The sequence below is a fragment of the Nicotiana tabacum genome, chromosome 1 (genome assembly GCF_000715075.1).
Source record: "Nicotiana tabacum cultivar K326 chromosome 1, ASM71507v2, whole genome shotgun sequence".
NCBI classification, from domain to species: Eukaryota; Viridiplantae; Streptophyta; class Magnoliopsida; order Solanales; family Solanaceae; genus Nicotiana; species Nicotiana tabacum.
The window spans coordinates 221,818,214-221,883,142 of NC_134080.1; the positions used below are offsets into that span (position 1 = coordinate 221,818,214).

The 64,929-nt window shown below is 37.1% G+C and overlaps 3 protein-coding genes across 4 annotated transcripts in view; 2 read left to right on the top strand and 1 right to left on the bottom strand.

The window, feature by feature from the left end:
* LOC107806799 (uncharacterized) overlaps positions 1 to 3 on the bottom strand; it is a 4,900-nt gene extending 4,897 nt beyond the window's left edge. Inside the window, exon 1 of the mRNA XM_016631035.2 lies at positions 1 to 3. This exon is cut by the window's left edge and continues 89 nt beyond it. The gene's annotated coding sequence lies outside the window, so the exon portion shown is untranslated.
* A 13,591-nt stretch (positions 4 to 13,594) lies between these two features.
* Positions 13,595 to 37,131, top strand: LOC107794051 (serine/threonine-protein kinase EDR1). 2 transcript variants are annotated; one of them, XM_075217691.1, is made up of 17 exons: positions 13,595 to 13,796; positions 19,350 to 19,738; positions 22,118 to 22,321; positions 25,519 to 25,710; positions 25,872 to 26,128; positions 26,444 to 26,563; positions 26,688 to 26,777; positions 27,984 to 28,079; positions 30,411 to 30,497; positions 31,315 to 31,432; positions 33,851 to 34,067; positions 35,592 to 35,715; positions 35,802 to 35,821; positions 35,933 to 36,089; positions 36,168 to 36,456; positions 36,580 to 36,652; positions 36,870 to 37,131. In XM_075217691.1, the coding sequence occupies exons 2-17, from the start codon at positions 19,493 to 19,495 to the stop codon at positions 36,950 to 36,952; spliced, it is 2,373 nt and encodes a 790-aa protein (XP_075073792.1). In that variant the 5' UTR covers positions 13,595 to 13,796; positions 19,350 to 19,492; the 3' UTR covers positions 36,953 to 37,131. The 2 variants fall into 2 exon arrangements, with proteins under 2 accessions (XP_075073792.1, XP_075073796.1); XM_075217695.1 differs by lacking the exon at positions 27,984 to 28,079.
* Positions 37,132 to 43,243: 6,112 nt separating this feature from the next.
* On the top strand, positions 43,244 to 46,191 carry LOC107794067 (uncharacterized). Its single transcript, XM_016616523.2, has 8 exons — positions 43,244 to 43,594; positions 43,693 to 43,780; positions 43,868 to 43,953; positions 44,899 to 44,977; positions 45,073 to 45,132; positions 45,442 to 45,563; positions 45,688 to 45,759; positions 45,839 to 46,191. The coding sequence occupies exons 1-8, from the start codon at positions 43,383 to 43,385 to the stop codon at positions 45,939 to 45,941; spliced, it is 822 nt and encodes a 273-aa protein (XP_016472009.2). The 5' UTR covers positions 43,244 to 43,382; the 3' UTR covers positions 45,942 to 46,191.
* The last annotated feature ends 18,738 nt before the right edge of the window (positions 46,192 to 64,929 follow it).

Below are 64,929 nucleotides of genomic sequence, written 5' to 3' on the forward strand. Positions count from 1 at the left end.
TTTTGTTAAACTCTTGACATGCATTTACTTCAGTTATATACATTTGACTTTGTCTTCTGATCACATGTTATATATCATGTGATAGCATTCATTTAGAGGTCGTTTGGTTCATGAAATAAAGAACGGTAAAGGGCCATATATGCCATTGAACTATGCGAACTAGGATAGATATGACGGTGGTAAACAGTTTGGCACAAATATATCCAATTCGTCCAATACTTGCTCATTCATGCCCTTAGTTTAATGAAACCATTATTTTGTTTTTTTTAAATAATTAATAATCGGACCCAACTTTAATCTGCTGACCCGATCCGTTAGGACCCGACCCAACCTTATTTAAAAGATATTTTTTGATATATTATTTATGTTTGATTGAGAAATTGTGTGATAATCATATTTATTTATTTGAGTAATTTGATAATTGTTATGAAATAAAAGCAATTTAGTAAAACATGAACAAGAAATAAAGACAATTTAGTAAAACATGAACAAGAAAGAGATAGAGAGAAAGGAAGAAATTTTCTTCTTCAATTGTGTGTATTTTCCTATCTATTACAAGGCCTTTATATAGGCATGAAAAGTGAAGAAAATATGTCATGGAATATGTCATTGAACATAGAAAATATGGCATTGAATATGTCATTAACCATTTGAGAGAAAGATTATGGAGGAAGAGTAGACATCCACCATATTTTGATTTTTATCATAACACTCCCCCTTGGATGTCCATAAATAATGTGCCTCGTTAAAACCTTAATAGGAAAAAACCCTATGGGAAAAAAATCCTAGTGAAGGAAAAAGAGTACACATATTTAGAAATACGCCTTTTGGTTGCCTCGTTAAAAACCTTGCAAGGAAAACTCAATGGGACAAAACCTTGTAAGGGAAAAAGAGTACAACGCGTATTAACTCCCCCTGATGAGATCATCAGTTCACATCGTTGAGCCTTCGTATCCCAATCTTGTACACTAGTTTCTTTAAGGTTGACGCCGGTAGATATTTGGTGAACAAATCAGCCATATTATTACTTGAACGGATCCGTTGCACATTAATATCACAATTCTTTTGAAGATCATGTGTGAACAATAATTTAGGTGAAATGTGCTTTGTCCTAACTCCTTTATGAATCCTCCCTTTAATTGGGCTATGCATGTTGTATTTTCTTCATACAAAACTGTGGGTAGTTTATCACACTTCAAACCACATTTGTCTCGAATAAGATGTATAGTAGACCTCAACCATACACATTCTCGACTTGCTTCATGAATAGCAATTATCTCAGCATGATTAGAAGAAGTAGCCACGATTGATTGCTTAGTCGATCGCCAAGATATGACAGTGCCACGCATGTAAACACATAACATGTTTGAGATCAAGCCTTGTGTGTGTCAGATAAATACTCCACATCGACATAACCAACAAGATCGGTATTGCAATCATTGCCATAAAATAAGCCCACATCGGTAATCCCCCTTAGATAACGCAATATGTGCTTGATTTTTTTTTCCAATTTCTCCTTGAGCGGAGCTATATCTTGTTAAGATATTAACTGAAAAAGTTATGTCATGCCTTGTAGTGTTAGCAAGATATATTAGCGCACCAATTGCGTTACGATATGGTACTTTAGGACCAAGAAGTTCTTCATTATTTTCATGAGGTCGGAGTGGATCTTTATTTATATCGAGTAATCTCACAACCATCGGGGTACTTAATGGATGTGCTTTATCCACATAGAAGCTCTTTAAAATCTTTTTAGTGTATGCTGATTGAAGGACAAAAATTCTATCTTTCATATATTCAATTTGTAGATCAAGACAAAATTTTGTCTTTCCAAGATCTTTCATTTCAAATTCTTTCTTTAAACAGTCTACTGCTTTAGGAAGCTATCCGGGAGTTCTAATGATATTTGAATCATCAACATACATGGCGATTATAACAAATTCAAATCCATATCCTTTTATAAGGACACAAGGACAAATTAAATTATTCTTATACCCTTCTTTCAACAAGTATTCTCCCGGGCGATTATACCACATGGGCCCTGATTGTTTCAATCTGTATAAGGATTTTTGAAGCATTATTTAATAAATTTCTTGGAAACCTTAATATGATCCAAGACAATTTAAATCTTTCAATGATATCCACTATACGCATATCAAGTTTTTCATATATTGCCAGATTAAAACCTGAAGTGACTATATCCACTATAAGAGAACATGTCTCCATATAATCAATGTGAGGATATTTACTAATTTTCTTGTGCCACAAGTCGTCTTTATGTCTATCGACTTGAACCTTTCGCACAAGAACACATTTATACCTCAATTGACTTTATACTTTTAGGTGTTGGACTATCCGTCCAACTTCACATTTTTCAAGTGAAGTAAATTTCATTGCGTATTTTTTATTTGGCCAATCTTTTATCCGTCCAAATTTCATGACAGATTTGATCTCAAGATCCTCGTCAATATTAATCATATTGAGCGCTACATTATATTAACAATATCGTCGACAATCATTTTATGTCGGTTCCATTATTACCCAATAAAGACATAACTTATTGAGATCTCTTTATTTCATTATTTTCAGGTACCTGAGCCTCTCCCATGAGGTCTTATGAAGTGTTATGTCGTGGTGCTCTTCTAGGGCACTTGCCTCCTTATTATGACCATTTTGAATATTTGCCCCTCTCCTTCTTCAAGGAGTTTTATCTTTGGAACCGATTGGTCTGTTACACTTCATGCGTGCCATAGACTCTGTCCCTCATGGACTTTATTCTATTTGGAGCATTAGCAGCTGAACTATGACATTTAGCTTTGGGTCAGCAAATGCGTCTGGCAATAATTTGTAAATGAATTATCACTTGAACTTCAAGTTTATATTTTCTTGTACGAGGATCTATATGTATTCATAATAATTCATTTCACGTATCACTTTCTCAGCTGCCCATTTTCTCCCCCTAATGTTGGAATCACCAACACATTTCCCAACCATCTTTGGGAACTCATCTTTGTGCATTTTGGTGGCATAATTAAATCATATAACACATCCATATTTCTATATAGAAATTATTTGGTTCCTGACCCTGAACCGATTGTGATAGGGAAATTTTTTTATAACTTGGCTAGATGCGTACAAGTGCTGCTGTATATTAAATAATAAATCTCATACCAAATTTCGTTTTTGGGAGTTTTGTTCTCATAACCAATGATTTAGCTATAATTGGAGGCATACAATTTCTGCTAAACCAACTTGGATTTAAACCAGTATTATTAAGATAAATCATCATAATTTATATTATGGAATTGTGCTCTAATAATTTGAGCAAGCAATGTTGCAAAAACCAAACTGCAAGTTGATAACAAATGCACATGTGACCATAAAATAGATGAATCTATTAAAATCATATTATAGTAAACAATCCACATGGCAGGTGATTGCGCCCAAATCATATTATAGTAAACAGTCCACATGGCAGGTGACTGGGCCCATATATATATATCACCTTTTATTCCTTCCAGAAATCAAAGGATTCAATCCCAACCTTTAACTGGTATATCATGAGAATAAGCAGCACAAGAGAATTCTTGAAGAATCTTCTATTCTTCAATATGTGTCAATGTAATTCTTAATTAATTTTTCGCATCATAATTGAACCGATATGGTCAACCGGTCATGCCAATTAATATTTATTTTAGTAAATCTCTAGTTTACTTGTGGCATATGATTCCAGCATCATGCTTATATTTGTGTAGTACAAATAGAAAGAAGATCGGGTAACCTTTCATATTTACCCGGTATGATTATAGAAATATGAAGATATTCAATCTTCCTTTCATTTATAGTCCCAATATGCCAATCACTTTGACTTATATATTTGAAACTCAAAAAGTTTCTTTTGAGACTTTACAATATCAATGTCATGAATAAGTTTATTCATCGGGATAGTGACAAATTAGTTTTTCCGGAGTTCTTAACAACTTTTGTACTGCAAAATCTTTTATCATACCATTCATATGGTAAATGATTCCTTCACAGAGAAAATTATATCATAATAAATTATCATGGTCAAAATCATCATAAGCAAAATCATTTCTTGCTTTAATTTTGTCTTTAATAACTTTTATAAGGCATGACAAAATAATATTTGGCATATCACATGTACGCGACCAATGACATATTCATGTAACCACACAATAATATTTATTCTCTTTATTTTACTCAAACCTCCCTTAGAGGTGAGTTGTGTGGTATTCATATAATCATGAATTGCATGTCTTTATTCATTGCTTTTATCACATATTGCCACATTCAACTTTAGGAATGGGTTTGCATTCTCAATGCTTATCATAAGTCACATTCTCTTCAAGGAATGGATCATAATCAGCGACGTGCTTTATTATTTTCATACCAATTTGATGGTAAGCATTGCTTTCACATTTTGAAGAACTATTTTGAGAACCCTTATTGTTCTCCTTTTATAATCATAGTGATGATTATTATTATTTTGATATTTGGAACGCCCACGTTCATTGTTTAACCACTTGTCTTCATTGAAACTTATTATGCATTGTTATCACATTCACTTCAAGAATGGAGCAAATCAAGTGGGACAATTTTCATGCATTTTCATGAAAAATATATTATTTTTCTTTAGTCATCATTATATCATCAATATGGTACATTGGGACTCAAACCCAATGTCTTACCAATATAAAGGCATGGTAGGCCATAATAAATTGGGACTCAAACCCAACTCTTATCATTATGGAGCATCAGGACTTGATCCCGATGTCTATTCCTCAATTAATGGCATAATAGGCTAAACAATATTAAGATTCATTCTCAAGCCTTAATTTCAATCACATGCCAAAAAAAGTTATACACAACTAATTTGCAACTTAGCAAATCAAATTTGCTTTCTTAAATAAGTGTTCAAATCTCAAATCAGCGTAAAGCTTTATTAATTATTTGTAGCATCTATATGAAATACAACCGTTTGTAGTCAGAATATTTCTTCTAAATTCTATTAGAGTTTAAAAGGATCATAAAATCATTGTCATAATATTTATTGAGTCTCTCTCAAAAATATTATTGTTTTCGGGGTATATCCTACCTATTGGATTTGATTTAACGCCATGACTTTCCTTCACTCAATTCAACCAAGCAATTAGTGAATAAATTTATCAAAAGTACACCATATAGGTAACAACACACATATAATACTAATACATAAATTTAGTATTTATATTACCTGAAAAGTGACATTATAAGGTAACAACTTACCAGTTGTAGCTTGTGCATCATTCATATAAAATACTTAAAAATGGTAAGTCAGTAGCAAACATCAAGTAGGTCATGGATACTCAAAAATACCTCTTCTAGTAGTCATACTAATCATTGTTTGCTTTCAAATGATACGACCATAAATTATGAAGTATACTTTCTCAATAGCTGGTTTGTTTTCCAAATTTCAAAGAAGTAATTAATCAACCTAAATAAAGATGTGAAGTATTTTTTGTTTTCTTCAAGGTGATTTATGCTTTTAATCAGTATGACCATTTTTTTATTCTTTTTTTTTTGTACTATATGCAAGTGTAAAAATCCAAAAGGAAAAAAAAATATTCATCCAAGTAAAAGAAAATGTTAAAAGCGGCAGGACAGATTGAAGATAGTTAACACACAAATATGCATAAGACAATTTATATAAAATATCCTTGGTTACCATGACATGCATCATATCAACAATTAACTGCTACTATGATTTTCACATATAGAACTTCGAAAATTTTATTTCATTCATGCGATATAAAAGATGTAATATTAATATGTGCTTATGTAATATAGGTGTAGTACGAAGTTGTGTGCATATGAGATTTTAGAGGAATGACAAGTATAAGATAATCATACCTTCTAACATTTCATTACTTGCCATATGTAGTTTCTCTTTACATTTAACCATATGATGATATGTATAGCTTCTAATTGTAATCTTTCCGGATGTAGGAAAATTTTTGTAGATATATATACAATTGGTTAGAGACTCGTGCTGATAACATGTTATGAAATAAAAGCAATTTAGTAAAACATGAACAAGAAATAAAGACAATTTAGTAAAACATGAACAAGAAAGAGATAGAGAGAAAGGAAGAAATTTTCTTCTTCAATTGTGTGTATTTTCCTATCTATTACAAGGCCTTTATATAGGCATGAAAAGTGAAGAAAATATGTCATGGAATATGTCATTGAACATAGAAAATATGTCATTGAATATGTCATTAACCATTTGAGAGAAAGATTATGGAGGAAGAGTAGACATCCACCATATTTTGATTTTTATCATAACAATAATCGATTTTTTTTTGTTATACATCATTTTGAGAAGTAATCCTACTAAAAATAGTAATTGATATTTATTTATTATTTTAATAATATTCGAATTAGTTTGTGCTTTCTTCAATCATTTTACCATCTATTTTTATGTTTCTCATAATCTATTTGTACTTTTCACCAACACAAATACAAATAACTCCCTATTCATTATAACTTAACCTAATGGGTCCGTTTTTTTTGGTTTAGCTAAGTGATCATTATATTATTGATTATTAGTTTATTGAATTATTTTCTGCATTACAAATTTAATATGAAACAATTAATAAATTGTTAAAAACAGTGGTGCTTCTTTTTCATTTTTATTAATTAACTACTTCATAACAAGCACCACTAAGAAAAATAAAAATAGAAGGTAAAATAATTGAAGAAAGCACAAACTAATTCGAATATTATATTATTTAAATAATAAATAAATATTAGTTAGTACTACTTTTAGTAGGATTACTTCCCAAAATGATATATAAAAAAAATCAATTATCACATTACTCAAATAAATAAATATGATTATCACAAATTTCTCAATCAAATAAAAATAATATATCAAAAAATATCTTTAAAATAAGGGTGGGTCGGGTCCTAACGGATCGGGTCAGCAGATTTTAGTTAGGTCCGGTTATTAATTATTTAAGAAAGACAAAATAGTGGTTCCGTTAAACTAAGGGCATAAATGAATAAGTATTGGACGGATTGGGCATATCTGTGCCAAACTATTAACGACGGGCATATCTATCCTAATCCGCATGGCATATATAACCCTTTTCTGAATAAAGAAAAATATTCCGGGTTAGAATGGGGAGAAATTCAAAAATAGCCAGATTTACAAGTGGTAATTGAAAAATAGCCACAGTTTCAAAAGTAATCGAATTTTAGTCACTTTTCATGTAAAGATAAATCTGAACGAAAACACTGTTCAAAATTCGAAAAATATTCCAGCATAATATATTGGAGTTCCAGTATAATATACTTGGCTTTCAGCATAATATATTGGAGTTCCAGTATAATATATTGGTCTAGTATAATATGTTGGAAGTTCATACACAGGTGTTATAATCTCCAGTTTATTATGCTGGAACTTTTTGTGTTGCAGCAAAATAATGGCTATTTTTAAATGACTTTGCAAATGCTGGCTATTTTTCAATTACCCCAAAATAATCAAATGACATAAATATTGTTCTCCGTAACTCTTTTTGCATAGTCCTTTTAAGAAAGTCAACATTAAAATTTATAATATTAATAGTTATTCTAGTTTATCTATTGTGAAATTGAACCCATATTTTATATTGTATCATGTATATCTCATTTTAATCTATAACCAAATTTCTATTTAAAAATATATATCTACTAACTAATCATATTTTATTTAACTCGCCTATTATAATTCTAGTTTAACTTGCTTCTTAACCAAATGATCCCTTAAGTGAAAAGATTTAAATTTACTTCACATATTATATGGAATTACTCAACTATCCTTCACTAGCAAGTAAGTTTCGTATTTATTCTTATTATTAACTAAGTTTCAACGTAAAATGGGTAAATTAAAAGGGTCTAATTTCAACCCTTAACTTTGTTTGAAAAAACCCTCAAGCTGGAGCTCCATTCGGGGTTAAGAGTGAAAAAAAAATAATATTACGCAACGATGAAGTAATACTATTTAATTAAGAATAAAATTGATCAATTTGTCAAACCTTACGTGTAGAATTGCACTGAATTTATTATTGTATTGAATTTATCAATTTCAAATAGTATAAGAGCAAATTTTATTATTTTTCTTTGACGAAATACATAATGACCCCTTTAAGTTGTCCACAACGATCAAATGGACACCTAACAGATATATTTATTAAGTAGACAACTCAAGTTATCTCTTAAACCCTTCAAAGTGAGTGACATGGCAAATGTGTGTACTACTCGTTGCAGCGAGTGAAGCCTTTCAAAATTGTGTTTATTTCATTTTGTTTTAATTTAACTGGTGAGGAGGGAATCCGATTTGGTTTTTATTAACTGTAGATAAATTTTTTTTAAAGAAATTATAGGTGTCATCTTTTGATTTGTTAATTTGCCACATTATCCGCGAGTGTAATCACCTATAAGATCTGTCGAGCATGAGAGTTTAAGAAATACACTGAAAAATAACTTGAGGTGTTTACTTGATAAATAAGTCCGTTGAAATGTACGTTTAATCGTTGTGGACAACTTAAATGGACATTTATGCATTTCGCTTTTTCCTTTTTAAAAGAGGGTGGGGTGGGGGAGAAGGGCCCTCCCAAGTGTCATCAACGTCATTAGTAGTCAACAAGTAATAGATATGCATCATTTTTGTTCATTTAAAATTTACATTTGAGTGAAGATATTTTATTTTTTAATTCATCAATTTGCCCATTGAATCATTGACGTCTAATTATAAATGTGTTATTCTTGGTTTTTGGACACTACCCTTTTTGGCAAAAAGTCCATCTTTTGGACTCTATAAAAAAAGCAGCTCGATGCATTAAGCTCTCGTTATACGTGAGATTTGAGTAAGGATCGGATTACAAGAATCTATCGTACGTAGCTTTATCCTGTATTTTTGCAACAGTCTATTTCCACGGCTCGAACTCGTAACCTTACGATGACATGGAAGCAACTTTAATCTTTTGGCCTTAAAAGGGTAAAAGAATTGAATGATTAGCTTATCCCACTTTAATTTCAACATCTCTTTGATTTTTTTTTTCTGAATTGGAATGATTGAAGCAATTTATCAGAGATTTAGCACAATGATACCTTCACACGTTTTATGTGATTATGGTGGGGGTTGTCGTGATTAAAGCATATGATTAGGCATAATAATTAACTATCCATTCTTTGAATAATTTTATTATTTAACTTAAATTCATTAACACAACGGATAGCGAAAGTTTCTTGAATTATGTGGTCATCTCAAAAATTTCATAAACTCTTGAGATTCACAAAGAAATCAAAATAATAATGTCTTTCTCAAAGCCGAAATGATCAAGAGACGTTATACCTCATCATTAACTTAAAATGCGACCAGACGCTTCTTGATAATCAAATATTTTTAAGAAGAAAATTTACACAATGTTCGACTTTCATTGAGATCAAATACATCTCAGAGAAGTCCGTATCATCCTAACATTCAAGAAATACGTTCATCCAGACCTCAAAACATGAAAAATAATCCGGAGGAAGAATCAAGGAAACGAACATAATTGTGCTCATAAAGATTCATAAATAAAAATATTTATCCTAAAAAAATGTGATCATCTCATCTAAAAGTTTAAATCGTTAAAAATAACAAACTTTTATTTACTCAATTATATGTTAACACTGACTTCTTATCAGTGAGTTTCATTCTTAATTTTTATATAGGTTGAGCATGTCATTTGCCTAAAAAAGGAAAGGAAAACCCCAAAATAACTTATGCTTTGAATTATTTTGCAAATCATTGTTAGCTTTCTGAATAAATACTCACTTAAAATATATTATTTGCAAGAATTTCATGTTCTGAATGTCAATTTCATGGAAAGGAATAATAATTTCCTCGTAACCAAAAAGTTGACAGATAAAGAAAACTGAAAAAATAAAAACATTTGTGGGCTCCAAAAAAAGGGAAGTTTTTAGTTTGGTACCTCGATTTTAAATGGAAAATATCTTCCACTTGCCAGAGACAACGACAACGGCCCAGTATTTGGGAAAAATAATGTGCATATAGCAAAGATGTTATTTTTGAAAGACCCTCGACCTTCTACCTGCCAAAAAAATCAAAATCATGACTAGGGACAAACTTTTAAAATGTAACTTAAAAAGAAATGAGTAGGTTTAAATAAAAATTAATTATTTTCATCGTAAGTGAAATTTATTCGGGTAAAAAAATATGAAAAAAATGAGTACATCTTTTATACTGAATATATAGACAGTGAAGTCAAAATAAACTGCTTATTTGCTGTTTAAGTTTATCAAATAGGAGGGGAAGAAGATTTAATGATAAATACTAATAATCTTAAGGAACTAATTAAGTTCTTCGTATTGATGGAATAAAATATTTCGATCCCAATGGGATGGCTGGGAAAGATCTATGTAATATTACTTAGTTTTTAATAAAATATTCCTATTTACAACCAAAAAAAAGGAATAAAATATTTATGAGTAATTTCAATGATAAATACAAATAATCTAATAAATTAATAATTAATATGCTGTTACATATTAATTTGAACGGTAAGTGTAAACAATCTTTATACTATTAATATTGCATATAACTTAAACCTATCGGAGGATGAAAGGCTAAGTTTCATTGAATGCCAAATCCTATCTTATATGATTGTGATATTGTCCAAATTTTATGTGACTTCTAACTAATAATCTTTTATGTGTATAACATAACACCAAACAAGCATTAAATGTAGTATAAGACTATTTTTAATCGTAATAATAATGTATTAATAATTATTTGGTCAACAATTTCACGAGTGAGTTTGGAGAGGATTGTGTGTATGCAAGTCTTACCTCTACCTTGAAATTATAATTAGAAAACTAACTTAAAATGATTAAACTAGGAAAGTGAAAATAAATTACTTATAGGCATGTTTAATCTCAAAATAACCACTTATTTATTTAAAGCGCATTTTTATTTTATTTAAATCAATTTTAAATTTCTTGATTATCAAGTGTATGTTTCCAGACAAATGATGCTTTAAAATATTTTCAGATATTTAACTTCTTTTTTTTACAAACCAACTCTTCTAGTACAAAATTCTAAAACAAACTAATTTTAAAACAAAACATGTATAAATTTCTAATGACACCTAACTTTTTAGATTGTGGATTGGTCTCTAAAGAAAAAATTGGGTTGAGCCTTATTTGGTTAAGATTGAGTTAACAAACTTTTTAGGAAAAATAGTACTCTAATAATTTCTATTCATCGACTCTACATGCATGTTCTTTAAATTAGATTCAATACAAAAAACGATTAAAAGCTGATTAAGCAATCTCAAGTTAATATACAATAATAATCAGGTTAACACAAAATTTTCAAACTAAATATTCTTATATAGTTAACGTAAATGAAGGATCTAGATAAAAATTACTGAATTCACGTATACTCCTAACTATTGCACAAAATTCGCCCCTGCGCACCACCTAATAAACTTATAATTTAGAGATATTTTTTTTAGCTCCTATATAATAAGTTACGTTCAAATTTCATTGTCTTTTTCCCGATTTCCCTATGTGATGTGAAAAATTAAAGAAAAAGAAAACCTTTTGCTAGTTGTTTGTTGGAGATAGAGTCACATGATTTGCACTCCTCTTCCTTCTCAATTGATAACATAACTTAGTCCTAACCTCACTTATTTCATTTTTAGTTGAAAATTAATTTTAAAAGAGAACATATTAAACATTTTTGACTAGTTAAATAGAATTTGAATAATATATACTTGGGGACATTGTAAAATTAATACAATTAAAAGAATGATGTCAATTTTTTTTTGAGACGTCCCATAATAGAAAGTATTGGCGAACTTGGAAATACCAATAAATTATGTCTCATTCTATATTTTTATTTAAAAGATAGCGATATTCAAACCAACTTATTTTATTAATTTCATTAAACATCTTGTTACATTACACAAGCACAATTACTGAGTAAACATACAACTTACAAACCAAGGTTAGATTAGAAGGAGTTGCATTAAATTGTGTATCTAAAATTCAAATTTGAAACCATGTTGTTAACCCTATGTCTCAAATCTCAATATCAAAAATACCAATTCTAAATTAGCTTAGTCGAATATATAAATCCTCTGTATTCGTTATGTCATACCATAGTAACTAAAATTAAATGCGTACTAATTCAGTACCATAGGGTAGGGCTGTGCACGGATCGGATCGGATCGGATTTAGCATATTTCGGATTTCGGATTCTAGAAAATGCAATCCGAATCCGATCCGAATTATATCGGATCGGATCGGATTTTAAAGTTTGGATCGGATCAGATATTGGATCGTATTATTATGCCTCAAAGTTAAATTAATATGTATATTTTCTTTGTAAAATAGTTAATACATTAAGAAAAATTCATGTTTATGCAATTATGAGAGTACTATGGTGCCAATATAGCTAAATCTAGCAATTGTAAAGGTAATAACTTGGAGGTTGATGTAAATTAAAGTGTAGTATTTATACATGTCCTAATAATTTTGGATTTCGGATTGGATTGGATTAAAATATACCAATCCGAAATCCAAAATTTTAATAAATATAATCCGAAATCCGATCCAATCTGAAATCCGAAATTCAAAATTGAATGGATCGGTTCGGATTTCGGATATCCGATCCGAATGAACAGCCCTACCATAGGGACATCACACCCTTAACAACTTGTTTGGATGGTTGTTATGTATCATTTTATAATGTATCGTATAATATTGTATTGATCATTTTGATGTATACAATATTTGGATATATTGTATTGTTTGCCTTCGTTTCATGATGTCATGCACCAACAATATGAAGAAAAAAACTTGCAATATTATAGAGAAAAAGTAAGCTACGAGGTAAAATTATTATATAAAAATGTAGTGTAAAAGATAAAATAAGATTATTTAATAATAAGGAAGGGTGAGATGAGAGGAAAAAAAAGGTAACGACGCAATCACACTAAATTGGTCCTTCCATAAAGTGACACTTTTCGTTACGTAACGGCAGATTTAACGATACGATACAATAAAATTTAAGTAACAATCAAAGCAAGCATTGTATTTAAAGTAACAATACTATACAATACAACATGTAACAATCATCCAAACAAGCTGTAACGGTGTGATCCTTTTTTCAGCTCATGCATATATACAAGATGCTTTATGCACGGTCCCTATTTCCGTAATATAGTCAAACATCTTTATTACATCCTCGCTTGTTCCGATATTTTTTGATTGATATAGTGAAGTGATGCTATAAATAATATATATTATAATATAACATAAAAATGGTAAAAACTCGACGACTGGTGCACTAATAATTGTGCTTTCACTTTTATCATAAACTTGAGACAAGTTACACGTTAGGGACAATTTTTCATTTCAGAAAACAATTTCGCACAAAAATTCATTTCTCGGACTTGGGACCTCGGAATTTGATTTCGGCACACTCCCAAGTCACGTAAGCTAGTCTTAAAATACAGTAATATTAGTCTCTCTCTCTCTCACACGCACGTTTGCCTCGTTTGCATCTTTCTCTTGCCGTCTATCTTTTTTAACTCCGTTAAGAGTTCTAAATCCTATTCGCTCTGAGGCGGTAACTTTCGATTGATAACATCACTCTGAATCTTCAGAAAGTTATGTAAGATTCAAATGCCATTGTCGCCTGGTATTAAGCTTCAGATTCGTTTCTTAAGATCTGCTGGCCGGTTAGCTCTCCTATCATACATGTCTAATTGCGTTTATATCGTCCAATTTCATCTTAAATTAACATATGCACGAATTTCTGCATATTTTAACTCGTTTTTTTAATTCAATTCTTTATCCCTTGCTTTTTAAAATCAAATAGTGGTGCTAATAGTAGTGTATAGTCAATTCCTGAATTTCGACCAATTTTTTTCCCTGAATTACAGCTGTATTTGTGCTGAAATTTACCACATTTGAAACTAGAAGTTAGATGATCTCAAGTTTGATGATGGAGATAACTTTTGATTTAGGTAACCAATGTTCTTGCTGGGTTCTGAATTTCTTTTAGAAGCAACATAGAAGTAACCTAATGATGATAAATTATTTGAGCCCTCCCCGTGTCAAGAAGCCGCGCCAAGTGAACTCTCAGGGTCTTGCCTGGGCTACTCAAAGGAGTGTCTAGTGTACCCATATGAGTTGGAAACTCTACAGGCGGCGCCTAGTCATGTGCTGGCGTTGGGCGCCTAACGTTTGCCAGAGGATTGTGATATGGAACGACTATGCTCTGCGGGATTTTTTTGGGAAGGATAAAAACCTCCGCTGATTGAGCACTTGAGGCACCACTCTTAAGAGCCTTGTGCGCTGATTTGTGAGCATGGCTTGGGTCTAGCCTTGCGAGCAAGGGTCCGTTGCCCTAGACATGTAATTGTGAGGTGGCGCTACACTACGCGGGATGGAAGTATGTCGTAAGGGCAGTATTTGGCAATGCCTTAGCCTTATGACAATTGTTGGCATTATATGAAAGATAGCATGACAAAGGCCAATTAGATTAACCGTTGCCATACTCGGGCAAAGCACAGGCTGCATCAGCAGGCACAAGACAAGTGTTAACCGTGAGAACGACTGTGCACGTGAGTGTAATGAACTGTGCGTGCGAGAGGGTCGCTCAGTACTACGCGAGGGATTGACATGTCTGTTGCCATTTTCAGGTGTGCACCTAGACACGATTCATCATATGAAATGTGCAACAGGAGTATGACAACAAGTCATGGTTAAAACCCTTGATATCAAACTGGCACAACTGAAGCTAGGCCTTTGAGGCAAGCTTCGCCATAGTTACAGGTTCGTGAAACCTGGGATAAGAGAAGATTCAGGTGAGACTACATGTGCCCCACTAATTTGTGCACTGCTGATACTAAGGAGGAGTCGGCCCATGACGCTAGACACGCGTTAGCTTGAGGGCATAGTTGATTGTTCGAGTTGTGTTAATTGTGATGTGGTCATTTGTTTGGTTTGACTATTTTGATGCAGTTTATCTGAGTAGGTAGGAAGGGTGTATTCTCGTTTGCCGAGTCGCACGCCATCATGTATTTTCTTGTTTATGCAGATGATATTTATCATCAATAGAGGTCATTGTCAGCTTGGGAATCTTAACTATTTTTTAGAAGTCGAAGTGATTCATAGTGCAAATGGAATTAGTTTTTCACAATCAAATTATATCAATGACATACGTGTGCAGAAATTTGAGAGAATGCAGTCCAGTCAAAACTCCAATGAAATGCCACCGAAGTACTTAATCTCGATGATGGTGCAGAATACTACCTAACATAGGAAAGTCCTCGATTAGCTCCAATACTTGTCATTTGCCCGTCCAGACATAAGCAACTTCTCAGTTAATAAATTGTCTCAATTTATACACTCGCTATCTAAAATTCACCAGGAAGGCGTGGAGGACGAGTATTAGGGTTGAAGGTTGACGTATAGTTTCGAGTCTCTCTTAGGCTTGTCAGTAATACTAGTTCTGTTGTTGTATTTTCTTATTCCTGGTCTGTTATTAGTACATGTTGTGTTATTAGTTTCCATTACCCTGTTACCTTGTTGCAATTGTTTGTTGCTTTAGTTTCACTGTTCCTTGAGCCGAGGGTCTACCGGAAACATTCTCTCGATCTTCATAAAGTAGGGGTAAGGTCTGCGTACACACTACTCTCTCCAGACCCCACTTGTGGGATTACACTGGGTTTGTTATTATTGTTGTAGTATTTGAACTTCATCGGAAAGTACTCAAAGAAGTGCTTAGGTATCTACAGGGTACAATTCAGTTTGGTGTCTACATATGCGAAATAATTCAATTTGTATATGTACTTTGATGCGTAGTGGGCTAAAGATGTGAGTGCCTGAGCCTCGACTGCTGGTTACATTTTGTTTTTTGGTCAAAATCCTGTGAGTTGGTCATCCCAAAACAAAACACAATAGCTCGCTCATCTACTGAAGCTGAATGTCGACCTACGTGTTCCACTTCCACACGCACCAACTGTTTACTGTGACAATGTTGGTGCCCCATTGTGTGAAAATCTTGTCTTTCACATTCGTATGTAAGACATTGCTGTAAATTTTTTTTTTGATGAAGTAAGATGTTGCATTAAAGGCATCAAGAAGATGCAAAGAGTACAAGAAAGAAGTTCAGTTTGCTCCTAAGTACAAAAATCTAGGTCAGAGCTTTGAGCAAAACCAAAACCAAAAGGAAAAAACCGGCTTTTAAGCCATATTGAGAGAGCTAATAAAATCTAACATGGAAATTACATCATTTACAGGGGCTAGATTACTCCAACTGAACAGATTCATCAAACACTTAGACTTCAGGGTGCAGTTGGGAGTTGAAATGCCATAAAAACATCTGCTATTTCTCTCTGTCCATATACACCAAAAAATGCATGCTGGGATCATTTGCCAGATCTTCTTGATGGCCCTGTCAACTTTCCAAGAGTTCCAACTTTCCACTGCTACCTTTATGTTCTGTGGAGTTGCCCAGCTAATTCCAAAAAATGATGGGAACGTATGCCATATATTTACTGCCACTGGGCAGTGTAAGAAAAGATGATTTACTGATACTGAGTTTTGTTGGCACATATTGCTGTAAATTTTCACTTTGTTTAGAAGCAAGTGCAAGAAAAATAAGTCCAGGTTGTTCTCATTCATATTGCAAATTAACTCGCCGATGCTCTCTCTAAAGCTCTTCAAAAGTTAGCTTTTGACAACTAATTATTCAAGCTAGGTGTTGTTACACACTGCCTACCTTGAGGGGTCATATCAGCGCACATGTTTAATGTTATAAATTTGTTAGCGTTAGGCCCATTCTTTAGCATTCTATTAAGATAGTTTATTTGAATAAAGGTTGTTAGGTTGTTAACAGAGGCGGACCCAGGATTTTAAGACGACGTGGGCACAATATTCTGCTCAACCAGTGCCCCCCTAAAGGGTTTTAGTGTTCAGGGTACCAAGTGATTCAAATTACCCATTTTTTAAGGTATACACAAATACATATACAAGATTTCTGCCGAAGTTTACGGGGTCCGGTGACCCCTAAATAATACACATCGGTTCGCCTTTGGTTGTTTGAGTTAGACCTTATCTCTAGCAGTTGAATTAGGATAAGTCTTGTTAAATAAGTGCACTTCATCAAACGAGCACATTTTAGGAAGTTCATTTTTCATTGTATTTAAAGGCTGCGCATGGCTTAATGATCATATACGTCAGTCATCAATTCTAGCCTTTACACTTCTATCATATAACATTCTGATAACTCTTCTCCATTTTAACCATATGATTTTGATTCTATACCTAACATTTAGGCACCATGTTTGTACCATTCAGTTCTCCTGAAAAGCCTAGATATCTAAATTGTTTGCATTTATACATCACAATTCCATCTAATCTCACATGAACTTCACTCTTTTTAAGCTGACTAAACTTGGAGTGCATATATTCAGTCTTACTTCTACCTATCCTAACCATTACCCTCCAAAGTGCTTCTCCATATTTCAAGCTTTTGGTTAACACCCTTGATGATTCCATCAATTAGCATAGTATCGTCAGCGAATAGCATACACCATGAGATCTCATCGTATATTGTGTTGACTAGCTCATTCATAACTAGGATAAACAATTACGAGCTCAATGCCAAACCCTGGTGTAACCCATGGTTATGGGAAACTCCTTCCTATCTCCTACTATTGTTCTCACAGTAGTGACTCCTTACATTTTTTGTGGCATTTATATATTTAAGATGAATTCTTTTCTTCCCCAACACTCGCCAAAGGACCTTTCATAGTATTTTATCATATGATTTCTCCAAGTCGATGGACCATGTAAAGCTTTCTTCCTCATGATAAATTTCCATCAATTTTCTTTACAAGATTATAGCCTCTATTGTAGATTTACCAGGTGTAAATCCAAGCTGATTCTGCCACTCTTGTTATCACTCTTTCCCGGAGTTTAATAGTATGACTGATGAATTCAATCATGATAGTTTTGTACAATTTTGACTTTCTCATTTGTTCTTATAAATTAGAATCATGGTATTCTTGCTCCACTTGTGGGGCATCCTCCCACTTCTTAGTATGGCACTAAATAGCTTGGTAAGCCGTCCTACTCCAATCTCTCCAAGACACTTCTAAACCTATACGGGATCACCATACTGTTCTAATCTTCATATTTCTCATGGCATCCTTTACCTTTGTCCGCCTAATTTTACGAGTGTAACAATGTTGCTAGACGTCATCGCTTAAAGCAATGCAGTGATGCAAAGTGAGGGCTTACCGCTTCATGGGTGAAGCTATGTTTTCAAACAAGTGTATGCTCCAAACATGACAAGAAAGTGTTCTCGACGAATAAGCGGTCGGTTCTTTGAATCTCAACTTTAAGGAGTTGGATTAAATACCGTGATTGCATATTGGATGTTGAAATTTAATTATTTGACTGCAATCTGATTATTGTAGTACTCAATCCATATATATTTGGTATTTTTAATTTTCCATAAAATATGCACTTCACTTTAGTGAAGCTGCACTTAACTTATCGCTTTCAAGCCCCATGGGCCTTGTTGCTTTTTTGCGTTTTTCGCTTTTTAAAACAGTGGTGTGTAAAGTTTCTATCATGTCCAGATGTATGGAGATCTAAAATGTTGTTCTTGTGGTTCAAATTGAATAACTGATTAGAATTGCCTCTCCATCTCTCCTTCATTAATTTTTCTTCTATCAACACTTGTTGAGAACCGTATTGAATACACGCCACCTGGTTTATGTCCTTGCTACTCTCAGTAAATTGCCAAACTTGTACTTGTAGAAAAAGTATGCAGACCTGAAGATAGAGAAATAATTCGAATTTGATCATTTATCTTAAATATCTTAAGAAGCATTCAGTTTTCAGGACTTTCATAGTACTGGTCAAGAAAAGTTGTACTATTTAATAATGTAAGATTATGAGTTTTCGGTTTTTCTTTCTATTCTTTGAAGGAGTACTCTTCATAAGCAATAGAGCGTCTTTTCTAGTAATCTGATACTTGAGATAGTGATTAAATCTCTACTTTGATTATGGTCCATTTATTTCTTATTTATTTTTATTTTCCTATTTTCTATTCTTATTTTGGAGGGGAAGCGTGTGACCAAGGCTTCAGTGAGTTCTTCTGCAGCTTTTCGGATAACAGCCCTGCTTCTTTTGAGTTCATGCATTAAGGAACTATAGACAGTCTTTTGTTGAAGAAACACTTCAATTTGAGTTAACCAATTCTCACTTTGCAGGTTCATGGCATCAGCCTTGTGCCGATCATAGGAGAAGAAGCTTTTAAATTATGTTATTTTGTCTCAAAGAAGCGGCATTTATAAGCTCCTCTATGAGGTAGTAGTAGTTAAGAGATGGTATTGCAATTCAACTATCTGTTGACATGGAAGAGATACCAGATGAAGTTGGGCTTCCAGAGCATAGATACCCCAAGACTGCATGGTGGCCTTCAGATTATGTTGAAAAGTTTGGATCCGTTTCACTTTATGGAAAAGAAGAAATTATGAGGAATCGGGAACCAACTGAGAGAGAATACGATAGGCTATCCTCTCGGACTGCTTCCCAGATTCTCTGGAAAACTGGAACACTTTCTGAACCAATTCCCAATGGTTTCTACTCTGTTGTTCCTGTGAGCACCGAAACTTATAACTTCTTTGTATTGTTGCTTGTATCACGGCATTCGTTCTGCTTGATTAAAAATTCTTTTTGCCCTCTAGGATCTGAAGGAATTGAATATTAACCGCATACAACTGATACACTTCTAATAATAGATGCACTTCTGATACGATTTTGTCAAATGAGCAAGTTACATGCCATGAATGATAGAATGAGAGAAGTAAACATGATTGTTCAGCTGTGCTTCCACTTCGATATTATTTAATCCCTCGAAAAAAGATATATTTTATCTTAACGGTTTTCCTATTTTAGTTTTTCAATTCATTCTTGAAATATAGGAAACCTTCAAGTTATCTACCTCATTTTTTTTCAAGTAGCTGAAAGAGGTTCTTCAAGTACTCGATCTCGGTTATCAAGTATCTTTGAGGACATCACACTGATAAAGGAAGCTTGAAGGGACATGTAAAGTTTGCAGTCTGAAAAGTAATTAGAACAATATCATGCCATAAGACTCTTTTAATCTATTTTTGGTGATGCTTAAGAGCTTTAAATCTTTTAAATTATGGTCAAATCCCACTAGCAAGAAAAACGTGAGATTCAGATTGTAGGATTTTCTTTTTAATTGGAAAAGAAGTTAAGTCTTCACTGGTTGTGAGGAGTGCTAAGTAGCTGCCATGTTGCTTTTATCCTTGCTTCCATATCTGCTTACTGGCTTACTTTATTGTTAATTGGCGCAAAATGAAATCAAAGGAAAATAAAACTTTCAGGTCATAGGGATCATATGGTCAAAGACAGTTTTACAGGAATTCTTTGATTTATTGCAATGTGATTGAAGTGGACTGCCAATACAAGAGCATTGGCACCTCTTTGGTGGCTAGCAAAACTGAATTCTAACTGTTTGTTCCTCTGCTATTCCTTCGGCAACATCTGATCATCGTGGAATAGGGACTGTTAGTTGCTGTGCTCTGTTTCTCTAATCATAGAAGGTTTGAGGTGAACAATAACATTAAACCTTCTCATGTACTCTACCTTACCCACCCCAAAAAAAAGAAAAAGAAAAAACCTTTCTCGTGTAGTCCGAGAAATGAATATATGGTCCCTTACTTGTAGTAAATGGACAAATGGACACAGAAGTTTATATGGGTGGGGCTTGGTCCATATATTACAAATTTTTGCTTGGTCCATATATTACAAAAATTTCTTACTTTTGGAGGTGAATTAGAGTGGGTAGGGAGTTCGAGGAAGGATCTTACAACGTCAATTTTTAGGTAAAAGGTGAGATTAAAATGATCAATTTCTTTTCTGGAAAAAAATTAAATTACATCGGAGGAGGATAACTATCCTCAAACACATAGAAATGTGTGATAATAAACTGAATAGATCCTGCCAATGTCATTGGTTTTCTTGTAATAGACCTTAAGGTTTATACCCATCACATGAAGCAAGCCTGGTTTATCTATCCCACAGACTCAAGTCGTGTTTCCTCTGTTCTTATCACGTTCAGGTGATATACTTCCTCTTTCTCTTCTATGGAATGCAGTGGAGGAAGGCCAGTCGTTCCTAGGATCCCCTCATTTGTTTCATTCTTTTCTACAACCAAGATAGCGTAATGTGGTCATTATTTTCTTTTGCTTCCATGAAAAAAATTAGACCATGTCCGTTTCTCTGGGACAGGGATATAGAAGAAGGGAGGACATAGAATTTCTCCTCTGTTAAGGAAAAGCTAACAACAAATTAAGAAGTGATATCGTGAATATGACTCTTTCTTTTGTGATAAATATAACGGTAAAAACTTTGCTGGCTTCTTTTATTTTTTGTTCTTATTCAGGATGCATGTAGTTTCACTTTCTCTACTTTATTTTATTTTGAATGTTGCACTTAGCATTGTTGCTCTCTCTTTTCCTGAGACAATATTGTAACTCTACTCTTTTTTTTTTAATGGGATCCAGTGTGTAACTTTACTCTTAATCTGCTACTTATTGAAAAAGACTCTACTCCTACGCTGCTATCAGCATATGTTTCCTCGTTTTGAGGAAATTATTGTACTGGCTACTTTCATGAATGGTAAATATTTGTTAACTTCGCCATTATAATTATTAATCTAGATCTTATATTTCCATATGATTACAGTTTTCTCGAGATCCATCAACTACCTCAATAGTATTTTGTTCGATTAATCTGATCCTTTATATTGCCCAAGGAATACACCCGAAATGGACCTTTACATTTCTGTCAAGGACACATTTCTATGGGAGTTATATATTCAGTGCCCTAGAACTTTAATGTTTGTACTTTTTATATCTTCTAATGTGGGTGCTGTTACAGAATTACAATAGGAATTGCATGGCTAAAATTTTAATGTGTGAATTCTTTCTCTTTTCCTATTTTGTAGGAGAAAAGGCTAAAGGAACTTTTTGAAGACATTCCTACATTGGATGAGCTTCATGCTTTGGAGCCTGAGGGTTTAGGAGCAGATGTTATAGTTGTGGACGCCAAGAAAGACAAGAAGCTCTCAATGCTAAAGCAACTCATTGTTGCACTGGTGAAAGGTTTAAACTCAACTCCTGCAGCAATGATAAAAAAGATAGCTGGATTGGTGGGTATTCATATATCCTTTTCTCCCAATTTACGTATTAACTTGTCCCATGAGTTCATGATTTTCTTGAAGAACCGTGGTGTCCGGGCCAACTTGTGCGCACCTCGACTAATTCCATGGGGTACGTGCGACTCCCACCAGCTCAGGTTCCATGTAACTCTATCCACCAAGACTTGGGATAGATTTCATCACCTAATGTCCCTTGGGTTCATACCTTTTTATCTTAGTTATGGATAAGATAATGTATGGTATAAAGAACGACGTTTAGCCCATATATAGGAAGAACAGAGATAAAGCGAGAATAGACGGAATTATGGTGCGTAAAATGAAGTCAATATGAATATCAAGCTTAGTCGTTTTCAGAAAAATGACATAGTAGAAGAAAATATAGTTCATAAAATTAAAGTAGGATGATTGAAATCGAGGAGTTCTATGGAGCTACTATGTAATAGAAAGATACTTAACAAAGGGAAAATAAATTTCTATAGAACAGCTGTGAGACCAACGATATTACATGCGAGGGAATTTTGGGTTTTTGGGGTCTAATATATCTGCAAGATGATTTTGTAGAAATACGGATGGATGTGCGCTCTTACAAGATTGGTTGCGATTAGAAATGATCACATCAAATAGAATTGCTTGAAGCACACTTAGAGGATAGAATGAGGTCAATTGTAGAAGATGGTTTGACCATGCTTCTTGTAGACTTCCGAATGTACCAATTGTAGGTGCGACAAGATGATACTTGAGGGTACTGAAAAGGGAAGATATACGAAAAGCACACGATGTTGTCTCAAAAGATCTTAATCAATGGGGATTTAGCTAAGAATAGAATATAAAGGAAGCAAATAATCCATATATGCTATACTGAAATTCCTACTAGTTGGGATTAAGGTTAAGTTGCTGTTACACTTACATTAGTTCCAACATTTTTAGGATTGGAGACTTGTATGTCCTATATAAAGGGATAAAGAAACACACAATTTAATTTATTGAAGGCTAAATATGCTTAGCCAAATATCACGAGTGCCTAAACCAGAATTTACCAATAACTCAAGGATCAAAAGTTTATTCATCCCTTTAGTAAAATAAGATGGATGAAATTTTGCATATCTACTGTGAAATTCTCCATTCTTATAAATGGATGTCCTAAAGGTTATTTTCATTCACACAGAGGTCTCAGACAAGGTGATCCTTTATCTCCATTTCTATTCATCATAGCCATGGAAGGATTGAACAACATGATCAAAACAGCTAAAGTCAGTGGATGGGTTAAAGGCTTTGAGGTAAACAGGAGTGGGGCTAACAATCTAGAGATCACACATCTTCAATATGCTGATGATACTCTAGTCTTCTGTGATGCTAAAAAAGACCAACTTAGATTCTTAAGGATCATTTTGGTTTTATTTGAGGGAGTATCAGGATTACACATTAATTGGAGAAAGAGCAATATTTTTCCCATTAATGAAGTTAACAACATGGGGCAACTGACTCAGATATTGGGTGGAGAAGTTGGGTCCCTACCAACTGTTTACCTTGGGATGCCTCTTGGTGCAAGATCCAAATCAAAAGAAATCTGGAATTCAGTCATAGAAAAGTGTGAGAAGAAGTTGTCAAGATGGAAATCGCAGTACCTATTATTGGGGGTAGGCTAGTTCTAATCAACTCAGTATTAGACTCTCTACCTACTTACATGATGTCTTTGTTCCCAATTCCAGCAGGCATTTTACAGAGATTGGACAAACTCCGAAGAACATTCCTTTGGCAAGGCAATAAGGAGAAAAAGGTCTTCCATTTAGTCAATTGGAAGACGCTAACAATGGATAAAAAACAAGGTGGAATGGGGATAAGGAATTTGAAGAACCAAAGCAAGGCTCTCAGAATTAAATGGTTATGGAAGTACTCTAAAGAACCCCAATCTTTATGGTCCAAAGTGATCAAAGCAAAGTATGGTGAAGAAAACAACTGGGTGTCAAAAAAAGTCAGAACATCACATGGAGTAAGTGTGTGGAAATCCATCAGAGAACTTTGGCCAATAATGAAGAATCACTCCTCCATAAGAGTGAACAACGGAAGGAACACATCTTTCTGGAATGATAACTGGTTAGGAATTGGAAGCTTAAAGGAAAGATACCCAGATATGTTCGGTTTAGCACAAAACCAGCATAAGACAGTAGCTGAAATGAGGAGTTGTCAAGGATGGGAAATAGCTCTAAGAAGACAGCTGAATGACTGGGAGATAACAAGATTAACTGACCTCTACAAAGAGCTGGAAGCATTTACAGGATTACAGGAAGGGTTGGATTCAATATGGTGGAAGAGGCACAACAGAGGGGTTTACCGAGGGAAGGATGCATATAAGATTTTGAATCATGACAATCAACAGGTAGACACATGGCCTTGGAAACATATATGGAAAACAAAGATTCCATACAAGGTAGCTTGCTTCACTTGGCTACTAGCAAAGGAGGCGGTTTTAACCCAGGATAATCTCATAAAAAGGGGAATATCTCTGTGTTCAAGATGTTTTCTGTGTGGGGAAAATGCAGAAACTGTCAACCATTTGTTTCTACATTGCAAGATTACAGACCAACTATGGAAAATCTTTATTAGTCTTAGGGGTATTTCATGGTCAATGCCATACAGGATTAAAGATGTCATTTATAGCTGGGAAGAAGCGGGAGCTGAAGCAACTAGTAGAGATAGATGGAGGACTGTTCCGGCATGTATCTGGTGGACAGTCTGGAGGGAAAGGAACACTAGATGTTTTGAAGACAGAAGCAATCCACTGCAGAAGATCAAACTCAATTGTATTCTTCTATTTTGTTTTTGGTGCAATCAGATGTACACAGAAGATACATTGACAATCATAGACATACTAGGATCCTGCTAGGTTTTAAATTAGAATATCTTCAAACTCTCTCTATGTAAATTTGGTTTTCAGTGCAACCTATGTACTGATTTTTATAATATATACAATAGTTACCAATTCAAAAAAAAAAAATGTATTTTTTAGTTTCTAATGGGGAAGCATAAGAATTCAAACTGAAAGTATTTTAGTGTTAAAATGGTGGGAGCATGTGAAATCTGTAGGTTTATGCTTTGAAGTTTTACTCTTAGAAGAGGGAAAAGGGTTGACGTTAAGGTCTATTGACATTTGTGATTTCTTTTTGTTGCTTGTATGACTTCCTACACAGGTGTCTGATGTTTACAAACGACCAAACTTGGAACTATGTCATGCTAAAGCCTCACATGATGAAGCCTCTCACATTTCTGACAACCCAGGTGTCCAGATGTTGGGTCAAATAAAGCATGGCTCATGCCGTCCTCGAGCAATATTATTCAAATTACTTGCAGATACTGTAGGTCTTGAAAGCCGGCTAGTTGTGGTGAGCTTGAAAATTGTTTTTGCTTGCACATTTCTGTTTATCTCTAAAATTAGGACTAAAGAGTGTCTTGCTACTTGTTACTATGAATCGTTGCTAACATTTCTTTAATTTCCATATCTGCTTATATTTTACTTATTATAATTTTATGTTTCACAAATCAGGGTTTACCTGCTGAAGGAGCGTCCGAGTGTGAAGAATCTTATAAGCACATGTCTATACTAGTTGTGCTAAATTCTGTGGAGCTACTTGTTGACCTTATGCGCTTTCCTGGTCAACTTATTCCACGAACAACCAAGGCTATTTTCCTAACCCACATAGCTGCTGGGGAGAGTGATTCTGCAGAAAATGATTCCTGCGATTCACCTCTGGAGCCAAACAGCCCCCTCTATGGGGTTTCAGAGAGAAACGATACTGATAGGTTAGAAGGAAATTATTCTTCATTTTGAATATATTCAATTTCGATTTAGTTTCTATAATCTTCTTCCGTTGTGTGATGAGAATTTTCTATTGAGTTTTCATACTCTTCTTCTGTTCAAACTACCCTCCCCAGACCCCACTTATGGGAATATACTGGGTATGTTGTTGTTGTTGTACTCTTCTTCTGTTGCATGATGAGAATCTTCATAGACATACTGTAACTTTTCTTAGAAATTTCTTTTTCTTTGGTGGAGAAACAGATTGTTGCTCACTTATATTGTAGCCTGCTATTTTAAACTGATCTTCCATTCTACAGTTCTGAAAAAGATGACATCCTCCAGTATCAGAGGAGATTTGAAGCATCTTCAAATGCTGCTGGATATTCGTTGAGGAATATGATGTTGCGTTCTAACACTTCAATTGACAGAAAACTGAGGTATTATTTAGCTCATATTGAGACCTCTTTGAATGTAAAACATTCTGAACGTCCATTTGTTGGATTACTTTTGGAAACTAAGGTATTATTTTGCTTCTTTCGTATTAAATCATTTTTGTACCAGTTTGTCGCATAGTGAACCTAATACTGCTACAACGGTTTGGAGAAGAGGTCGCAGGAAAGTTATAACAGAACCGAGGACTGCAAGTTCAAGGTTTCTTTTTCATGACCCAGACTCTACTCTTTTCTTCCTTAACATGATTTTTTAATATTTTGGACTTCTGATAATATATTTATTCACAGTCCTGTCATGTTTGGGTCTATTTGTGCTTGCACATCTCTCAGTATGTTACATGAATTTGGGTGTGAATGTTAAAAATGATTATGAAACACACAGGTAAATCTATTCATTTTCTAGTAGGTTTTCTGACGGCATCACTTCTCAACGTCAATGTTACCAAACTTTGTTGCCATGAACATATCCTTGATTGGATAATCAGAACGGCGCTGCTGAGCAGGTCATGTAGGGCATAAATGAAGACAAATTTATCATGTTGGGTAGCTTTAAAGTAAAGGATAGCATGCTTCTGAAACAGAGTGTTTGAGGTCTTTGTGTTCTGAGATTAAGGTACTTGTACTTATAAAAAAGATTAAGGTTCTTTGTGCATTGCACATTGCCTGACGTCACGGGAGTGTCAAATTTGATTGGTTGGATTTTTTTTTATCTGATTTAATTCCATTGTAATATTCGACACTACTATACGATTATCTTTACTCTATACCCATAGATCCTTGTCAGAAGATGAGGATGATCCTGCTATGTTGTGATCCTTGGTGCTGTTGCTAAGTTTTGATTCCGAGTGTAAAAGTAGAATCTTATTGGTGACACATATCTGGTTCTCTGGGAATTATTCTGAAATTGGATGAGCAAGCATGAAAGAATGCGATTGTTCCTATACGTGAAAGTGTTAAGCTAAAAATACTGGCCCCCTGAATTAATGTAATAGAAGACTCTGAGAAAGGAATTTCCAGGCTTTTTTTGTTGACAAATGATGGTTACAAGTTGCAATACCTTAAGTCACTACTCGGCTTTGACAGCTCATGGTAGAGCCTACATTTGGGGTACCTCCTGTATGAATAGTTTCTACTGTAACTTCACATGTGAGATTGTAGATATAACTTATTGATCCATAGGGGAAATAAGTATATGCATATATTTTTAAGAGCTTGTCATGGTTTTTGTTTTCAATCCCTGAATCTGTCTAGTGGATGTGATGAATAAACTGGGACTTCGATGTTTATGTATTTAATAAACATCAAAGTGACTATTATCTCCATTTACTTGAACTGCGCTGTGCAATATCTTAATGTGTAGTTGTGTTCTTTTTTCTCATTTTTCAATTGTATTTTATTCTTTCAGTCCTGAGCATCCTTCATTTAGAGCACATGGACGGTCCATGCTTAGTGGTGATAACAAAACATTCAGGGATTATTCAGATGATGTTGCTACTTCAAGGTATCTGATTCAGTCCCGTTTTCTGTTTTCTCTGACATTATAACTGCAAAATTTACAAATCACAATCAATTATATTGTAACTTTTGGCCCTCCCATTATTTGGTCTATATCAGGTATTTTTCTCATTCATGTTTAGTGGCTCCCAGTTTACACCCTTTGGTTCATACACTTAGGTTAGAAAGTAATAAAAGAGGTCAATGATGCTTAAATATTAGTTCCGAATCTTATATTTTAAGATCACTTTATGTCGCTTCAGAGCATCATTGACTTCTCACGAGCCATCTCATGTGAGATTGTATAATTGATGAAATTCTACTCTGAAGTTAATCATGGCCGAAATTCTAGTATGGATTTCGGACTTCTTTATCAATCATCAAGGTACAACATTGTGATAGAGTTAGAACATTTGAAGTATTGTGAATGAGTATTTAATTTCTGAAATGCTGATAAATGAGTAAAGAGTGCCTTGATTTAGAAGAAAAAGCATAAACTGCAGGGCAGTTCTTTCTATCTTTTTGTGGGTAGGTGACCTTGTGTTGTCAACGGACACATTTCGTCAACATCTGAATGAGGCGTCAGCAAATGATTTTTTCTTGACGATTGAGAAATCCGTCTGGGGCCAACCCTTAGGACCAACCATAACATTCAGAACTCGGGTATAATGAGCCAGTCCCTCTGCTCTTCTCCATAAAAATACCAGGCTTAATTCGCATGACGTGGAGCTCGAACTTGTGACCTAAGTCACAAGTCCCTCAACCTTTGCCACTTGAACTAAGCCCATGGGCGATGTCAGCAAATGATTTTGGGAGCTCACTTTATAAAAAAATGATTTTGGGTCTAGCACAAGCTTTACAGGGATGTGGTGTCTTTGATATTATGTTAATAGCTTATAGAGAAACTGTGATGATACCGGATCGTTTTGCCGTCAAAATAAACAGAGCCCACGCAAACCAATGTTAATCAAAGCAATCTTCCTACTTTCCTTCTTCTCCTCTTGGCTTTGCTCCCGTGCTCCATTTTGTCGTTCTCCATTGGACTCAGTTCCCACTTTGATCCAAATCTTGGCCTTATTGGTGATGCTAAGATCATCACTAAGGGTCTCCTTTTTGCAACTCACTGACCCATCAAAGTCTTCTCAGGGTTCCGGATTTGTCTTCCAGAGAATACCCTTCAAGTTTCTCGACTCCAGGTCGTTTTCCATTGACTTCTCATTCTCTATCTCACACCATAATTGTGATGGTCTTTCGTAATTGTTCCTACCAATTTCTCATCCAAGTCTTCCAGGAGAAACTTTGGGCTTCTTAATGAAATCTTTTTTTTGGGAATTGAGTTTGATACTCTATTAAGTGAAAATGTGGGGATAAAAATGCCAATCATGTAGGTGTATCCGTGGGTATTATTTATGCAAAATCGACCAAGAAGGCACCTTTGTTTTGTAGTTAGCTCATGTGAGCTGCACATGCCGAAGACTCCGTTTATTTTGACAGAAAAAGTAGCAAATTTCCTTACTTATAGAGATTAGGACCAAGTAATCACTTTTAGGATACATTAAGGATCATTTCCATCAGGTTTATACATTACCAAGCGCAACCAAAGCTCATACATTAGGGTCCGTTTTGATCATTTTCTCCATAGTTTGTAGATAAATTTAAGCGACTTAAATTCATATTGGGCTCAAAATGAGTTTTAAGCTTTTAAATTTTTCCCATCCATGTATCACTTCAGCAATCGATTTGAGATTGGTTGTTTCAGTGCAACTTAGTGCAATTCACCGAGATGCTTAGGTATTGGTTAACCCAAAAATTATTTTCAACATGCTGTTAAAATTAAGAGGTACATACTTTTAATAGCAAAGGAGAACAATACATGGGAAAACGACATGAGCCAGTTGCTAATTTCAGTATGATACTGCAGTTGGTTTTCTTGCTATGGGAACACTTCCTAAGTCATTAGAAGCTTAAACATGTTCCACCACTTCGATTTCTCTTACCTCTTTTTATAGACCATCTCAGAGTAAAATTAAAACCTCTTTAAAATGGAAAAACTATGTGCTTTTTCAGTTTTTCTGTTCTCAACAGAACTACATTACCCTTTTATATTTTTGTGGAGAGGTAATACCAAAAATGCTAGTGTGCATCTAAGTCAAAATATGTGCAGGTTCTAAACTTTTATACTCGTAAGATGCACCCTGTTTCCTGTTAATAACAGAATCAACATATCAGGATTGTCAAATATTATTATTATTATTATTATTTATATGTTACCTTTTCAAAAAGAATTTTTTTCTTCTTTCCAGAATGCTGAGTTCCCTATTGTTTCTGTGTTTCACAGGTCAGAAGGTGCATCAACATCAGAAACACGAAGATTACGAAGAAGAAGCATTAGTATAACTCCAGAAATTGGTGATGATATCGTAAGGTCAATGTTTCTACTATAACGGTCTTATCAACAGTGCTTACTGCACCTCTATTATACATTGGCTCACTTTTTCCTGTATAAACTTTGTGCAAATCTGAACGTACTGATTCCTACTGTGTCATTATACCTATCTTCCTGGCACATACCAAAAAGTTTCTCAGCTGTGTTTTATTTGAAAACGTTTATAAAGTTTTTCGTGTTCACAAACAGAGGTAATCGATATAGAAGCAAGAAAATGTGTTTTTGTTTTTTCAAAAAAGCAAAGCAAAGCTCATTGATTTCACTTTGACTCTTCTTTCTTAAATTCTTTCTGAAATCTAAAGAATTTCTATTTTATTTCCTCCCTTTGTTTTTTCTCTAAGCTTTTTTCCATAATTCACCTTTCTTATTCTATTACTTATTCCATATTTTACTTGAATTTTTCAAAATTTTCTCTAACTTTATTTTGTTTTGCTGTAAGCTTTTATTATCTTTTATATTATTTTCTTGCTTTTTTAAATTGTTGCTGTCATAATAACTCATTTGCCTAATACATGTTACTTTATTGAAATGTTATTATGTTTAGATAATGGTCATGAAAGTAATAATGTGGGTGGATTGGTGAAAATCAAACAATTATGAATCGCAATAAACATTTCCAAAGAACTATCCGAACATCACCTAGGACCACTTACTGGCAGAAATAGAATACCGTACCTAGAAATTGTGCCTGGAAGTTCTTTGCCACTATATGGATGTTGACCTGAAGATTGTTTAAACACTTGTTAGGTACCATGTTCTTGTACTTAATTTCATTTTTGGCTCATATTGATACCAGGGCTGTTAGAGCAATGAATGAAGCACTTAAGCAGAACCGACTCTTGAAAGAACAAGGGGAAAATAGTTCATTTCATGCTTCAAACAACAGAGATTGTGCGTCGGATCTGAAAAAGGATGTATGTTACTTTTTCTCTCTGTTTTGAGGACTTTTAGTAGTTTTGATGTCATTGCTATGGTAACAGTTAGGTCTTATTTTCGATCCCAATGACCGGCAGAATTATGTTTTTCCAGTTGTACCTCTTTTAAAATGTAAAAGGAATATGATTGAAGGGCAAAGAAGCTTAACTCATATTCTTGTTGAGTGTTTTTCTACTGAACTGTGGTTTTGGATGAACATGTTGTCCATTGATGCCAGGGTTACTAATCTGCTATTCTAGCTAGATGAATTTTGGCGTGTTTATCCTTTGGAGTCATTTTTCCTCTTCATGGGTAGGATAGTTTATGGTTGATGCTTATCGTGATGGCATTGAGCACTGCACATTGTGTTTTCTTAATATTCATTACGATTATATTTTCGTTCTTAATAGTCAGTACGGTTATATTTTTATTTTAACTGTTGTTTTATCTTTTATTTCCTTAATTTTTATCAAGTCTATTTGAGAGTCAGTTTTAAACTTTCAATAGATGCATAGATTGATGCTTTGCAATCAAACAGAAGAATTTTGCGGTGTTAATAGTGTCCTTTGTTCTGGTTTCGTGGGTGAAGTATCAAGTGATAAAGAGAATACAGGGCCTGTTTTTTTTTTTTTTAGATGAGAACCTGTTTGGTGCAGGAGAATGGGGATTTGGTTTTCTCTACCTACCTCTACCCTCGTTTGACACATACCCTTTTTAAGTTTGCAATTTATTCCTACTATTTTTCCTTGAATCCCATGTATTCATTTTAACCATAGAGGGAATAAATCCATTCCTTTTGTTACTTGAAACACTCAGTGAGAATGCGGAATGACATCTCATACTTTTGCCTTTTTCTTTAGGTAAAACTCCGTAAAACTAAAGTCTGATGATTTAATTGTCACCACACCCAATGCACCATAATCATGTCATTTGATATGGTGATGCCCCTAATCCCTGCCAATCAAACCGGCAGGTGAGCACTAATTTGACAAAGATCATAGGAGGACTTGGATTAAATATTTATGCTAGTGTTCGCCGTAGATATCAGACTCTCTTTTGTCAAGTCTAACAATAACTTGGATCCCCAACTCTGAATATTTGTACTACTTTAGTAATTCTAAGTTCATATATCAGATTTAAATGGGCAGACCGGTGCACAAAGTATCCCGTATTCGCCCAGGGTCCGGCGAAGGGCCGCATTCATATATCAGCTTTAATGCTGATAAACTTGATCACTTTTAGTTGTATAGGCTGAAAAATATGCACCATTGCTGCAAGCATTTTTTGGATTTGGCTAGAGTCGAACGGAAAATGGTTTAAAGGCTTAGCTAATCCTGTACATAAACTTAGATACACATGCTTGCCTTTTTTTTTTGGTTTTTTGGTGCACAGATGTATATGGTGTTAACTCTCTGTTTGAGTTTCTAGATCCCTAGATGTTTGAAAAGGAAGTTCGAATTTTTGCCTCATACATATTTTCGGCTGCTTGGTGCCATCTCTGAAATAAAGTTACTTTTACTTGTAAAGAAAAATGATAAAGTTGATCAAATATGAGTTAGAACTATAATATCTGGCTGCTAATGAATTTTTGCCTTTTTAACATACTTTTCACCTGCTTGGCGCCATCTCTGAAATTAAATTATTTTTACTTGTAAAGAAAAATAATAAATTTGATCAAGAAAGAGTTAGAACTATAATAACTGGTTGCAGTTGTTGGAGAAAACAAGTTGCAATGCTGCTAATCCATATTTATTTACATACTTATTCGAATATTGTATTTTCTTTTTTTGTGTCTTTTCTTTTGGGAGGGAATGTCGGGGGTTGGTCGTCTGATGAACTTGAGAGAAAAGAACTATTGGAAACGAGTTGAAGGAGGATTGTTATTTAGCTTTTGTTGTTAAAATAGTTTCTCTCTTTTAAGAGCATTGACTATTTTCCCTTTATGATTAACTCTCTATTGATGTTTGGATTTCAGATTGAAATTTCCTTTTAACTCTGATTCATCTAACTGTGGAAAATAAATGAAAAAGTTTTATGCTTTCGCTTCTGATTTTGGTTTAATTCTAGAGGTTGTTGCTTTCCCATCCAAAACCAGTCTGGAACCCGAAACTCATCATTTCAATCTGTGAAAGTTAAGATCATGTCTGAATCTATTTTTGCCTTCTCTAGATTGCTGGACATGTATCAGGTGTATATGCTAAATTCCTTGGTGATATTATGGGAAGTCTGATTGACAACTAATACTTCTATCTTCACCTCACAGATTTCAGCCCCACAATAGTTTGATGCTTTTTGGTCTCCACTTGTTTCAGTCAATGACTAACTAGTGTACCTTTTTGGTCCCTAATTTTCACCATTATGAGCGTGATGAAATGTTGGATCTGCATTCTAACTTTTTTGCTTTTTCAAGGGAGCAGATCAGTTCACAGAAGGCAATGTCATTACCCTCATCTCCCCACGAGTTGAGGAGGCAGGCTCCAGAAAGTAGTGGGCCGGACAGGACGAATAATGAATTGTTTTCAACCTGGAACAGGATTCTAGAATCACATATGTATCAGAATAAGCCTCTTCTACCTTTTGAAGAATGGAATATAGACTTCTCAGAGTTGACTGTTGGCACCCGAGTTGGAATAGGTAAGCATTGTTCTTGCACATTTTTGTAGTAGTGCTTATATATTTCAGCTTCTTTCTTTCTTTATTTGTTAAGTTCTTCGATAACATATTTCTTTAGTGCCACTAATAGGCCTGCATTGACTGCGCATTTGCTCCTTGGTCTCATGCTTTGTAGACTAGAATGCTATTGCTGGCGGATCATGCTCTGCCAACTTTAATGTATGAGCAACCTAGCTCATCCTTTGTCATCATCTCACGAAGTCTTTGATCCTTTTGTGCATTAATTAGCATTAAATGAAAATCGGATATATCTGCTTCACTTCAGGCAATGGAGGATTCCACAGAGGGATGGATACTTGGGGACCGTATTCAAGTAAACCTAAGCAAATGAGGGTTCATATGTGTTATGTGAGGGAGCGAGGGAAGTAGATCACCCTTAGCTATCTAAACTTACTATTTAACTAAGTATACATTGATTTTAAAACATCTATGAAGGGCTAAGACAAGAAAGTGGATCATATTGAAGATTAGTGACACAGGGAGGGTTTCTAATGGCCTATTGATGTGTTCTGTTGGGTTTTGCTACATTGCTCATAGATTCTCCAATATGCTTCTGCACCTCTCAATGCGAAAGATGAGCTTAGTACTGAACCTGAAATGTCTCATTTCAATTTTCTTTCTCTTGAATCTGAGGTACAAAATGGCAACATTTTGTGGCCTCTGTGGCAGAAAAAACACATGTGGACATTGGGGTGAAATAGGTTCTTCTGTTAGTTCTGACATACTAAAGGTGACACCATAAATGGAGATGAGTCTATTTGTTTTCTTGATCGTCTGTCTCTTTTCTTGTGACTATCAGCTCTAAGATCCTATGTTCCACTTAAAAGAATTTAGTTGTATTGATTTCAAAACGGATTTATAACAAACACTGTATCTCGTGATTTGTATCTAAATCTTCCATCCTTAATATTATTTTTTGTTGTTCCATACATGAGCCTCTGCAATGGGTTTATTGCTACTGATCAGATGATACCTAGGGCATGGACAGCAAAAAAATTGTTGTGAACGGAGATGCTAAACTAAAAGCTGTGAACTTGAATGCGGATCTTGCAAATTGAATGTACACCAGAAGTTGCATCCTATCCAGTCTTCTTGTCTTAGAGAATGAGGTCCTCACAGTGTCTAACACCCTTGCCAAATAAGAAACAAATTGTGTCGTGTCACTGAAGTGTAAGAGATGCACTAGATATGGATACAAACGGATGCCAGAAGGATTTGTATTGGAAAAGTTTTGTACATTACCTATTGAAAAAAGTAGTGTGATTTTCTTGTCTCTTCTATGATCAAGGACCAGATATGTATTTTCTTACGTCTTGTTAATTCATTTCATCAGAAGAAGAAAAAATTGTTGTACAATGACCGGTACAATCAATGCTGAGTCTTACAATATGGTGCTGACTTCTGATTTTTATAATGAATGATCTGGTTTCACCACCCTAAGTTGTATCAGAGATTGAGGTCTAAACCCTCTGGTTATATTTCTAGGGTTCTTTGGAGAAGTTTTCCGTGGCAAGTGGAATGGAACTGAGGTTGCTATTAAAGTTTTTCTGGAGCAAGATCTTACTGCTGAAAATATGGAGGACTTCTGCAATGAGATCTCTATCCTTAGGTGTTGTATCTTCTTTATGGATTCTGTTCTTTCAGCTCCATACTATACTAACATTAAGTGTTGTTTTCTTGTCATCTTTTCCCCAGCCGACTTCGGCATCCAAATGGTACATCTCTTTTCTTGTTTCTTTTAAGTGTTTTTTCCTACTGCCAATTTGCTTAAAAGTATGATATTCGTAGTTAGATGAGTGTGATCTAACTAATGCCATTCCTCACAGTTATATTATTCCTGGGTGCCTGTGCAAACCCTCCACGTTTATCAATGATTACTGAGTACATGGAGATGGGATCTCTGTATTATTTGATCCATTTAAGTGGTCAAAAGAAGAGGCTTAGCTGGCAGAAGAGGCTCAATATGCTTCGCGATATATGCAGGTTGGTTTATTAAAACCTCTGAAAAAAATACCGCAGATATGTAATAGAAACTGACTCATTTTTCTGTTGGAGCTAAAGAGGGTTGATGTGCTTACATCGGATGAAGATTATCCATCGTGATTTAAAAAGTGCAAACTGCCTCGTGAATAAGCGGTGGACCGTCAAAATTTGTGATTTTGGGCTCTCAAGAATAATGACAGATGCATTTCTGAGAGACTCGGCGTCTGCTGGCACTCCTGAATGGATGGCTCCAGAACTCATTCGTAATGAGCCTTTCACGGAAAAATGTGACATTTTTAGCTTTGGCGTGATAATGTGGGAGCTTTGCACCCTAAACAGACCGTGGGAGGGTATACCACCAGATCGGGTATGTTAATTTAACCTTGTAGCTTGATACAAGTTAATGAGCTCTAGAAAACAGACTGTGGGAGGGTATACCACCAGATCGGGTATGTTACCGCATCCAGTAATGCGTTGTGCTTATTTTTAGGTAGTTTATGCCGTTGCCAATGAAGGAGCAAGGCTAGAGATACCTGAAGGACCCCTTGGCAGACTAATCGCAGGTAATTACAGCTGAATTTTAAGTTATATACACTGACAATATAAAGATTCTTTACACTATCAAATTAGTTTAATTACTACTTTATAAGTGACTCGATTGTGTAAATTTTTTTTTACCTTTTGTGCATAGAACTTATTTAAACTCAATTACAGCTAGATGTTTGATCTAGCATTTACATTTTTCTTTTATGCTGAGCTGGTTAAAAATTTATTTTGCAGACTGCTGGGCAGAGCCAAACGAAAGACCTAGTTGTGAGGAAATTCTAACACGACTGCTAGACTGCGAATACTCGCTATGTTAGTGTGTGAATTCACTTTTCCTTTGTATAGAGGAACACATGGTAGAGGTGTTACTGATCTCCGGCTCAAGTTGTCACTTTTGTGTGATTTTCCAGTTCCAGAAGATTATTCGTTTTACCTCCATTGAAAATATAGAAATATTCCTTCCTTTTTTTGTTTAATCACAAATGAGTATGTTTTTCCATTTCTTATATCAGCAAGCAAAACTCACTCCTAGAAATAGTGAGAAGTAATGATCTTTTTGTTCTCTCTTCCTTATGCAAAATGCATCAACTACACTATGCACAAAAGAAAGTTGTAATAAAAAAGCGGATATATAAGAATTTGGTCTTATCTCGTGTAACAAGGACACAGATCTAATTCAATGCATGAGTGAAGGGAGCCTTGAAGCAATGATAAAGTTGTTTCCTTATAACTTATAGGTCACGAGTTCGAACAGTAAAAACAACCATTAATATTTGGAATGCTCCAAATTCGACTTGAGCAGCTAAATCTGGGTCAATACCAGCAAAAACATTTCTGAACAAGATTCTACCACCGTACCAAATGTGTCCGAAGAAGAAGAGTAAAGCAAACGAAGCATGCCCAAAAGTAAACCAACCCCTTGGACTGCTACAAAAAACACCATCGGGTTTCTAACAACTTGTTTGGATGGTTGTTACCTATTGTATTGTATCGTATTGTTACTTTAAATACGATGTTTGTTTTGATTATTACTTAAAGTTTATTGTATCGTATTCTTAAATCCATCGTTGGATAACAACGAAATGTGTCACTTTATGTAACGACCGATCTGGTGTGGTTGCGTCGTTACCTCGTCTTTTTTTCTCATCTCACCCTTCATTATTATTAAATAATTTTATTTTATCTACCTTTTTATATAATAATTTTACCCCGTATCATAACTTTTTCATTTTATTTTATATTATTGCAAGTTTATTCTTCATATTGTTGGTGCGTGATATCATGAAACAACGACAAATGATACAATTATCCAAACATTGTATCCATCAAAAGATACAATACAATACAATACGATACATTATAAAATCGATATGTAACAACCATCCAAATAAGCAGTAAGTAGCATATGCTCTAATTCAAAAATATCACCCAACTGAGCACGTCTAACATATTTTTCACAGTACCAGAATCACTATAAATGACGACGTTGAGTTCATTGCCGTAGAACTTAACACTTACACCTACTTGTTCAACACTATACTTCGATTCTGCCCTTCTAAAAGGAACATTGGCTCTAACAATTCTATCGCCATCTACCAAAACGACCGAAAATGTTCAAAAAAAAAAAAAAGCAGGCATACAACGTACAAAATAGATATTGAGATTTTTTCTAAATCCTTATATAAATAGATGAAAATTATATATATATATATATATATATATATATATATATATCTGCTCTGCCGTAGTTAATTGTCCGGTGGACCACTAGGATCAAATGTTGAAATTTTAAATAACAAAAGATTAGAGAGTAATGATCAAGTATTAAAAATTTCAATGCTACACAAAAAATATTAAAAATATTCAATAGCTGAAAAGATGCACGACTCATTCTTACCGATCATTCTTATTTTATGGTATTTTGGACTTTCAGTTTAATATTTTTTTTTTTTTTTTTTTTGTTATCATTCTATATTTTTCTGCTTAAGCATATTTACAAGCAACAATACATGGTTGTAGTACTTATGGTAATTGGAGGACCAAAAGTAGAATTAAACCATCAAAAGTACTTCAAAGTTGTAGAATATATTTTCCTTTTATTTTATTTTATTTGTAAATGTACAATAAATATTCCTTTCTTTTAATATAGCATTTAGTAGTACGTAAATTCTGGTAATTTTCTTGAAGTCTAATATGACCTCTAGCATATGCATGATTTTTTTTTTTAAAACTAAAAATCAAATATTAGATAACCCAATATTTGTAACAACAGATATTTGGCATGCAAGAATAAAAATTATATGAAACAATTATTGTTGTTAATAAACTATGTTAATTTAAAATATATAAAAAATCATCTTTGAACTATTACGGCTAATCATAACTTTACATTGCATTGTTAAAGTTATATTTTTAGAAAAAAATTAAAATTTTAAACAATAAAAATTAGCTTGCAACTCTAAGCTCCTTTAAAATATTGCACAAATAGATTTAATCTTTATTTTTTGTATAGAAAGATTTAGTCTTTCGCTATGGTTTAATATTTATTTTAGAACCCATAAACTTCAAATTTTAGCTCCGTTTCTGATATGAAAACAGATATCATGCTTGAATCTTCAAACTTCGTTCCTATTAATTTCTATTGTATTCTTATGTGGAAGCAAATAGGAGAAACTCATTTTCTAATTATTTAAAGAGACAATATAAAATTGAAACTAATCACGCCCTTAATCTTCAAGCTAGCATTTCATAGATTTTCAAATTTGTTTTGAAAAATTGGATTTGGGTGAAGTTGGATTTGAAAATAAAAATGTGTTTGGACATATATTTTCAAAACAGATTTCACTTTTTTGGTACAAAAATGATCGTTTTTATAATGAACTACATAATATACTATCGGATGACTGAGAAGACGAATCATCATTGTTACAAAATAATAAATGGTGAGATCTTTTATAAAGTACAAAAGTTTGGGGCAATTTTTAAAAAATATAATAGTGATGAGTTGGCTTTGGGATTTGGGTTTTGGGTTTTGGGAATTTACCAAAATGTAGATAAAGCTATGGCCAAACATATATTAAACTTTTTTCTTTCTATACCATATATGAAACCTTATTACCAAAAATGTGCATAGTTTCATATTTACCTGCCATGTTCACAGTTTTTCTACAATTATTATACCATTCATTAAATACTAATTATTAGGAGCTAATTCCTTCCTAATTAGGCGCGCTACAAATTAGGAACAAAATATTCTAATTGATTTAGCGACCTTCAAATCAAATTTGAAACGCAAATCCTATATCTTCAATTTAAAGTCAAATTACATAGACTCTTTTCTGCAAAAACTCTATTCTTCGATATTTTTCTTTAAGCCACAAATCAAAAAAAGATAAAATCGTCAACAAATTCGAATCAAATTGTAGAAATCAGTTCTGCAAAAGCTCAGTTCGTCGACATTCTCTCTACATCTCTCTCTATTTCTCAATCGCAAATTTCAGTAATACAAAGCAAATGAAAAGAGAGCAGCAACTCCACCATTGACAACCATTAAAAAGCTTGAAAACTTTGAATTCAAATTTGGGTTTTCAAAAATCATTATTTGTTTGGATTGGGTGTTGTTGAAAATAATCGAGAATATGGTTTGGAGTTTATATCTCAATTTTGAGGGGTATTGGTGAAGATTAGACTTGGTTTTGACTGAATTTCAGATTGAAACTCGAAGAAGAAGAAGAAGAAGAAGAAGAAGAAGAAGAAGAAGAAGAAGAAGAAGAAGAAGAAGAAGAAGAAGAAGAAGAAGAAGAAGAAGAAGAAGAAGAAGAAGAAGAAGAAGAAGAAGAAGAAGAAGAAGAAGATTCTGTTTTCACAAATAAAAACGGCTAAAACTTCTACAAATCTTCTGAAAAAATGCAATTATGTCAAAAATCCCAATTATGCTACAATTAAATGGAAATTGGGATATAAAAATTCAATGTACCCAGTTTGTAGATATTTTGTAGATAAATTGTAGATTATTTGTGTTCTGATTGTAGATGCATTATTTTTTGTTTTCACAAATCCAGAACGACTAAAACTTCTACAAAATCTTCTGCAAAAAACGTAATTATGTCGAAAATACCAATTAAGCTACAATTGAATGGGAATTGGGATATTAAAATTCAATGTACCCAGTTTGTAGATATTTTGTAGATAAATTGTAGATTATTTGTATTCTGATTGTAGATGCTCTGTTTTCACGGCGCATGTAATATGTTTACCTTTTACTCTTAACTTATCCATGATCCGGCAGTTACTTGTTTATTCCCTTTATCAAATCTAATATATGCTACTTGCTTTCATTAGCGTGCAAAGATGAAAGAGTTAGCCAGGCACCGTACCTTACAGCTACAGAAAGAAGAGGAAGAACGAAGTAAACAACAGAAAGCCAAAGCTCTTGCTAAATTGGAGGAATTGAATCGCCGTATGCAGGCAGGTGATGCTTTGTCTTAGAAGGCTATAAAGGATTCGTCACCTGATGTTATGAGGCAAGATCTGGAAGGCTCATTACCCCCTGAACCAGTGGTGCCTAGTATCATTATATAAACGTGGGTGAGGGTGAGGTTTTGGGAGAGAGAAACGTGGGAGGGGTGAGATATACGGTACCTTGAATTAAGGAGGGATATATACTGCATTAATTGTACCCTTAAAATACACTATGGTATAGAATTGGTAATTTGGTATACTAAGTGTAATTAAGTCAAACCTTAAATATTGAGGGTAATAAGGTTTTCTACGTGGCATAGGAATGTAAAAATTCCAACATATATTTACCCCCAAAAAAGCCAAATATATTTTGGTAAAATTTATGGCCAAACGGGGGTAAAAATTGCGTGGGATAACCATTTTTTAAAGTGGTATTTAGTTTTTATCCAGTATTTTTAATGCTGAGCAAAAGTAGCCACTAGTCTATTAAAATTAATATAAAAAGACAATATTACCCTTTCTTCTATCTCTTTTCGATGTTCTCTTCCTTGCTAGTGAACCTTCTTGGCTTTGACCCCGCCGCACAGTAGTGAACAACTTTCACCTTCTCAAGTTCCACATTCTCTGGACGACGCCACAATATAGCTAATACCAAGTTGCCTCTATATCGACGAGAATTGAGAAATATCAAAAGACAGAAACGATGTTACATTCATTTAGCAATGTTGATCTCGTTATGGGTTCATTTATTGGATAGAAGTGCTTTGGTTCAGAGTATCGATACAGATATACATTCTTAAGATTTGTAGTATGGGTTACTACCGTTTTTGGTTTTATTTATTGGAACAATCAATAGCAAGTTACGATGATTCTGAAAGAATTGTGTGCACTTTATTTGACATCAATCTTATATGAAAATTGCAATTATTTTTTTCTATTTTTTTTGTGTGAAAAGATACAATAACGTTTGGTTTTCTGCTACGTTATGGATCCTGAACTTACAGTTACAAATTCAAAAGTTAAGGACACTTGGTGCTAAACTTCGAGTTCCAAGTTCAAAAATTAAGGACATGTAGACCTGAAGTTAAGTTCAAAAGTTAAGGACATGTAGTCCTGAAGTCCTAAACTTAGAGTTCCAAGTTCAAAAGTTAAGGACATGAGCAGAAGGGTATTTTCATCCGGGTAGTTAAAGTTTATTAAAGTAGTGGCTAAAGACTAAAGACATTTTAAACAGTGGCTTTAAAATAAATATATGTGTTATTAGTAGCTAACCGTGCACTTCCCCCAAACGGGTCGTGAGAGTAATCTACATACAAAAGAATATAGGATCCAAAATCTAGCATGTTATCTTATACTCAGTGCCGGCTGAAGGGCCAAGCAAATGAAGCAATGGCTTTAGGCCCCCAAAATTTTGGGGGCCCAATTTAAAATTAATACTATATTAATTCTATGGTAATTTCCTTTAAGAAATATTAACTATCTATGGTAAAAGATTATAAGATATGCATAAAATAGGAGAAGAATTATTTTGTCAATGTGATTGATGATGACTAGTAGTTAATTTATATTCTAATATTAATATTTTATTTTTTTTCTCATAATAAAACTTGTATTTTATATTCTCTTTTTTCCCTTTAATTACTAAGCTGTCTATTCTCTAAAAAAAAGGAATGAAAAACATGGAATAAATTTTTATAAAAATTTTATTATTCTGAAGTCCTCGAGCATTACAACAAACAAGTTAAAATAATAGAATTTATTCTGATATCAAATTATAAGCTTCTAGAATCGTGTTCTATTATTCTAACTTTCTATTTTTGAGCTTTAGATTTACAATATATATATATATATATATATATATATATATATATATATATAGTGCACATATATCAACTATAAAGCATTAATCAAATTAATCAATGTGAATTTCTTTTTAAAGATTGAGACCTCCTAATAATGTTTGGCTTTAGGCCTCCAATATTTTTTAGCCGTCTTTGCTTATACTTCAATAATATTCTATGAGATTATTATTTTGACTTTTAGAGTGATAGTCCTTTAAATCTAATGCTTAATTACTTTAATATTCTCCATTAAACATTCTATTAAAGTAGAGATATAAATAAAGAGATTTTATGTCCAATTTGAAAATAAAATAAAAAGCTTGAATTCTTAAGCAGAGTATTCCTCCAAGATAAAGCTAAGAATGCATCCAATGTCTTTTACACATCAACAATTCCTCCACTTTAATCTTCCTCAAGTGGCGCCGCCGGCGCCGGCGCCGGCGCTATGGAGTGTCTCTTCACGTCCTTGGAATGTTTGACGATTACTGCTGCTGCAGCTTCATTTTTCAATTCGGGAGATTTAAGTGCAGATGCTACTAGTAGTAGCAGTGCCAAAGGGTCGGGAACCACCGCCAGAGGGCGGAGGCTGTTGAAGGTCAGGGAGGAGAAGAGGAAACGTGAATATGAACGTCTCCACAACTACCCTGCTTGGGCCAAGTCTTTTTCTTTCTCCCTTGATTTTATTCTATGTTACATGGCCTAGTCTCCACCACGGTCGGTGCTTGAAACATTTCGTTTTTTGTTTGTTTTTTCAGAGTGCTAGAAGATGCTTGTAAGCATGACACAGAGCTTCGTGCTGTGCTTGGTGATAGTATTGGCAATCCAGAGCTTATGAGGAAAAGGGTGGGTGCTATTTTATCCTTTTCTAAATACTCCACTTTTTTATTGATTAAATTTCAATTAAATTTATCCTTTTCTCCATTTTGATAGGTCGAAGAAAGAGTTCGAACCAAGGGCCAAAATTTTTACAAGTCTAAAACAGGATCTGTGCTTACATTCAAAGTCAGCTTTAGAGAGTAATTAAATTCTGACTCTTCCGTCTTCTTAAAATTCCCTGGTGTAGTGCACTTCATTCTGTTAAATATAAAAGCGGAGAAGAAGAATTAGTCCATGTCTTTGTTCACTTCTTTAGGTGTCACACTAAGGTTATTTTGTCTGACAATATAGGGTTCTTGTCAAAATTGCTTTGTTCGACGGGCTAATAGTTCATTAAAATCTCTATTTGGGCCTATTGCGCGTGTGATTGTAGCAACACAGGTCCTACAACTAAAAAGAAGGTATAGATCAGGAAATGCACTGGAGTTAATCTGAGTTATTATAATTCAAATACATGGCCTTTTGGTTTGTTATTCGTGCTTTATATTTCTTAACATCAGCTGTCACAAAGCTGCAAATGCTTTGCAGATATTTATAGGCCCTTATACAATAAATTGTTCAGCAGTTTTAGTTGACTGTCTTTGTAGAACATATATGTTTTTGGTATGAAGGAAAATATTTTCGTCGGAAAATGTTTCTAGTGCCTGATTGGTGAATGAAATATACTGTGTGGAAATAATAATTATTATGGATAAATAGTTTCAAGTATTGGATAGTTTACTTTTTGAGCAACTACTCCCTTGGGGAAATTTTCAGTCTTCTCGAGTAAGGGTGTCCCTTTTCTTTACCTTTTTGATGGGTTTATTTTGAATATCCCTTATCCAAAAACCCATTGAACCAATCACACCCTTATGCATATTCTATGGCTACAACAGGTCTGTTAGATGTAGTGGTGCACCCATCCCCATCAAATCCTTGGTCTGATGCTGTCCGTGAGGTCTGTTCGGTCATGAGCTTGGGCTATGACACTAAGTTAACAATATAATCATTAAACTGAAAATGTTGCCTATTATTGCAATATTCTTTTTTATTCTTTGCTATAATGTTAAGATATATCACTCACTGCATCTAACTTGAATTGTCAGTTTTAATCCTCTTGATTCGTACATATGGTTCGAATTATACGGCTCACCATCTGATCGAGACGTTAACCTTCTCGGTAGTGTATGTTGTTTGCTTCTCTGTTCTCACATCACATGACTTACTTTTAGCCTATTGAGTTTGATAACTTGAGGAAGATCTTTTGCTCCTAATGGCAGGTTATCCAGGCATGGTATGTCATCGGCCGATTAGGCGCATTTAACTCATCTAATTTGCAGGTGAACACCTGTTATTTCTGTGTCCTGCCGTTGTTTAGTGTTGTCATTCCCATCACTCTGCTTCCTTAGCAAGTAACCAATCATTAAGTGGAGTACATACAATCATCGTCCTTTAAGTTTTTAATACCTCAAAACAAGATGGTATTAGGTCCAGTTGTAACTGTATGAAGTTATTAGTTCTATTCTGTGCTTGATCATTTTAGTTCATTCATCCCCTTTTTTCTTTTTCTGAAATTTTTGATTGCAAAGAATTGAACTCTCCCTTTAACATGATTGGGTAAGGTTCATATTTGTGTTAAATGAATGCAGCTGGGGGGTTCATCGTTGGAGTTTGATCCTCTTTATGATGCAGACAAAGGCTCCAAGGTGATGCCTTCATCGTTCCATGACATAAGTAATGTTGAATTCCAGGACAATTGGGGCAGAGTTTGGTATGCCTTTCTTTGCACCTTTCTCATTTAAATTTACAAATATTTCGTTAAAGATTCCTTGTAATGCTTCTTTTCTTTAGTGTGGAAAAACTTGCTTATTTCAACTTGGTCATGTGTATAATAGGGTGGATCTTGGTACAGCTGATTTCTTCTCAATTGACGTACTTCTCAATTGCTTGACTGTATTGAGCTCAGAGTAAGCGTTTCACTATCAAATTTATGAGTGGTTGACATCATCTTAGCTGAGATGCTAACATGTGTAGTTCACTATGCAGATATTTAGGCATTCAACAAGTGGTTTTTGGTGGTCGTCGGATGGGTGATTGGGAAGAGGGAATGACCAATTCTGGTGACGGATACAAATATTTTGAAATTTGACGGAGGAAATGCAACAAAATCAAGAATCAGCTGGGAGGAAATGGATAGTAGATTTATCAAGCAAATGAAATATTTAGCTCTTCAATTTGAAGAGAGATGTAGTTTTGTAGTATTATCCTTATGATACGATAGTATTTGGGATAGGACTCCGTTACTGTATTAATGATAGTAGTGAAGTTAAATGATTAGAAAAAGTGATTAATGTGCAGAGCTAATGATAGTATATCTATAATAGCTTTTTCATACTCAATTTCTCTAGCCCCCCTTGCGTTTGGATGTAGTACATCAATTCTGGGATACTTGTGGCCTGTTTCCTAGAAAGTAGTAGAAATAGGCAGCTACTTGGAGATTTGTATGTAATAAAGAGTTGGGATTAAGGATAAGTTGGTGTTATACTTACATTACTTCCAACATTTTTAGGATTGGAGACTTGTATGTTATAAAGAGATAAAGAAACACACAATTTAATTTATTGAAGGCTAAATATGCTTAGCCAAATATCATAATCAGAATTTACCGTAACTCAAGGATCAAAAGTTCATTTATCTCTTTAGTAAAATAAGAATTCTCAAAATGTATTTTTTAGTTTCTAATGAGGGAGCAACAACAACAAACCAGTATAATCTCACTTAGTGGGGTCTGGGGAGGGTAGTGTGTACGCAGACCTTATCCCTACCCTGGGGTAGAGAGGCTGTTTCCAAATAGACCCCCGACATCCTTTCCTCCAAGAACTTCTCACCTTGCTCTTGGGAAACTCGAACTCACAACCTCTTGGTTGGAAGTGGAGGTTGCTTACCATCCATCAGAGCAACCCCTCTTGTCTAACGAGGGAGCATAAGACTGAAAATATTTTAGTGTTAAAATGGTAGGAGCATGTGAAATCTGTAGGTTATGCTTTGAACTTTTACTCTTAGAAGAGGGACAATTGTGATTTCTTTTTTGTTGCTTGTATGACTTCCTACAAGGTGTCTGATGTTTACAAACGACCAAACTCTGAACTATGTCATGCTAAAGCTTCACATGATGAAGCCTCTCACATTTCTGACAATCGTTGTACCTTAGTGCAATTCACTGAGATGCTTAGGTGTCGGTTAACTCAAAAACTATTTTCAACATGCTGTTAAAATTAAGGGCTACATACTTGTGACCGTTACTGTATTAAAACAAAAATGTTAGAAGAATAAAGAAATCTAGAAAACAATAAAGAATCAGAAATATGTAGGGTCTGGGAAGGATAACATGTACGCAGCCTTAACCCTGCCTGCCCCTGGAAGGGCTGAGTAAAATTAAAACCTCTTTAAAATGGAAAAACTATGTGCAGTTTGTTCATTTTTTCTGCTCTCAACAGAACTACATTGCCCTTTCATATTTTTATGGGGAGAGGTAATACCAAAAATGCTAGTGTGCATCTAAGTCAAAATATGTGCAGGTTCTAAACTTTTATGCTCGTAAAATGCACCCTGTTTCCTGTTAATAACTGAATCAACATATCAGGATTGTCAAATATTATTATTATTTTTTATATGTTACCCTTTCAAAAATTTTCTTTTTTTTTCTTTTCAGAATTCTCGAGTTCCCTATTGTTTCTGTGTTTCACAGGTCAGAAGGTGCATCAACATCAGAAACACGAAGATTACGAAGAAGAAGCATTAGTATAACTCCAGAAATTGGTGATGATATTGTAAGGTCAATGTTTCTGCTATAATGGTCTTATCAACAGTGCTTACTACAGCTCTATTATACATTGGCTCATTTTTCCTGTACAAATTTTGTGCAAATCTGAATGTGTTGATTCCTACTGTGTCATTATACCTATCTTCCTGGCAGATTCCAAGAAGTTTCTCAACTGTGTTTTATTTGAAAAAGTTTATAAAGTTTTTCATGTTCACAAACAGAGGTAATTGCTATAGAAGCAAGAAAATGTGTTTTTGTTTTTTCAGAAAAATCAAAGCAAAGCTCATTGATTTTACTTTGACCCTTCTTTCTTAAATTCTCTCTGAAATTTAAAGAAATTTCTATTTTTGTTCCTTTTCGGAAACAGCCTCTTTACCCTCTCGGGGTAGGGTAAGATCTGCGTACACACTACCCTCCCCAGACCTCACTAGTGGAATTTCACTAGGTCGTTGTTGTTGTTGTTGTTCTGTTTTTGTTCCTCCCTTTCTTTTGTCTGTAAGCTTTTTTCCATAATTAACCTTTCTTATTTTATTTCTTATTCCATATTTTGCTTGAGTTTTTCAAAAATTTCTCTAACTTTATTTTGTTTTGCGTAAGCTTTTATTATCTTTTATATTATTTTCTTGTTTTTTTAAATTGTTGGTGTCATAATAACTCATTTGCCTAATACATATTACTTTATTGAAATGTTATTATGTTTAGATACAATAACAACAACCCAGTATAATCCCACAAGTGGGGTCTGGGGAGGATAATATGTACACATCGACAAGGGACGATATATTAGTACTATCAATAGACTCATAATAACATAACATAACATAACATAAAATAAAAATAACAGCAATATAAGAAATATAGGAAATACGAAAAAGATGGAAGATATAATAATATCCAGCAGATAAAGCCCTGCATCAGTAGCTGACCAGTAGCATCCTAAGACTAACTTCTAACTGGCTAGTCTCACTCTAGTGCGCTGTAGAAATACTCACAACTTCCCTCTAGCCTACAACCTTAATGCTCGACCTCCATAATTCCCTGTCAAGGGCCATGTTCTCAGTAATCCTAAGTCGCTCCATGTCCTGCCTGATCACCTCTCCCGAATACTTCTTAGGTCTCCCTCTACCTCTTCTCATGCCCACCACAGCCAGTCGTTCACACCTCCTCACCGGTGCCTCAGTGCTCCTCCTCTGAATGTGCCCGAACCATCTGAGTCTTGCTTCCCGCATCTTATCCTCCATGGGGGCCATGCCCACCTTCTCTCGAATATCTTCATTCCTAATCTTATCCATCCTTGTATGCCCGCACATCCACCTCAATATCTTCATCTCTGCTACTTTCATCTTCTGGATGTGTGAGTTCTTAACCGGCCAATACACGGTCCTATACAACATGGTAGACCTAACCACTGCTCTATAAAACTTACCTTTTAGTAACGCTGGCACTTTCTTGTCACACAGGACTCCCGACGCTAACCTCCACTTCATCCACCCCACCCCTATACGGTGTGTGACATCCTCGCCGATCTCCCCGATCCCCTGAATAACTGACCCAAGGTACTTGAAACTACTCCTCTTAGGAATCACTTGAGAGTCAAGCCTCACTTCTACTCCCATTTCCGCCGGCTCGGCCCCAAATTTGCACTCGAGGTATTCCGTCTTCGTCCTGTTCAACCTGAAGCCTTTAGACTCAAGGGCTTGTCTCCAAACCTCTAGCCTCTCGTTGACGCCATCTCGTGTCTCATCAATTAGAACTATGTCATCAGCAAATAGCATGCACCATGACACATCTCCTTGAATATGATGAGTTAGTGCATCCATCACCAGGGCAAATAGGAAAGGGCTGAACATAGACCCTTGGTGTAATCCCGTAACAACCGGAAAGTGCTCGGAGTCGCCTCCTACTGTCCTAACCTGAGTCTTAGCTCCATCATACATGTCTTTAATCACCCTAATGTAGGCCGCCGGGACCCCTTTAACCTCTAAGCAGCTCTATAAGACCTCCCTAGGAACTCTGTCGTACGCTTTCTCTAGATCAATAAACACCATGTGGAGATCCTTCTTCTTATCCCTGTATTGTTCCACCATCCTCCTAATAAGGTGGATAGCTTCTGTGGTAGATCGCCCCAACATGAACCCGAACTGGTTGTCTGAAATAGACACCATCTTTCGCACTCTCACTTCTACCACTCTCTTCCAGACTTTCATGGTATGACTCAGTAATTTGATACCCCTATAGTTGTTACAGCTCTGGATATCGCCTTTGTTTTTATATAACGGAACCATTGTACTCCACCTCCACTCTTCAGGCATCCTATTAGTCTTGAATATAACATTAAACAACCCAGTAAGCCATTCCAAGCCTGCTCTTCCCACACACCTCCAAAGTTCAACCGGAATTTCGTCTGCTCGGTAGCTCTGCCCCTTCTCATCTTACGCATTGACTCCATGACCTCATCAACCTCAATATCCCTACAATAACTTAATTCATGGGGACTGTCGACATTCCTCAATTCACCTAGTAAAATATCTTGATCCCCTTCTTCATTTAGGAGTTTATGAAAGTAGGTCTGCCATCTCCTCTTAATCTGGTCACCCCCCATCAAAACTTTGCCGTCATCATCTTTTATGCACCTCACTTGGTCCAGATCCCGATCCGTCCTCTCTCTCACCTTAGCGATTCGGAATAACTTCTTTTCCCCGCCTTTGTTCCCTAGTTCCTCATACAGACGAGCAAAAGCTGCTGTCTTAGCCTCCGTTACTGCCATCTTCGCCTCCTTCCTAGCTACCTTATACCTCTCATTGTTCGCTCTCTTCTCCTCCTCACCAGGGCTCTCTATTAACCGTAGGTAAGCTTCCTTCTTTCCATAATTAACCTTTCTTATTCTATTTCTTATTCCATATTTTGCTTGAGTTTTTCAAAAATTTCTCTAACTTTATTTTGTTTTGCGTAAGCTTTTATTATCTTTTATATTATTTTCTTGCTTTTTTAAATTGTTGCTGTCATAATAACTCATTTGCCTAATACATATTACTTTATTGAAATGTTATTATGTTTAGATACAATAACAACAACCCAGTATAATCCCACAAGTTGGGTCTGGGGAGGATAATATGTACACATCGACAAGAGACGATATATTAGTACTATCAATAGACTCATAATAAAATAACATAATATAACATAAAATAAAAATAACAGCAATATAAGAAATATAGGAAATATGAAAAAGATGGAAGATATAATAGTATCCAGCAGATAAAGCCCTGCATCAGTAGCTGACCAGTAGCATCCTAAGACTAACTTATAACTGGCTAGTCTCACTCTAGTGCGCTGTAGAAATACTCACAACTTCCCCCTAGCCTACAACCTTAATGCTCGACCTCCATAATTCCCTGTCAAGGGCCATGTTCTCAGTAATCCTAAGTCGCTCCATGTCCTGCCTGATCACCTCTCCCCAATACTTCTTAGGTCTCCCTCTACCTCTTCTCGTGCCCACCACAGCCACTCGTTCACACCTCCTCACCGGTGCCTCAGTGCTCCTCCTTTGAATGTGCCCGAACCATCTGAGTCTTGCTTCCCGCATCTTATCCTCCATGGGGGCCATGCCCACCTTCTCTCGAATATCTTCATTCCTAATCTTATCCATCCTTGTATGCCCGCACATCCACCTCAACATCTTCATCTCTGCTACTTTCATCTTCTGGATGTGTGAGTTCTTAACCGGCCAATACACGGTCCTATACAACATGGCAGACCTAACCACTGCTCTATAAAACTTACCTTTTAGTAACGCTGGCACTTTCTTGTCACACAAGACTCCCGACGCTAACCTCCACTTCATCCACCCCACCCCTATACGGTGTGTGACATCCTCGTCGATCTCCCCGATCCCCTGAATAACTGACCCAAGGTACTTGAAACTACTCCTCTTAGGAATGACTTGAGAGTCAAGCCTCACTTCTACTCCCGTTTCCGTCGGCTCGGCCCCAAATTTGCACTCGAGGTATTCCGTCTTCGTCCTGCTCAATCTGAAGCCTTTAGACTCAAGGGCTTGTCTCCAAACCTCTAGCCTCTCGTTGACGCCATCTCGTGTCTCATCAATTAGAACTATGTCATCAGCAAATAGCATGCACCATGGCACATCTCCTTAAATATGATGAGTAAGTGCATCCATCACCAGGGCAAATAGGAAAGGGCGGAACACAGACCCTTGGTGTAATCCCGTAACAACCGGAAAGTGCTCGGAGTCGCCTCCTACTATCCTAACCTGAGTCTTAGCTCCATCATACATGTCTTTAATTACCCTAATGTAGGCCGCCGGGACCCCTTTAACCTCTAAGCAGCTCCATAAGACCTCCCTAGGAACTCTGTCGTACGCTTTCTCTAGATCAATAAACACCATGTGGAGATCCTTCTTCTTATCCCTGTATTGTTCCACCATCCTCCTAATAAGGTGGATAGCTTTTGTGGTAGATCGCCCCAGCATGAACCCGAACTGGTTGTCTGAAATAGACACCGTCTTTCGCACTCTCACTTCTACCACTCTCTCCCAGATTTTCATGGTATGACTCAGTAATTTGATACCCCTATAGTTGTTACAGCTCTGGATATCGCCTTTGTTTTTATATAACGGAACCATTGTACTCCACCTCCACTCTTCAGGCATCTTATTAGTCTTGAATATAACATTAAACAACCCAGTAAGCCATTCCAAGTCTGCTCTTCCCATACACCTCCAAAGTTCAACCGAATTTCGTCTGGCCCGGTAGCTCTGCCCCTTCTCATCTTACGCATTGACTCCATGACCTCATCAACCTCAATATCCCTATAATAACTTAATTCATGGGGACTGTCGACATTCCTCAATTCACCTAGTAAAATATCTTGATCCTCTTCTTCATTTAGGAGTTTATGAAAGTAGGTCTGCCATCTCCTCTTAATCTGGTCATCCCCCATTAAAACTTTGCCGTCATCATCTTTTATGCACCTCACTTGGTCCAGATCCCGAGCCGTCCTCTCTCTCACCTTAGCGATTCGGAATAACTTCTTTTCCCCGCCTTTGTTCCCTAGTTCCTCATACAGACGAGCAAAAGCTGCTGTCTTAGCCTCCGTTACTGCCATCTTCGCCTCCTTCCTAGCTACCTTATACCTCTCATTGTTCGCTCTCTTCTCCTCCTCACCAGGGCTCCCTATTAACCGTAGGTAAGCTTCCTTCTTTGCTTCCACTTTACCTTGGACAACTACATTCCACCACCAGTCTCCTTTGTGGCCACCGATGCGACCCAAAGATGTCCCTAACACCTCTCTCGCCGCCTTCCTTATATAGTTCGCCGTCGTCGACCACATAGTGTTTGCGTCCCCACTACTTCTCCAAGCTCCCATTGCCGATAACCTTCCTTCCAAATCCTGAGCTTTATCCTTAGTCAAAGCGCCCCACCTAATCCTCGGGTGTCCTCGTATTGACCTCTTCTTCCTCTTTATACTAATACCAATGTCCATCACCAAAAGCCTATGCTGCGTTGCAAGGGTCTCTCCTGGGATAACTTTGCAATCCTCGCACAACCTTCTGTCGCATCTCCTGAGGATGAGATAGTCAATCTGAGTCTTCGCCACCGAACTTTGGTAAGTAACCAAGTGCTCCTCCCGCTTCGGAAAACATGAGTTCGCGATCACTAGATCGAATGCCTTGGCAAAGTCCAACAGCGAAGTGCCCCCTTCGTTCCACTCCCCGAAACCAAAGCCGCCATGCACCTCAGTATAACCACCTACCGACGACCCAGTATGACCATTGAAATTTCCTCCTATGAATAACCTCTCGGAAGGCGAAATACTATGAACGACGTCATCTAACCCCTCCCAAAAATGCCTTTTAATCTCCTCATCCAAGCCCGCTTGCAGCGCGTACGCACTAATGACATTTAAAGTACACTCACCCACCACCAATTTAATAGTCATTAGTCTATCATTCACCCGCCTAACCTCTACCACTGACTCTCTAAGATGGCTATCTACCAGGATACCCACTCCATTCTTACCTCTCCGGACTCCAGAGTACCACAACTTATACCCATCTGTATTTTTTGCCCTCGATCCAACCCACCTAGTCTCCTGGACACATGCTATATTAATATTCCTCTTCTGAAGGATCTTTGCCAACTCTATAGACTTACTCGTTAGTGAACCTATGTTCCATGACCCGATTCTCAACTTATAGGCTCTCTTGCCCCCTTTACCTCCCCTACCTCCCGTCCCACCCCCTAACCCCAACCCCACACTATGCCCCACCCGAGGACATGCCCTTAATCTATCATCCCAAACTGCAGCCACTACACCTACGACAATCTAAAGAAGACTCGCTAGTGCACAACGGACAATGAATCAAACTAGAAGGAAACAAGTGACTACTAGTACACTAGTAGAATGATTGAACTGAACTATTGTGAACTAAAGTAACATCAATTTAGCTAACACCAAAAGAGAACGGGAGGTACCAACTCCCGATAACCAAACCTGTGTTTATTACTGTACTCGATGTAGTTGTACGCTCACACACCGCTTCCCACAACCCTTTGCTGACGCCCGTCCAGGTTGCTCTCCTTTGCTAGTGCTCGTACGCCCAACTTGTCTCCAACATTTCGAGAATTTCCCTAAAAACACAGAAAAACCACGACCCAAAAACCAAAAAGAGGGCAGTCACCGCTACCACTGGTGTAGCCCTGACAGTAGTAGGGGAAATGTGGGGAAAAAGCAAAGAACTACACAAAATTTACCAAATTATGTTTAGATAATGGTCATCAAAGTAATAATGTGGGTGGTTTGGTGAAAATCAAACAAAATTATGAATCACAATAAACATTTCCAAAGAACCATCCGAACGTCACCTAGGACCACTTACGGGCAGATATAGATTACAGTACCTAGAAATCATGCCTGGAAGTTCTCTGCCACTATATGAATGTTGACCTGAAGATTGTTAAAAGACTTGTTAGGTACCACGTTCTTGTACTTAATTTCATTTTTGGATCATATTGATACCAGGGATGTTAGAGCAATGAATGAATTCAAAAATAACCAGATTTATAACTGGTCGTTAAAAAATAGCCCAGTTTCAAAAGTAATCGAAATTTAGCCATTTTCATGTAAAGATAAATCTGAGCGAAAACACTGTTCAAAACTCGGAAAATACGCCAGTATATTATACTAGAGTTCCAACATAAGTATGCTTGAACTCCAGCATATTATACTGGAGTTCCAGCATATTATACTGGAGTTCCAGCATAAGTACACTGGAACTCCAGCATAATATACTGGAGTTCCAGCAAGTATAATTGTCCAGTATAATATACTGGAGTTTGGAGCACTGGTGCTCTAGTCTCCAGTATATTATACTAGAGTCAGCAAAGTATACCGGTCCAGCATAATATGCTGGAGTTCATACACAGGTGCACCGAACTCCAGTATATTATGCTGGACCGATCTCTATTGCAGCAAAATAATGACTATTTTTCATTGATTTCGTAAATGCTGGTTATTTTTGAATGACCAGTCCGAAAACTGGCTATACCGTGCTATTTACCGACTCTTGAAAGAACAAGGGAAAAATAGTTCATATCATGCTTCAAACAACAGAGATTATGCGTCAGATCTGAAAAAGGATGTATGTTAATTTTTCTCTCTATTTTAAGGACCACTAGTAGATTTGATGTCTTTTGCTCTAGTAACAGTTAGGTTTTTTTTTTTGATCCAATGACTAGTAGAATTATGTTTTTCCAGTTGTACCTCTTTTAAAATGTAAAAGGAATATGATTGAAGGGCAAAGAATCTTAACTCATATGCTTGTTGAGTGTTCTCCTACTGAACTGTGGTTTTGGATGGACATGTTGTCCATTGATGCCAGAGTTACTAGTCCATTGATGCCAGAGTTATTTTTTTTAGATGATGTAAGGTATTTCATTAATAAACGTCATTAAGAAAATGCAAAGTTACAAATAACAAAAGAACTAGAGCACAAAAATACTAGTTTGTTAGCCCCTTTACATCAAAATATTAGGGAACTAATGAAATCAAAAAATTGACCAAAACTAATTACAGGAGTTAAGTTAGTCCAGCAAAAAAGGTCAAGCATACATCTAGTTTTAAGAGAGTGAGTTGGAGTTGAGATCCCATCAAAACATCTACGATTCCTTTCATTCCACAAGCACCCAAAAAGAAAACTGCAGGGATCATCACCCAGATCTTCTTGATGGTCTTTTCAACTCTCCATAGGCTCCAGCTTGCATATGCTTCACCAACATGCTGTGGCATGACCCATTGAATGCCAAATAGAGAACAAAACATATTCCATAGTTCCTTAGCCACTCTACAATGCAAAAATAGATGGCTGACTGACTCGGAGCTGCTTTGACATACTAGCTAGTAATTCCAACACGCTATCTATCTCCCATTCCTGAACGTATCTTCTGAATAATACATTCCAACTGTTTACTGTGAAAATGTTAATGACAATTAAATTTGGTAATGAGACTCTAAATATATGTGATCTATTTTTATGCTAGTTGTTTAAGCAGTTGATGCTAGATATGTGAAGCTTAACGACAAAATATGAACTAAAGCAGAGTTATAATCAAACCGATGGGCTAGCTATTTGGGCCTCAGACTGACCGATGAGGGGCCTCGAGGTCGATGTCTGGGCTCGAGCTCGAGCTATCGGGGGTAATCGGGGAAGGGCTAATAGTTAGGACATAATCAAGGGAGGCTCTTTATGGCCAATAACAAACGATAAACGAGGAACAAGTATGGAAGTAATAAGCAATAGTAATAATATCGAGAGAATGTGTTAGAGAGAGAAAAAAGAGTTCCTGTATATTTTGTGTAGAATAGTTGGAGCAACAACAACCCCTTACAAAGTGATGAGTATCCCTTTTATATAGGAGGGGAAATCCAACATAGTTCAAAAATGCATTAATTTTAAAGATATGAAGATGGGACGGCTAGATGCGACGCCTTGATACAGGATCCGGGCAGACCGATTTTGTCTGACTTAGCCGCGTGCCTAGGGAATCCCCTATTTTACTCTAGCCTTGATCAATATTCTCTTCGGGTCGGACCTTGACAAGATTCGAAAGAGGGAACTCAGTCACAGCTTCGCGTCCTTGAGGCCTCGAGGTGTTCTTCCGAAGTGACTTAACAACAAGAAATTGGACCCTCTAATTTCGCCGCATACAGATAGTCTCCGCGTTTCCTAGAATGAAGTAATGAGAAAAGATTCTGATACCCAACTCCGCGAGCTTCCCGTGACGATGTCATGCCGATGATGCAACCTATAGCATGAGTTTTCACGACAACCGGGACATCCCATGGACTTGTCTTTTCGACGCCATTCAATGCGCTATCGATTCCCGTTTTCCAAAGTGATAGTACCGCCATCGATTCTGTTCTTCAAGAATGCATTAATTGTACCTGCCGGTCAGTCTTCCAAAGGCATTGGTGGCCATGTCATTGTCCCCTATAAATGGGGGTATTGTGGCGTTATCTCTCTACCCAAGTGCCTTCCTCTATTTATTCATCCCTTCCTTCTCGCCATCTTTCTCTATTGTTGATCACCATGTTTGGGGTTCACGGCCTCAAGGTTGTTTGGCAGCATTCCCATCGGCCGTATGGTGGCCTTTTGCCTAAGCTCCCCTTCGTCGAGCAAGATTATACCGTTCTGTCGCTGTTGTTGTTATGTCTGCTATATCTGTCCGTATTGGCTCGAGATGATGATATACGGGGATCGACTTTCCTCACTTTAGAAAATTATCTGGACTATATACCGCTGCTCACAAAGGGGCTCGGATTATACACCGTTGCTCACCTTTATACCCCCGCTCGACGTGGCACTTTGCCTTGGGCTGGCAGCTTGCACAACTCAATGTCCCAAGAAGTGGATTCAAAGTAGCTGTGCAAGAGAGGCCGACGTTCGCTAGGTCTGTTGTCTCTCCGAGGTTCTCTTGGCCAGTGAGGGTCCTCGACCTTTGGCGGGCTATGGCATTTTTTCATCCCTCCCTGCTTCTCGATTTATCCTTTGGGGATATCACTGTGGAAGGCCGGGATAAGGCTTCTGAGGATGCATGCCCGAAGAGAGGATGTCCGGAGGTGTTGTTGCAGGAGGTGGATCTTCGAGAGTACTAAACTCTAGGCTTTTACCGCGTATGTGCGTCCCTTTGTTTCTTTGTTTCTGCGTAAGGACCCTTTGCGGGCTTTTGTAATCATATGTAAGGGCCCCTAGAGGGTCGTTGTAAATAAATGTTTATAAATACAGAGATGTTTTATTGACTTCTGCCTTTGATACTTGCCATATTCTTGTATACTTTTGTGCACTTGCAGGGATTCTAAATGTTTACTTCTGTTGACGACCGTCAATATCTAATTCGGGTGCGAGCATTCCTTGCAGTCTTTAGTTGATAGAAATTGCTCCTTTCTGAGCCTATTGCTATTTTTTGGACCAAGCCTGAAGCGGTCTGATAGGCTCGGGTCATTGGGACCCTCGAGTCTCGTGGAGATGGAGCATCGAACCTCAAAATTTCGAGAGTAGCCTCTGAGTGAAGGTCAGCTTCAGGCACTTGGAGATTTACTTTGAACATAATGTAGATAACCTTTTAAGGCGTTATAGGTAGGTCCCTGAGGAGGGGTTACCCATATTTAGGCAATTTCCTGAGGTCGAGCCCTCATGGACAGAGCTCGAAGTGCTTACTTTTCTCCTTGAGAGGAAAACTCGAGGTCGGGTACCACCTCAGAACTAGAGACGACGTGACTGGCTTTTTGAAGCCTTACTTCTTTTCGATGGAGGTCCTTGAGGTCGGGTACCACCTTGGAACCCATATCAAAGCCGTCAGCCTCCTGGGCCTAACTTGGGTAGGCGGACCGTCATTGTTTTCCTACATATATATGGGGTTGCTCCCGCTTCTTAGGAGATCCTATTATCTTAGATAGCTATCCTTCCATTTCGGCATTGAGTCCTTCATTACCTTAGTGCCAAAGCGTTCGTGTAGGTTCCCACTTTAGTTTGCTAGTTCCACCATAGCCATGACTGCTACTTCAGGGTATGCCTGGTAGAGAGGGGAAAGTTCCACTCCCAGTGCTTAGGATCCACCAGAGTTTACTTTGAAGACTATGTCTTCGATAAGAGATGAGCACCTAAAGCTAGTGAGGAGAGACTGCGGATGGGGTGAGGGGGTAGCATTGCAAGCGTTTCCCTCGAACGAGGGTATCACAGACCTTGCCGATGGATTCCTGAACGTGTACTTGCACCCTTTCCCATTAGGCCCCCTTGATAGGGTCATGCTTGATTTCTGTTTAAAGTATTGGGTTACTTTGGCGCAGATACACCCGTCATTTTGGCGAATAGTGCTGATGATGAGGTCTTTTGCAGAGAAGGTAGGGCTTGAATTCATGCTCGATCACCTTGTCAGGCTGTACCGGCCCTTTCATCATCGAGGTCTACTAACCTTGCGATGCCGTTCATCCACGCCCTTTATTGTTGATAACGAGGAAGATGGAGATCAAGAGTGGGCTAGTAGATTAGTCCGGGTCCGAACGACTGACGTTATCCCTGTGGAAGTTATGCCATTCCCCGAGGAATGGAATTATATGTGTGAGTGGAGCACCTCGTGCTTTCTCAGATTTTCTCATGGCAGAAGCTAGTTTATTAATCGTGTTTTCTCCTTTCATGCAACAATTTTGTGGGCGCCGGGCAAAGTTCCTGATCTGCCTGGTTGGGTCCAAAAGTTGGTGACCCATTCGACCTGTGATGAGCGTAGGTGGCGAGCCGTGTCTCGAGGTATATGGGAAGCAAAGTATCATGGTATGTGTGTACGCTGCTTTTATCTTGTCTCTCGTACATTTGGGAGGGCCTTTTCTCCTTTTCATGTATTAATCTTGCCGTTGTAGGTATCAGAGGGTTTGTACGGGAGAGGCTGTGCTTCTCCGGATAAGGGGAGGGGTTGCCAGCTTTCGAGCTAAAGGATGACGATAATAGACGGGATATGCATTTGCAGTGTGATGACTCTCACAGTAGGGCGAAACGGGGCCAAGTCTTTTAGTAGAAAACATCGTTCGAGCCTGTTGTACTCGAAGTCTCCGGTCCTGGAGAGGAGATCCCCCCGAGCGATCATGCTTCGACCGGGATTGATTCTTCCAGGGCATGGGGGACTAGATTGACAGAGGTGTGCTCGGCCTTCGAGGAAGTCCACCGACTTCACTTCGCGGTGAGCTTTGGCATAGGCCTTCCGAATCTTGCGTCTTCCCTTCCTTATCGAGTTTTTCTTTTGCAGGCTTTTGGCAGGCTTAGGTCCGAGCTGCTCCGTCATGGGGCTAGGTTCCGGAAAGATCTGGATGAGGGTGAGTCCCTTGGGCTCCTCTGCAAGGAGAAGGAAGCTGAGTTGATACACTGGCGATATGAGGTGTGCCAGAGCTCGAATTACGAGGGTTATTTGATGGAGTAGGTAACTTTTCATACCAGGCAGGTATGCGTTTTGCTTCTTAACCTCTCAGTTTAACTCTTCGCCTATCCCAGCTGTAGAAAAAGACAGAGGCCCTGGAACGCCTCAGGGGTGAAGCCGACCAAATCAGGAATGACTGCGTCAAGCTAAGAGCCCAGACGCAGGTTCAAGTTTCAGAGGAGAAGGGTGCCTTGGCTAAAGTTCCTGCCTTCGAGGTCCAACTCCGCTTAGCTCATGATAACACTTTAGTCCAAGCGGATATGATCACGAGACTCGAATCTGAAATTTCGAAGGTCATGGCTGAGATTGTTGATGCTCGGACCAAAGCCGCACTGAGCCGGGCTAAGGCTGATAAGGAGATGGTGATTTATTTGAAGGACGCAACCGATGCCCAAGACGAGTTGAAGAGGTTCCTCGATCATGAAGAGAGGATCAAAGAATATGCTCGTTGCAGATCCCGAAGAAAGGTTCTCGAGGAGATCGGTATCAGGGGATTTTGTTCTCCCGAAAGAGTTGGTGCGAGCGAGAGTGGACGAGCGTGACGCTCGGTCACTTTTGTCCGACGCTGAGGAGAGCGAAGATGAGGCTGGTAGGCCGTAGCCCTCAGGGGCGGGGCGTAGACTTTGCCATCTCGTATGTGATATTTTCAGAGCATGTTTGTAGATGGAGGATGCATTTTTTTACGTATTTAAATAAAAGAAAACTTGAAGCTTTATTTCTTATGTACCCCTTTCTGCTTTGCTTCTGACCAGGTAGACTGGTTTCAGAGTTGGTGAGAATCTTTAGATTTGTGATATGGCTCCGGGGCTTATCAGGCAGGCCGGGGGGCTCTTAGCGTTCGGTCGGTGCAGCCTATAAAGTAAGTTGGAGTTAGAGCTCTTATGCTTTTGCTCAATTGTTTTGGGTTTAGTCTCCGAGTCAGGCTTCGACCTGAGCTCATTTGACCCTCAAGCTTTTGTGTCTGCACGGGCGGGTGACAACGGCTCTTACACCTTGCCCTTGGGCATTTGTATTTTAAATATTTTGGGTTTAGTCTCTGAGTCGGATTTCGACTCGATCCAATAATTAACCCTCAAGTTTTGTGTTTGCGTGGGCCGGCGATGACAGCTCTTATGCCTTGGGTCGAAGTGACCTTTTATGTGTGTGTCCTTGAGGCTCATGAAGCTGGCGACGATGGCACTTACGCTTTGCCCTTAGGCATGTATAGTTAATAATTTTGGATCCGGTCTCCGAATCGGGTTACGACTCGAGCTCATTTTGACCCTCAAGTTTTCAAATTTCAAGCTGGCGACAGTGGCTCTTACGCTTTTGGTCGATGTGACCTTTTAGTGTGTGGCCCTGAGTTTCGTTAGGCTGGAGACAATGGCTCTTACGCTTTGCCCTTAGGCATATGTAGGTTTTGTTTTCCTCTTGTTAAGGACTTTTTGAAATGATTTTTCCTGACCCGTCGTCGGTTTGGGAAGAACCTCGATTTTAAGTCGTTCGTGGCGATATTCGAGCACCTCGGAAGGTTTAGCTCGTATATTGAGTAGCTCGAAGCCTTATGATTTGGAGCTGACATGGTCGAAGCTCTTTTGCCTGTTGAGGGTAGCCTGTTTAACCAGTTATTTTCGAAGTAGATTCGAAGTAATGGCCTATGATTTTGTAGCGACGGTCGGGCGTCCTCGAGTCGCGTTAATTCGGCTGGTACAGCCGTATGACCGTAGTCATTTGTGTTTGGTCGGAGCCATTTTTGATCCCGAGTGTAGTAGTTTAGGCATCTACATCGAGGGTATGCCCTTTCGGGAGTCTTACAAATGCGATGTATAACCTAAACTTCGGGATTGAGTTTATGCCCGTAGTATGGTCTTACAAAATTTTCATGCCTTTTGAGGTCTTACAGTTTAGTTGATACTTGGTACAAGTATGATTCATGCCTTACTTGAGGTCTTACAGTTTAGTTAGTACTTGGTACAAGTACGATTCATGCCTTGCTTGGGGTCTTACAGTTTTCGTTGTTGCCTTAAATAGGTTTTACTAGACCGAGTCTGCCCGCTCGGGGTCTTATGGCCTCAAGTTTTTTAAATGCATGGCGATTTGCGACAGTCTCCGAGTCATCAAGTTTGCTTAGGCTTGGGGGCCGTTACTCATGAGCTCGGAATTACCTTATTGAGGGCTTATGACTTTGGAGATTCCAACCTTGGGGTAATGAGCTTTCTGAGTTTGTGGTGTCAGTCTCCGAGTGTTCGGGATAATTTTCCTATTTGGAGATGTTTTGTAATTTTCATGCTGCCTCGTCGAGGGCTTATGAGTATAGAGTTCTGACCCTGAGGCCATGTGGGAGGCAAGTTATTGACGCTAGTTTCTGAGTAATTCGGGGCGTTCTCGATGGAGGGATCCTTGCTGTGAAAGTGCTGAATTTTTTTTGGAGTACGAGATGCTTTTGGCGAAAGATATTCTTTGATTGTTTGGCATAAGTACATGATTTCCTGTTGGAACCTTGTTTGTCATTCCCCGGTTCTTTCGAGTGGACGACCTCTCAAGGGGGTTCCCTCTAGTGTCCGGGGCTGATCGCAAAAGAAGCCTGTACGCTTGTCGGATCCTCCTTAGGTAACGTGTGAACGTTGCCTCGTGAAAAACCCTGCCGACTAAACCCTTTCTAAGACAAAAGCTTGGCCGAAAGAAAAGAGTGCAACGGATGCCATTAAGGCCTTGAGATCTTCGGGTTGGGTTAACACTTTCGACCGCCCTGATCGGGCGCCTGTATATGGGTTAGTGTAAAATAATGAAAGAGGGAGGTGATCTTACCGTATCGTGGGGCGCGCCAGTGATGTTCCGAGGTCTGATGTGTCCCTATTGTTTGGAGCGAGGACTCGGTACGACCCTCCACTGTGTTTAATCGGGCTTAGCCGAGGACGTAGTTCGATTGTCCTTTGACTTTTTCAAAGATAGAGATATTGGTGCCGGCGCTACGTTACGTAACGCGAATGCTTCCCTTGCCGCGGTTGTTCCTCATAGACGGTTTTAACCCCATCCTCCGTCGAAAATTTCACCATTTGGTGGAGGGTGGACGGTGTCATCCTCATGTAGTGTATCCTTGGTCATCCGGATAAGGCATAATGTTTCATGTCTCCTTCAACGACATGGAGTATTGGCGTTTTGGGCCGCGTCGGCCACACTGACTGGGAGAGTGGTTTCCCCCTTTCATTATTTTGATCTCCATGTTGAATCTGTTAAGGATTTGAGAGGCGGGCACGATTTGGTCTAGCAGTTCGGGCTGCTCTATTGGTCGAGCTACCTGGATTCACGAGCACATGTTTTATTCGAAATGAATAAATGAAAAGAGAGGTTACTAGTGTGTTGTTATGAGGTTGGGGAAAGGTCTTGGAGTCTTCCTCGCTGTACGGGAGGGCATCTTCGGGTACGTATCCCCGAGTTCGTCTTTCTCCGGTGATGGATATTTTTGTCCTCCTTGTCATGGGTTCCTGGTGAGTGTCGACACTCTTCTAATATCACATGGATAATGTGCCGTGATTCATTTCCTTCGTTCTTCTTGGTTGCTTCTCTTTCTCGAAATTGGTTTTTAGCCCGATCGCTAAAAATTTCTCGGCGGTGATGTTTATCAAGTAGCCTGGCTATTTCCTTTCAGAGCTGGTGGCAATCTTTGGTTTTATGGCCATGCATATTATGAAGTGCACATACTAAGTTGTGGTTCCTTTGGGAAGGACCCGACTGAATAGGCCTGGGCCATTCGATGTCCCTGGTTTTGCTGAAGATGAACATGATGTCCGGTTTGCCTGATAGGCGAGGTGCCCTCGTTGGTCTCGTGCCCCCATCAAATCTGCCTTTGTTGACGAGTCCCCGAGGGTTCTGTCCTCGGTTTACCAATCAGTCGTTGCGAGGTGTGTTGCGTCTTGGGGCGTTCCTCCTGTCTTCGGGGTACGACTGATACCCCTCCCTGTTTGGTTTTGACTCCTTCACCCGGAGTCTACTCAGATATACTAAGCCCGAGGGTGATCCCAGCTGGTCGCCCTCGACCCTGATCTTTGACTGGTACCGGTTGTAGACATCCGACCAGGTTGCAGCAGGATACTCAATCAGATTCTCTTTCAGCTTCCTTGAGGCCACTGAGCTTTGTTCGTTCAGGCCTTGGGTGAAAGCCTGCCCCACCCAATCGTCGGAAACCAGGGGTAGTTTCATTCGTTCCGTTTGGAAGCGAGATATGAATTCTTGTATCATTTCATTCTCCCCCTGCTCCATCTCGAGTACGTCAGACTTCTTCATTATTAATTTGATTGCACCGATGTATGCCTTTATGGAGGAGTCCGCTAGCGTGGTGAATGAATCTATGGAGTTGGGATTTAGGTTGTGATACCACATCATGGCCCCCTTCGAGAGCGTTTCCCCGTACTTCTTCAATAAGACGTACTCGATCTCGTCGTCTTTTATGTCGTTGCCCTTTATTGCGCACGTATAGGCAGTGACATGTTCGTTTGGATCTGAGGTCTCGTTATATTTTGGGAGTTCTGGCATTCTGAGCTTCTTTGGAATGGGCTTCGGAGCCGCTTCCTCTAGGAATGGCCGTTGTACGAACTTCTTCGAATCTACACCCTTTAGGACTGGGGGTGTGCCCGGGGTTTGGTCGACCCTGAAGTTATAGGTTTCGACATTCTTGTCATTGGCTGCTATAACTTTCTCGCCCGACTCGATCCTTTTGGTGAGGTCTTCCAGCATATTTACGATGGCATGATCGGCTACTGATCCGTTGTTGCTTGATCTTTCCGGTACCTGTTCGGTCGGGGAGTAGTTTCTGGTGCTACTGTGCTGGGTGTTTTCGGGTGGCTTTGCAGCTA

Bases quoted from the DNA above. Each gene is read 5' to 3' on its own strand.
- LOC107794067 (XM_016616523.2), top strand. From the start codon at position 43,383: ATGGAGTGTCTCTTCACGTCCTTGGAATGTTTGACGATTACTGCTGCT. The intron at 44,978-45,072 runs GTATGTTGTTTG...TCCTAATGGCAG, and splicing joins ACGTTAACCTTCTCGGTAGT to GTTATCCAGGCATGGTATGT. The intron at 45,133-45,441 runs GTGAACACCTGT...AAATGAATGCAG, and splicing joins TTAACTCATCTAATTTGCAG to CTGGGGGGTTCATCGTTGGA.
- LOC107794051 (XM_075217691.1), top strand. From the start codon at position 19,493: ATGGAAGAGATACCAGATGAAGTTGGGCTTCCAGAGCATAGATACCCC. The intron at 34,068-35,591 runs GTAAGCATTGTT...TTATATTTCTAG, and splicing joins TGGCACCCGAGTTGGAATAG to GGTTCTTTGGAGAAGTTTTC. The intron at 35,822-35,932 runs GTACATCTCTTT...CATTCCTCACAG, and splicing joins CCGACTTCGGCATCCAAATG to TTATATTATTCCTGGGTGCC.